Here is a 72,089-nt window from a genome sequence, read left to right as displayed (position 1 = left end):
TGGATCCTGGTCACAGAAGGTTTCTTAATTCAGAGAATGCATTTAGATAAGAAACCTTAAGCCTTTAGAACCACTTTACTTCAGAGTGCTGAAAAAAAGGTACATTTTCGAAATGCTATTTTTGAAATTTTACTAGCCCTTCAGAATCTTCACATTTGACATACAGATCCCTGGTCTACCGATGTGCACTGTCTGAGGTGGACATTTCCTACTGACTATACAGTGGAGGGGTCTTCTGAAGACTTCAGTGGCTCGATGACATCCAGTGTACCCTGTGCTGGATCCAGCTGCAATGGCGGCAGCAAGACTGTCTGAAAAGACATGGAAAACGTAGTTCCTACATTTATGTTTTGACAGGTTTCCATGAAAAAAGTCTGTATTATTTTTTTGACAAAACACGTCTTGTCATCTTGTGTGAAAAGTTAGAAGCCACAGAGATCATTTCTGATAGCGAAGCTTTGAGATGTCTCTTTTGTGGCTGCAGAGATGAAGTGATTCTCTTTAAAAGAGTCTGTAGTATATTTTGTGATTTTCAAACAGGAAGGTAGTGGTCTATAGGAAATCGTCTTCCCTCAATTAAGGCTGCGAAAGTGTTTTTGACTATTATGTATTTCTTTATTACCGATATTATACTTTCTTCTACATAAACTCTTTAATATCACATAAGATAAAATACTTTTTATCAAAGAAATAATGACTAAATCCAGTTGGGAGGGATACAAAGATAAAATAAAAATCGAACAAAAGCTGACATTTCTGTAAATAATGATATTACCAAATAAATATTTATTTTATCTATTTATTACAAGTACGGTTGTGTTCAAGATTATTCAACCCCCAATGCTGTAAAGGGTTTAGGGAATTTAGTGTACATTTGTAATTGTATTTAGAATGAAATCCTACAAGGACTTCTTAAAGAACCATATGCGACTAAAATGACATCAATTGGTTTTGTAATACAGTAGTAAATGTTTCTTTTGTGAATTCTTCATTGACACAATTATTCAACCCCTTAAAGACTACCACTCTGAAGAACAGAGGTTCATTGACGTGTTTTCAATCAGGTATTGAAAACACCTGTGGATGTCAGGGAGCAGCAATAAAGCCTAATAAGCACCAATTAGGCAGCTTTAAAATGACTGTGATACTCAGCTCCTTCTAGACATTTACTGGTGTGGTTACAAACATGGTGAAGTCAAGAGAATGGTCCAGGAAGACAAGAGAAGAGGTGATTACTCTTCACAGGAAGGGCAATGGCTATAAGAAGATTGCAAAGATGTTAAACATACCAAGAGACACCATAGGAAGCATCATTCACAAATTCAAGGCAAAGGGCACTGTTGAAACGCTACCTGGTCGTGGCAGAAAGAAGATGCTGACTTTGACTGCTGTGCGCTACCTGAAGCGTAGAGTGGAGAAAAGTCCCTGTGTGACTGCTGAGGAACTGAGAAAAGATTTGCCAGATGTGGGTACTGAAGTTTCTGCTCAGACAATACGGCGCACACTGCGTAATGAAGGCCTCCATGCCAGAACTCCCAGGCGCACCCCCTTGCTGTCTCCAAAGAATAAGAAGAGTCGACTGCAGTATGCCAAAAGTCATGTGGACAAACCACAGAAGTTTTGGGATAGTGTTCTGTGGACTGATGAAACAAAATTAGAACTGTTTGGGCCCATGGATCAACGCTATGTTTGGAGGAGGAAGAACAAGGCCTATGAAGAAAAGAACACCTTGCGTACTGTGAAGCATGGTGGGGGGTCAATCATGCTTTGGGGCTGTTTTGCTTCTGCAGGTACAGGGAAGCTTCAGCGTGTGCAAGGTACCATGAATTCTCTTCAGTACCAGGAGATATTGGATGACAATGTGATGCAGTCCGTCACAAACCTGAGGCTTGGGAGACGTTGGACCTTTCAACAGGACAATGATCCCAAGCATACCTCCAAGTCCACTAGAGCATGGTTGCAGATTAAAGGCTGGAACATTTTGGAGTGGCCATCACAGTCACCAGACTTAAATCAGATTGAGAACCTCTGGTGGGACTTAAAGAAAGCAGTTGCAGTGCACAAGCCTAAGAATGTGACTGAACTGGAGGCTTTTGCCCATGACGAATGGGCGAAGATACCCATAGATCACTGCAAGACACTTGTGTCAAGCTATGCTTCACGTTTAAAAGCTGTTATAACTGTAAAAGGATGTTGTACTAAGTACTAAGATTGAATGTCACTTGGAGGTTGAATAAAACTGATAATGATGTGAGCACAGAAAAGACATTTGTGGTTATTTCATTATAAATGTTATGTTATATTTGTCAGACCTACACGTGCCTCTTTGATTTAATTGTAAGCAGGATGACTGAATGATCAAAATCAATGTCAAACTGGCCAAAACAATCAATTGCAGTGGGGGTTGAATAATTTTGAGCACAACTGTACTTACATAACGCCATCAGCTGCAGCATTTCGCATATATATAGTGTACAGTCACATCGGTCTCTGTCCTCAAGGAGCTTACAAATTATCTAAAGCCCCTAACTCACATTTATAATTTTTAAACACTAAACATATTCATACATTTAAAATAAAAGAACATTGGGTTTATAGAGCCATTCTCTAATACTGTTCACATAGTCTTACATGTTATTATAAAGTATTTTTAATTACTTGCTATTTTACAGATTTTATCCCTGTTGCTGATTTTTGTCTGCTTTATTGTGCTTGCTTTCAGGGGAAAGTGTATTTCAGTTTGGTGTTATAGATGCAGGCTGGCATGCTAAATACTGTCCTGTTAGGTCACTTGGGGTCTCTAGTGTAGAGAATCTTCTCTGAAGTACCTGGCTTTTACATTACCAGGCTCCCTTCTATTTTCCACACCACTGGAGTCCACAAAATATATAAAAAAAACTATTCGTGGTTTAGCCTAACTGTATCCATACACAAAGAGGAAAGGCTCATTTAACAACATAATTAGGCATAATAAATATTGTGAAGGTGGCGGGTATCGGATCCCTGCCCTTCTCACTAACTCGTGACCAAGGACCAGCCAATCTCACACCCTGCCTGTCATGGCCACTCTGAACAAAATGGTTGCTTGCGACAGCTTTTGTTATATCCAGTGCAGGATATCATTACAAATATAACTTCATTAAAGCTGTTCTGGATCCAAGTATCTTGAGAATGCAGTAGGTAAGGTGGAAACACCTGAGGAGGATTGGGGGACAGAAACACTTTAAAGTCCAGTGTGGCCAGGCACAGATTCAGAATCTAAATAAACGAGATCTTCAGACCAAAAATTCTCAAGAAATCTAATTTGAAACTTGATATCTCAACCTAGCATGCATTGCTCACAAATTATTTGTTACCCATAAGGTCCTTACATTAAAGATGTGTGGATACATGCTAGAATGCTTTAGGTGTGGCTCAAAGTAGAGGTGAGAGCATATCCCTGTGTCCCAGATCAAGGGGGGCAGGCTTGTCCTAACACCAATCCAGGGGGACAGTAAATATAAAGAGGAAAGGATCGCTGCTACTCCCAACCAGCCCAAGTGAATAAATTATACAGAGAGGCCTCAGCATACAAGTCTCCACCAAACCATACACCCTGATACATTTCACCCCTGCCGACCAGAGCATAGTTATTCCCTTTATGACTAAGCCTCTGTGGTCGGGGCAAAATGCATCAGGGTGTATGGTTTGGTGGAGACATATAGGATGAGGCCGCTCTTTGTCATTTATTCACCTGGGCTGGTTTGGAGTAACGGCGATCCTTTCCTCTTTATATTTACTAACCCTCCTGGATTGGTGTTAGGACAAGCCTGCCCCCCATGTTCTGGGACACGGGGATATGCTCTCACCTCTTCTTTTGAGCATTCTAGCATGTATCCACACATCTTTAATGTAAGGACCTTATGGGTAACAAATAATTTGTGAGCAACGCATGTTAGGCTGAGATATCAAGTTTCAAATTTGATTTCTTGAGAATTTTGGTCTGAAGATCTCATTTCTATAGATTCTGACTCTGTGCCTGGCCACGCTGGACTTTAAAGTGTTTCTGCCCCCCAATCCTCCTCAGGTGTTTCAACCTTACCTACTGCATTCTCAAGATACTTGGATCCAGAACAGCTTTAACCTCCCTGGCGGTATGATTCTGTCAGGAATTCTGTTCCAAAAGCGGTACAATTCTTTTCATGGAAATTTGGCGTTATGTATTATAGGCCTACAATTCTTAGTAATTACTGACTTAAACCTGACCAAAACAAGTCTCTAGTAGACATCCCAGATGTGATAAATTTGAAACACAAACAAGTGAATTATAATCGAATCAATAATATTATTTTATTATTTAATATATAATATATATAATAAAATTATATTATTGATTAGATTATAATTCATGCGCTATATATTATATATATATGTGTGTATATAGATATATATATATGTGTGTGTATATATATATAACGCATGAATTATAATCGAATCAATAATATAATTTTATATATATATATATATATATATATATATATATATATATATATATATATATATATATGTGTGTGTGTGTATATAGGTATATATATATATATATATATATATATATATATATATATATATATATATATATATATACATATATATATATATATATATATATATATATATATATATATATATATATATATATACATATATATATATATATATATATATATATATATATATATATGCATATATATATATATGCATATATATAATATAAAATGTGTTTGTGTTTTGTGCAACGTTTTTTTTTTTTTTTTTTTGAATTTCCCTCCCTAGTTCCGCTCCCATGCAGCATTGCTGCTGCAGGGAACGGAACTAGGAAGTCCTCCTACCGACAGACGAGCGGCGGAGATCTCGCTGGCGGTCACAGCAATGAGAGCTCATCGCTGGATCGCAAGGATAAGGTAAGAGAAGCTCCGCTGCGCTGTCTGCACGCTCTGCCCATTGACCCCGAGCGTGACTCGGGGATACCGCTAATAGCAGAAAATTCCTACCCCGAGTCACGCTCGGGTTTACCGCTAAGGCGGTTAATGAAGTTATATTTCTTATGCCTAATTATGTTGTTAAATGTATTAATTACTTTAAATTTCCAAGATTTTTATTTTAAATTAATTCCAGGTTCCCCTATTGACAGTGCATGCAGGCCAGAAGGTGAGTGTCTGTGACCACTGTTTGCAAAAGATGTTAATAATTAAAATTGCGCTGCGCGGGTTTGTCACTATCTCTAATTATATTTGCAGAGCATGCTGGGTAGGTACAGTGGGGTTTGGCAGACAGTAAACACACAGAGCCTTATTTTCAAAGAACGTTGTATTGAACAGTAAGTCAACAGCACAACAGGTCCGGTGGGAAACCCACCAGTTCTGAGCCACTTACAAGCATGCAGTAAATTGACAGCGATCAAAAGTCTCAGGGAAACCTACAGCGTCAGCCACTAGGAGCAAAGTGCAGCCTGGCCCATCCGATCCAAATTGGAAGCTGCCTGAAGAGGAAGACATAGACTCTGCTCTCTCCCTACTCCCTGTGACCTTTTCCTACCATTGCCACTGTCTGTGTCAGACAGGGATCCTGTCCCTAACCTATCCACTTGCATAAATCACACCAAACTCAGGGGTCACAGTCTTAAATCGATTCTGCCTGACCTAAGATAGCCACCAGCGTCACACGGGGCATGTGCATCCAATTTGATCACTATCCGAGTGACCAAGAAAATCATAGAGAAACATAGGGGGAGTACAACTAGGGGAATCAATAGTGGAGAAGGATCTGGGTGTTCTGGTAGATCATAAGCATAATAAAAGCATGCAATGCCAAGCTGCATTTTTCAAAGAGAGCAAAATCCTTTCTTGTATTAAGAGAGGCATGGTCTCCAGAGAGAGAGATATCATTTTGCCCCTGTACAAATCATTAGTAAGACCTCATCTGGAATATGCAGTTCAGTTTTGGGCACCGGTTCACAAAAAGGATATCAGGAAACTGGAGAAAGTGCAGAGAAAGGCAACCAAACTGATCAGAGGCATGGAGGAGCTCAGCTATGAGAAAAGATTAGAGGAACTGAATTTATTCTCTCTTGAGAAGAGGAGATTAAGGGGGGGGGGGGGGGTATGATCAACATGTATAAATACATAAGGGGTCCATATAGTGAACTTGGTGTTGAGTTATTCACTTTAAGCTCATCACAGAGGACAAGGGGGCACTCTTTACGTCTAGAGGAAAACAGATTTTGTCTCCAAAATACAGAAAGGTTTCTTCACCATAAGAGCTGTGAAAATGTGGAATTGACTCCCTCAAGAACTGGTTCTGGCTAGCTTAGTAGCGTGCTTTAGGAAAGGCCTGGATTCTTTCCTAAATGTACATAATATAATTGGATACAAACATTTATAGGTAAAGTTGATCCAGGGAATATCCAATATTCCCCTGCTGTAGCAAATTGGATCATGCTTTGCTGGTTTTTTTTTGCCTTCCTCTGGATCAAATGCGGGTATAAGATTGTGTATATGGGATTGTATGTTCTTTTTTTTTTATCCCTTTATTTGGTTGAACTAGATGGTCTTGTGCCTTTTTTTTAATCTGACTAACTATGTTATTATCTAATAAGAAAAAAAAAAAATCTTGAGCTCGGAAATGGAAATGAAAAGGAAGCTGCTGCACCCAAATGCTCCTGAATACCAGGTAATACGTGATAACAAATATCATAAAGAAAAAGTGCACTGCCTCCATCATATTTAATCACTTAGAATTTATTTTTTAGAATATTTTTTTTAGGAAGCAGCACACTTTTTCTTTATTTTAACTATGCCCCTATATATAGCTCCTCTCAACTTCCTCCCCCATCTGCATTGTCGCTACAGATGAGCGCCACCTGCAGTGGAGAATATAGACTTCACCTGCCTACAAGCATGCAATGAGTGTTAATTAGTAGGTTAGTGGAGGTATCCTGCTTTCACAAGACCTGACTCCTATAATAATATTCTACAGCCAGACAGCTTCACATGAGCCAATTATTGAACAAAAATTCAAACCAGTAAACGGCAAAGAATTAACTCAGGGATTCATTGAAAAATGGTCCAGCTGCACCACATTGTATTTTTTAAATGTCTACAGCTCTGGATAAGCCCTGGTTCACATTGATGCTACTTTGAAATCGTGCTTCTTTACTTGAAATATAACGATTGCAAAGTAGCAGGTCAGAGTGTTTTCTGGTGCTACTTGGCTGACATCTGTGCCACTTTATCCACAAATGTCTATGCAAGTCGTACCTGAAATCACAAAAAATAGTGCAGGAACCTTTTTTCAAATCAGTGCGGCACCGCAAAGTTGGAGTCATACCAATTTGAACGGTTTCTTTGCCAACAAAAGCTTGTCATGCGATTTGGAACTGTCAAATTGCATGACAAGTAGCCCAGGGTGAACAGGGGCTTAAATTAATTTAAGAGATTCAACAGGTGGAAGGACACCCCTGTGAAACCTAAAATTAGTAGGTTGATGCAAGGGTCTCCCAGAAATAAAAAGAATCAGGTGATTTATCTCTCTAAAAGCTTCCAGAAACTAAAATATAAATTTTATGTGAAAATATCCTTAAGAAAATAAAATATTTTTTGTATGTACACTATATTGTCAAAAGTATTGGGATACCTGCCTTTACATGCACATGAACATTAACGGCATCCCAGTCTTAGTCTGTAGGGTTCAATATTGAGTTGGCACACCTTTTGCAGCTATAACAGCTTCAAGTCTTCTGGGAAGGCTGTCCACAAAGTTTAGGAACGTGTCTATGGGTCTGTTTGACCATTCTTCCAGAAGCGCATTTGTGAGGTCAGCCACTGATGTTGGACAAGAAGGCCTGGCTCCGCTCTAATTCATCCCAAAGGTGTTCTATAGGGTTGAGGCCAGGACTTTGTGAAGGCAAGTAAAGTTCCCCCAACCCAAACTCGCTCATCCATGGCTTTATGGACCTTGCTTTGTGTACTGGTCTAAATCATTAGGTGGAGGGGGGATTATGGTGTGGGGTTGGACTTGGCCCCTTAGTTTCAGTGAAGGTAACCCTTTAGGCGTCAGCTTGCCAAGACATTTTGGACAATTTCATGCTCCCGGCTTTGTGGGAACAGTCTGGGGTTGACCCCTTCATGTTCCAACATGACTGCGCACCAGCGCACAAAGCACTGTGGGGGTAGAGGTCCAATACTTTTGGTAATATAGTGTATGTATTTTCAATATTTATCTTATATGCTTTTATACTTGAAAAACAGTTTTCAGCAGTCGATCGTAAAGGGGAGGACCTACTTCCTCTCCATCTAAGATGACTCATATCCAGACGTGTATACACATTGCCGTCTACATAAAAAATATAAAGTAAATGAAACCTAATATATAAATAGATGCTATGGAAGATATTTTTAAATATATATATATATTTTTTTTACTGTCACCTTATAGCTGAGCTTTAGGCAAACCACTAAATACTCTGTGGTAATTCATATTTGTGATCTGTCTTAAAGTATAATTCAAGTTTCAATTTCACTTTTATTAGTATGTGTGGGCCAAGTTGGCTAAAACCAACTATTTCCATTAGAGATAGACCGATTATCGGCAAGGCCGATATATCGGGGGCCGATATGCACTTTCCCCGATATATCGGTATCCGGAACTGGCCGATATTTTTGTGACATCATTCTGCCTTCTTAGGCCACCTCCCTCACCTTGGACAGCCTCATCTGGAGTCGGGACTAGTCTCACGAGAGTGTATCACAGCCATACACCTACCCACAGCAGCCCGGTGCCAGCCAGCCACCCACTTCCACAGGCCCTGTACCAGCCAGCCAGCCACCAACAGACCCTGTACAAGCCACCCACGGGCCCTGTACCAGCCAGCCACCCACAGCCCCTGTGCCAGGCACCCACCAACCCACCACAGGGTGCCAGACAGCCACCCACCCACCACAGGGTGCCAGACAGCCACCCATCCGCCACAGGGTGCCAGACAGCCACCCACCCACCACAGGGTGCCAGACAGCCACCCACCCACCACAGGGTGCAAGACAGCCAGCCACCCACAGGCAGGGTGCCAGACAGCCAGCCACCCACAGGCCCTGTACCAGCCAGCCACAGGCACTGTACCAGCAAGCTGCCCACAGGCACTGTACCAGCCAGCCACCCACAGCCCCGGTGCCAGCCACCTACCTACCACAGAGTGCCAGCCAGCCACCCACCACCGGGTGCCAACCAGCCATCTACCATAGGGTGCCAGCCAGCCACCCACCCACCCACCCACCCACCACAGGGTGCCAGCCAGCTGCCACTGCATTTACCCAGTGTGCTGTTAGGGAGATATAATGTCCCTGACCGTGCTTACTGGTCCATGTATCCGTAGTTAGGTGGACCTTGCCACAGATGGCGTTGCGCAGTGCACACCTGATTTTGTCACCCACTTGGTTGTGCAGGGAAGGGATGGCTTTCCTGGAAAAGTAGTGGCGGCTGGGCACGACATACTGTGGGACAGCCACCGCCATAAGGTTTTTAAAACTCTGCGTCTCCACCAGACGGAATGACAGCATTTCAAAGGCCAGGAATTTTAAAAATGCTGGCATTCAGGGCCAGGGATCGCGGGTGGGTAGGGGGGTACTTCCTCTTCCGCTCTAGTGTTTGGGAGATAGAAAGCTGAACGCTTCCACGGGACATTGTGGAGATGGTTGTTGGTGACCCAGGTGGTGGTGTTGCTGGCAGATCCTCTGTTTGCGGGGTGGCAGGTGCCGGTATCATTACAGAGGTGGATGAAGAGGCTGAGACTGCAGCAGAAGAGGAAACAGGAGGAGCCAGAGACCTTTCTTGGTTTTTGAGGTGTCTACTCCACTGCAGCTTGTGCTTTGCACTTAGATGCCTGGTCTTGGAGGTTGTGCTCAGGTTGAGAAGGTTTATGCCTCGCTTCAGGCTCTGATTGCACAGCATGCAAACCACTTGTCCTGTCATCATCACATTGTCTGAAGAACTGCCACGCTAGGGAACTCCTTTGAGCTGGCTTTGGTGTGCTCGGTCTCTTGCTGCGTTGGGCAGTAGCAGGCATAGTGTCTAGGGCACGGCCGCTCCACTTTTGCACCCTAATCCCTCTTCTGCTGTGCTGGTGGCTCTGTGCGACCACCGCCTCTTCCTCCAAACTACTCAGGTCACCTGCATGACGTTCATTCCATGTGGGGTCAAGGTCCTCATCGTCCTCCACATCATCTTCCACGCGGTCTTCACCCCTGCAACCCTTGTCTGTCTCCACAATTCGGGTCCTCCCATGTACTCATTTAAGACAAAAGTGGTTGGGCATCGGTGCACTCAATCTCTTCCACTTCTGGGCAGGGCTAGGTGGATGGCCCTGGGAAACCATGCTAACAGAGTCATCAAAAAGAAGAAGAGACTGCTGCATGACTTGGGGCTCAGACTGCTTGGCTGATTTGCAAGGGTGTGAGGTGAAAGATTGATGGATATCGGCTGCAGGTGCCAACTCTGACCTTTCAGCAAAAGACTGGGTGGGAGACAATGTGAAGGAACTGGAGACACTGTCAGCAACCCAATCTACTATCGCCTCTACTCAACCCAATCTACTATCACCTCTACTTGTTACATTTGTAGAGGCGCATTAGGCCCTGCCAAATACTGCTGTAAGGTTCTGTCACCTACTCCCAGCTGAGAAAGGTGTTTCACTTGTGCATGTAGCTGGCACAGATCGACCACGTCCTCTCCTTGCAACAGGAGCTCCACCAGCAGCACCACGACCCAGCACTAACATGGTGGAGCAGTATGTGTGCACACGCCTAGACGTACTGAATGACAGGTCTGCCCCCTTCAACTTCTGGCTCTCCAAATTGGGCACATGGCCTGAGCTTGCCCTTTACGCCTTGGAGGTGCTGGCCTGCCCTGCAGCCAGTGTATTATCTGAACGTGTATTTAGCATGGCTGGGGGTGTTATCACAGACATACGCAGCCACCTGTCCAGAGCCAATGTGGACAAGCTCACGTTCATTAAAATGAACCAGGCATGGATCCCACAGGACTTGTCCGTACCTTGTGCAGAATAGACATGTATACCGGCCTTACCCAGCCATTGTTGTATTTTTGATCTTTCTCACTCTGTTTGGTGTGTACCCTAATTTAAAAAAATAAAATTAAAAACAAAAACCAGTGTTGGCTACATCGCCCTCCTCCACCGCCGCTTCCACCTACACTGACGCATCCACCGCCACCTCAACCTCCTACTCCATATGGGCCTTGTCCTCCTCCTCCACCGCCACCGCCGCTTCCACCTACACCGCCATATCCTCCGCCACCTCAACCTTCTACTCCATATGGGCCTCGTCCTCCTCCTACATCATTCAAGATGATTATTTTTTATTTTTCAGTTTTTTATGTTATTTTAAGTTATTTCCCTATCCACATTTGTTTGCAGAGCACTTGTCATGCTCTTAAGATGAGTTTGCTGCCATTTGCAGCCCTCTAGCCCTTTCCATGTTTGTTTTAGAGCCATTTTAGTGCTCAAAAGTTCGGGTCTCCATTGACTTCAATGGGGTTCGGGATCGGGGCTAAGTTTGGGTTAAGTCCGGTTCACGAACCCAGACTTTTTTTTCAAGTTCGGCCGAACCCGGACATCCAGGTGTTCGCTCAACTCTAGTTTTAATATTTTTTTTTAATTATGTTTCAATAAAAAAAAATAATATTCATTTTGGAATTCTAAATGTGTTCTAAAATGTATAGCAAGCATTAGTGGTTCAAAAGAGAGCATTGTATAGTCATTAGGAAACTATTAGTTTGTTTCTGTCTTCATAGTTTCAGTTTTAATTATGATAAATCATATTGTATGTAACTGGCATCACAAGATGGTTAGATATGCTCTCCTCTCGTGTACTGCTCATCAATGCCTGGGTCTTGGCGTGGCTGCATGCATGTGAAAGTCAACATTAAGGTAGAACCTTTACTGGCCCTGTTCTTCTGATACGCCATGTACCACCATGCACCCCTTTAAATAAACTCAGACCAGGCTCATAAACAGTTAACAAAGCTTTACTTTAAAGGCTGCAACAGTAAAGTTCATGAACATTCAAGTCCCTAACTGACTATTCCTCAACTGTCCAGGCATACCATTGCAGGTAGAAGTTCAATAATGGCAAAGTCCTTAGCAGGAAGGTTCCCTTGCATTGAAGGTGATTGAGGGTTACTCCGGGTTACATCTTCTTTTTGGACCCTATGCTCCTTTCTCATTTGGTGCTGCTCACTCCTAGAACCTGGCCTTCCTCCTTATTTATATGTTGAACAGGGTGGAAGGCAGAACCTGAAAAGCCCGGGAATCTGGCAGACTCAGTGTTAATCTTTCCACTTTTGGACAGCCCGTGCTTCCTATCTAAGGACAACTCACCATGTAGGCACCTACCTACAATCTCAGCAGTCTTATTTATTGTATAGCACAAAAAGGTGGCGGGGGCATGTAGTTATCTCTACTATCTTAGGGTGAAGTGCAGCATTTGGAAGTTTTTAAACATATGATTACTTTTCACCCTAGGATTTTTAGGAGTGGCAAAGTCTGCAGATAACTATGGACAATAGATTGTTAGACATTTTGGTTGACCGGTTGATGGGCCTTTAAAGTGGAGTTCCACCCTAAAATTGAAGTTCCGTCCATCTTCTTGGTCCGGGTCACCTGAAACACAAATGGATAATCACAATTTTTTTTTTTTTTTTACTTACCTTATTTTAGAAGAAAGTATACTCACCTTACTTCCTCTTCCTCCCCCTCGGCGGCCACGGGCCGTCGTCACTTTCTGGCTTGCAATGATTCCTGGGAACTGAACGTCATCGCTCCCAGGAATCAATGCGCCTGTACCGGCCCGACGTCAGTTCCGGTGCAGGTGCCGTCATACCTTGCTAAACAGCTTCTGGGCATGCCCAGAAGCTGTGCAGGGATGATGCTGCAGCCCCGGAAATGACGGCGGGGCCGGCGTAGTGCATTGTGGGACCGAAGAGGACGCAGAAGAGGATCGCGCTGGCTTCAAGCTGCCCACACCTGAGATGGCAGCACTGGAGAAGACATTTTCAAGGTAAGTATTTCTTCTTGCAGGTAAGTGCAACCCGGGACAGTGCAGAGGCTATCCATTGTGGAATGCACTAGCCCTGACTGTCCCGGGGGTATTTTTATGTATTTTTTTTTTTTTTTAGGTGGAACTCCGCTTTAATGTCTGTGTCCTTTTTTGAATCTGCACATACCTGACATTAAAATAAGTATATATATATTTTTTTTTTCGTAAAATTTTTCTTTGTGTCCTTTGGGGGATACAGATTGGCTGGAATTGTTTGGTTGAAATTTGAAAGGTAGATGTCCCTAAAGGACATAATTTATTGTTCACACCTTTCCACATATTCCAGCATCTGCCTCCTTCATGGCTCTCGAGTCTTGACATTTGGTCACATAAATTCTGACATCTGAGAAAGTCAGTAGAGGAAAAGGATTTTAGGAGTGGCAAAGTCTTCAGATAACTATGGGCATTAGCATGTTATTAATTTTGGTTGACCAGTTGATGGGCCTTTAATGTCTGTGTCCTTTTTTAATTCTGCACATACATATATTTACATTTTTTTTTTGTTATTCATAAAATTTTTCTTTGTGTCCTTTGAGGGGTACAGATTGGTTGGAATTGGTCGGTAGGAATTTGAAAAGTAGTGTCCCTAAAGAACATAATTTATTGTTCACACCTTTCCTCATATCCTAAAATCTGCTTCCTTTCGACATTTGTTCACATGAATTCCTACATCAGAGAAAGTTAGTACAGGAAAAATTTCTTCTGCCAGAAGGTGCAATTAAGGGTCTGAAGAAGGAGTAGGTATCTATGTAATACCAAGTCAATGACTGCAGGTCTATAGCTGATTGATATCTAAATGGTGAAATATCTCCACCAAAGGTCACAGACCAACATATCTTATTAGTACTGCCCCAGGTGGTAAATGTCTTCTAGGTCAGTCCTTTCAAAGATACCCATGTTAACACCAAAGATTTGTAAATCCATGTTTAATTTTCAGGAGAATTAAATATATTAGTTTTAAATCCAACAGCTGAAAAACATATTTTTTACCCCTTAAAGTAAATGGGTAAAAAGTCAAAACATTTTTTTTTTTTGTTTCAGAAGAAAGAAAATGGATTAGCACACCTGTCATGTTTTATTGCTGTCCTTACCCCCAACCCTCCATCCTCTTTATTTGTCCTGTTTACCCATGAAAGTGAAATTAAAAGAAAATCCCAAATTTTGGATCTACACCAGAACAGTAATAGAGGGAAAATCTTCCGATGGGGACACTAATTCTGGTGGCAACCAGGGGTTCCCTTACTTTAGAATGATTTCCTCTTACTTCTTGTTTTGGCTATTTGACAGGAAGTAAAGGGAATCCTCCGCAATGGGATACAGCTTGATAAAAAAAAAAAACAGGGTTATAACCTTACCGTACTCTATCCAAAATGAAAAAAAAAATACTACTATACCTTATGAAAGAGACAACTTTGGAAATAGTTAGCTTATGCTCAGTAGCAACAGATTAAAAGTCTAGTAACCCAAAGATACTCAAATACTTTGGCCACCTAAGGCGAAGTGTGGACTCATTTAAAAAGCTCCTGGAGGAGAAGAGGGTGACAGAAAACAAGATGGATAGATAGCATCATCGAAACAATGAACATGAAGTTAAGCAAGCTCCAGGAGGCAGTGGAGGACAGAAAAGCTTGGCACGCTGTGGTCCATGAGGTCATGAAGAGATGGACACAACTAAGTGACTAAACAACAACAAAGTCCAAGATACAAGATAAAACAGAATATGTGTAAACTGTCCCTAAAGTCCCTGTGTTAGGAACGCTCCCTGAGCACATTGATGTGCTGTCTGTCATCCAAAGGGTTAACCTAGTGCAGGCTAATTGCAGCAATTGGCAACAGGCTGCCTTATTTAAACACCCCAGCAGCACTGTGCCTTTGCTGTCTTGTCTTCAGCTTCTCCATGTTCCTGAACCTGCGTCCTGTTGATCCCTGCCTGATTCCTGTTGACCTTTGGCTCGTCCCTGACTTCGTTTGCTTGCTGCCCGTCCTGACCCCGGCTCGTTTGACTATTCTCTTGGATCCTCCTTGTCTGCTCATCTGCCTTCGGACCTTGACCAGTCCTCCCCTGGTGGGGCGACCCTGGGGACCGCGACCTGGTATTCACCCGCAGCCAAATCCATCCTCACCATTAGAGGCCCTGGGGAAGACCGGTGGATACTTAGATTCCGCACCTCAGGTTAGCCTGTGCTACTCTCCTCGGGGGACCCCATCCAAGCTCCGCCCACTGGCAATCGGTAGGCCTTCCTCTACACGTCAGACTCCTACTAGTATTATAACACCCTGATTCTAGCCACTTGCCGACTGCCTAATGACGTTTTACGTCGGCAGTCAGACCCTCACAGGCAAAGCGACGTAGGTCTACGTCGCTAGCCTGTGAGGGTCTAGGGAGCGAGCGCGTGCCGCTGGAGGCACGCTCCCACTCTCTCACAGACCCCCCCCCCGCACGAGTGACCGGCGGACCCGATGTCCGCCGGTCACTCGCGATCATCGGTTACAGCGGGAGAAAGGCAGGCGGCTAATGTAAACAAAGCCGCCTGTCAGTCTCCCATGTGTAACAGCAAAGATCATACGGTCCTGCTATGTAGGACGGTAGATCTGTGCTGTTACACACACAGCCACATCCAATCACAGTAAGAATCACGCCCCTAGGGACACACGTAACCCCTCCCTCTCAAATAAAGTTAACCCCTTCCCTGCCTGGGTCATTTTTACAGTAACAGTGCATATGTATAGCACTGATTACTGTAGTAATGTCACTGGTAACCCCAAAAGTGTCAAAAATGTCAGTCAAGGGTCCGATCTGTCCGCCGCAATGTCACTTTCCCGCAAAAAAAAACGCTGATCGCCGCCATTACTCGTTAAAAAAAAAAAACAATAAAAATTACAAAAATGTTTCCCTTAGTTAGTAAACGCGATAACTTTTGCGCAAACCAATCAAAATACGCTTTTGCAATTTTTTTTACCAAACATATGTAGCAGAAAACAAATTGGCCTAAAATGTTAAAAAATTTTGATTTTTACATTTTTTTGGGGGGGAATTTCATATAAAAAAATGTGAAAAATATTGTTATTTTTGCAACATTGTTGCTCTTTTTTTGTTTATAGCGCATGATCAAAAAATCGCACAGGTGATCAAATACCACCAAAAGAAAGCTCTGTTTGTAGGAAAAAAAGGACGTCAATTTCATTTGGGTACAGCGTCGCACGAGCGCGCAATTGTCCGTTAAAATCACGCAGTGCCGAATCGCAAAATAGGCCCTGGTCAGGAAGGGGGTAAAATCTTCCGGGGCTTAAGTGACTAGGGATTTGTCAGTGCAATTGTACTTGGAGTTCAATACTGAACAAGTGTATTTTAAATTGTCTCCTAACATGCAGATTAAGTTTGGTTCCAATTTATTTGTTTTTTATTTATGTTTAACATTTGAAATTTAAAAAAGTTTTACATTTTAAATTTGGCATATTCAAAAAACAAAGGCTTATTATATAGTAAGGTGCAATGGTGATATGCAAAGTGCACATACAGCAAACAAAATCCTTCCATTTTCTTGAGAAAGCACTTTTTGCAATGCTTGTTAATTGCAAAACTGAGCACTTTTAACACTGAAGATGCAAAATTGTGCTATCTCTGCCGCTTTCTCCCTGGAGTGAGACGGCTCATATCCAAATGTGCATATACAATCCCATCCTAAAAAAAACAAGACAAATGAAAAACAAAAAAATGATTACTGGTTAGTGTTCAACTGATGAGTTTTTACAAGATTAATTTTACACTGCCTTGTGTTTAAAATAATGTAATTCATATGCATTGTGCACACAGATGCTATGGGATATCTGGCATAAATTCGGTGCATGTTTCCATACCTGGGGGAGTCAACTGCAGCGTAGCAAAGAATGGCTGTACACAGGTATAAGCCATGCTTTCATAAACTCACACAACACAACTCGTTCAAGAGCGTAAATTATAAAATATGCAAAAGCCATAACTGTTTGTTACTGCTCAGCTGTAAAACCCAACTCCAGAGAAACTTTTCAATTTTTGGCTACAATGGAGAAGGAAGCTTTTGTAAGGTTTTTGTTTAAAGAAAAGTTCCATTGTACAAAAAACCTGACAGAGGGTCCAGCCTCTGTCCACTTAACAAATTTGCTTTTATTTTTTGACCCCCACTGGAAATATTACCAGCACACCGTGAATTTAGACACTGGAGGGTGCCATGCACATGGGAAGAGTTTAGGTTTGGAATTCAGTCTATAAAAGATATCACTAATTCTAGCATTTTAGTATAAAAATATGATGTTAGCTGGTCAAGTATTTTCAAATGTATTCACATGCAAATAAGATTTTACTGAATCTCTGTCTTGGTGCTTGACATCTTGAGCTTTTTTATCTGAAATATAAAATTAGATTTTGTTTATTTTTCAACAAGAAAAAGTAAGCAAAAAGTATGGAAATAGGAGACCGAATAATGTCATCAAGAATACTGTCTCCAGAAACTTTGTAAAAATTGTATATTTTTGTAAAATTTTGTGTTTTTAATATATAATTTATTATATAATTTATATATAATTTATTAATTCATATCATGGATAACAACAGCAAAATATACTCATAAAAAAACCCCAAGATTGGGGTCTTTATAACACACCAAAAGATACAATGCCTTATCATAAACCTGCATCAACATGTTTTGTGACATTCCTCTTCTCCAGGACCAGGATTTTGAATATACACTATATTGCCAAAAGTATTGGGACTCCTGCCTTTACATTATTATTATTATTATTATTAAGGATTTCTATAGCGCCAGCAGTTTACGCAGCACTTTACAATACTTTAATGGCATCTCAGTCTTAGTCCGTAGGGTTCAATATTGAGTTGGCCCACACTTTGCTTCTATAGCAGCTTTACCTCTTCTGGGAAGGCTGTCCAAAAGGTTTAGGAGTGTGTCTATGGGAATGTTTGACCATTCTTCCAGATGAGCATTAGTGAGGCCAGGCAATGATGTTGGACATATAAGTGTGTGTATCTATATATATATATATATAGTATACATAATTATATATATTTTTTTATCCATAGTTGTATGATTTAATTGGATATTGAACAATTTTTTATCTATTTATCTATTCTTATATATGTGATTCTTATTTTGGCTTAGCAAGTCACATTATTTTACCCATCATTTGATATTATTAATGCTAATGTTAATTTTAACTTTACTGGTTCAGGTTATTTTATCTGATGTTATAAACTGCTATTACAAATATGTGCGACCACCATTTTCCAATTTTGGTGAGCTTTCCAACTAATTCCCACCAGAGTGAATTCTGCATGGTGCATTTAAATATAGTTCCCCTAGATATGGTCCGTATGGTACAGTGCACATGATGGATCAGCGGGGCACACATGCGTCCTCCCCTTTGCGGTTACTATAGGAACAGCTTGCCGGGGGTGGAAGTTGACATTGCCTGGATGGGCGGAAGTGTGTAAGGTTCTGGCACTCTCAGTGCCTCCTATCACATTTATTCCGGGTGATTTCCATCCACCTAGACAGAAGAAACACATATAGGTGTGTTTCCCTTTAAGGCTGAAGCTGTCATCACCCAGCGCCGGACTAGATGGCTATTTAGGGCGTCGGTTCTCACTCACATGTGTTCGTTCAAACACCAGTACCTGGATACTAATCTTGCTTGAAGCTTCCATGCTTGCAAGCTCTCCTCGCTGACGAACCTCGCTGCGCTGATCCCTGCATCCTGCTACTGGATCATCCGCATCTCCTGAGCGATCCTTCGGCTATCGCTATTAGTGCTAAGTACCTCACAGGGGAAATCTCTATAGACTTGTACTAGGCTTACACTATTTAGCTCTGCATAGCAAGGACTGTCTTTTACATCTGCATAACTAGATTGCTAGCTCTTGAGGCTACTGCTACTATTTCCTGCACTGGGTTGATCTCTCCTGTATGCACCTGCTACTCTGTCATCTGTTATCATACATGATCGCTAACCCTTCCTGCATCCATCTGCACTGTCTCACCTCAAGTGTCTGTCACCTACCACTTCCACTCAAACCTATCCCTAAGACCTTTATTATTGTCTTACCACATGTATATAAAGTCACACTAGGAACCAGCTTAATTACTGTGTGTATTTACTGGCTGAAATAAGACCTTCCATACATGATGAGTCATTGAGGTTGGGAATGGTATCTCAGCATATCTCCTACATGACTACTGACGTGGAACTACTTCTGCAGCTGAAAATCCACACCTTATAAGAAACGCAAGGAGCGTTACAGATTGAACGAACCCAAAAAATGGATTCAGCAGAAGTAGCCACTCAGGTGACACAATTAAAACAGCAGGTATCTGCGTTAATACACGCACTTGCTGAATTGAAAAACGACAATCAGGCTCTGTCGCAGCAGGTAATTAGACTGACACAACTTACCTCTGCACAGTCTCCTGAACCCACGATAAATCCCCCTTTGGTATTTACAGGCGATCGCAAAAAAATTCGCGAATTTAAAAACGCATGTGAGTTACTTTTTTTGCTAAAACCTCGTACCTACCTTACTGATCACATTAAGGTTTGTACTATTATTTCTTACCTATCAGGCGATCCTCGAGCCTGGGCAGATTCTCTTTTTGAAAAAAACGACCAGCTTCTCAACTCCTATGCCTTGTTCCTGGCAGAGCTCACTAGCCTATATCATGACCCCAATAGGCAGAGTACTGCCGATCTTCAGTTAAGATCCTTGAAACAAGGAAAAAGGCCTTGAAAAAGTGTGTTTGTTTTATAGAGTTTATAAACAAAAGGTACCACATCCCTAATCTGTATATATTCTATACTGGGAAAGGTATCCCAAAGAGTGAAACCCACAGCTGGAACCTGAGGTGTACAGGTAGGTGCTGGGGTAAGAGGACATGAGAAAGAAGGAAAGTATAAAGGAGAAAGGGAAGGGGAAAAAAAAGAAAAATGAAAAGAAAAGGGAAAAAGGGGGAAAGGTAGAAAGGAAGGGGGGGAAAAGGGAAAAGAAAAAGGGGAAAGGAAAATAAAAATAAAGAGAGCAGAAAAAGGGGATGGGGGAAGGGAAACAAAAAATGGGGGGGGGGGGGGGGGAAAGGGAAAGAAAGAGAAAAGGGTGGGGAACTAGGGAAAAAGAAGAAGGAAAGAGGAAGGGAAAAGCAAATGGAAATGCGAAAAAATGGGAGGGCTGGTGGGACTTTAAAGGTACCAGGTAGTTCAAAATAATAAGTACATAGTTTAAAAACTGGAAATATTTATTGACATAACATCTTTAAAATTCAAGACAAAAAATACAACATAGATACAAATAATTTGACATATACAAGAAGAGCAATGTGTTGAACATAAGGCAATAATGATAATGAAGATAAATAGGTCCAATGATGAGCATTAAACCAATCCCGACATGTTTCGCGGGCAATGGTGCACCGCTTCTTCAGGGGAATAAGAATGTATCAATGTACAGTGCCTGTATGATACAGTGACAACAAACAATTATTATTAGTTCAAATGCATATATGTCTAACAATAAGAGCAAAAAATGCATGCTAGTATGGAACATCAAAGGACATTCAGGGCCGTCACCATAGAGAGATCCACCACCAAACCAATTGGATAGAGAGCTCCCCAGAAAATACGTCTCACCCGCGGATGTGGAGGGGCATAGGGGGTGGGATAGAGATGTAAGTGTGGTAAACTAAGGAAGTTTTCACCGCCCGGTAAACAAGAAAGAAAAACCTGTTTGTAGGTCTAACATATATACCTTATTCAGTGTCTGGAATAGACACGTTTGTATAGTCAAAAATGATAAAGGTTAAGGGCAGGAGGTGTCAAACATGGCGGCCAAGTTGGAGAAATATCCAGCGGGGTAATGATCTGGAGAGATGGAAATCAAACAAGTAGTGCATCTATGATCCAAAGTGCTGTATATTATATCTCTGTTAAGTGATAAAAAGCCACGGAGGGGCTTTACCTGCAAAGATGGAGGATAAGTCCTTCTTGGTAAAGATAGGTAACTAGGGATATGAATAAAGCCCAAGTATGAGCTGTTGCACTTGTATTACTTAGTCAGAGGGGTGAGGCCAGCCATCACAGACATCTAAATAGCATATGGAGAGATCAACGTATTGTAAGGTGAAAGGAGAACCCATCTATCTTCTGACAACAGGTACGTCAATATGGTTCTGAGTATCTTACCCGCGTGGGACCGCCATGTCCGCACACACCAGTTCCTGAGTGACTGAATGAGACGCTTGTTCCCCCTGTTATGGCCCTCAACCCGACGCCACGCCGCGCATGACGTCACGCGTAACGTGGGCGGGTCAGGTCCTCAACTGCGCGCGCATCCGAAGAGGCGCATGCGTAGTGTCGCTCAGACCGGGCCGCAAAGGACAGCCCGGAAGGCGGCCACAACAACGCCGGGCGGACAAATAAACATCCGGCCAGCGGTGTGTGAGAGGACCACACATCCGCTGAGACGTCTGGAGAACACGCCACCCAGTGGCAGGAGGAGGAACCACACACATGGATAGTGCCCAGGATGTACTTCGATCGCCAAAAGAATTATAGCATGCATGTAAACAAATATGACAATGGACATGATAAGGAGATAAAGTAATGGCAAAAAAACACCTATTAATTTTTATGTAAAATATACCGTTATAATCCTCAAAGTAAATGGTTATTATAAAGGAAACTTATAGGAAACAATAAGTTCCCCATAGTTTCTACAAAGGATACCATGTTATGGAGAACTGAAATCCTCCAGCACACGGGGAATTTTGACATCATAAAAAATAAAACATATCAAAATATTAAGTATTGACTGCTACAGCGATTGGAGATGTAAAATCCCAGAGAGATGTCAACTCGAAAAATGAGTATATAATGTTTTCAATAATGAGAATAATTGGCAGACTCACCATTCTCCAGAGTCCCATCAGCGGTGCCACAGGGGGATGGTCCAGAGATGAATTGTGGGCAAAAAGGGGGCAGAGACGTTCAGCAACTAACATCGACCGGGTTCAAGAGCAATCCAAAAATATATATAGAATGTATATGAAAAAAGGGGGGGAGAAACGAAGGAAGGAATAGACCAATGGGGAAAAGACCGCTTTAACCCAAGAAAGGTTTGTAAGTCAAGACCTCATTGATCCCAGGAGGTATGGTAGCCTCCAGGGACTCTATCCAATACGATTCCCTTTGTAAAACCCGTTTGTCCCAGTTTCCCCCTCGGGGATCCTGGGGGATCACTTCCAAAGCAAAAAACGAGACCATGGAGTTATCATACTTATGACAAAAAGCTATGTGACGTGTGACACTTGTTTGTATTGTACCTCCCTCAGAGTGGTAGATATGATCCCCTATACGCTTGCTCAATTTCCGAATGGTCTTGCCGACATAGAATGCCCCACAGCAACAACTCATGAGGTATATAACCCCCTGAGTGTTGCAGTCGGCATGATGTCTGGACTGAAACCACTTTCCACTGGGCAAACGAATACCCGTACCGACCCTAATCCAAGGACATTTATCACAAGAGCCACAGCGGTATGTACCCTTTGGGAGACCCATCTTGGTGGATTCTTTTGTATAGTGACTTTTGGTTAAACAGTCTCTAAGGGACATTGATCGTCTAAACACCAGACTGGGTCTGGCACTTAGATATTTGTGAAGAGTAAAGTCTTGAGTAAGAATCGGCCAGTAGAGCCATCACTTATTCGAGAGCTGATTTGCTTTACAAAACTACCTCCAAAAAAGATGATAAAAGTGTCAGATTTATTACCACATACTCTGCTCACGATGATGTTCTGCGAAAGATCCTTAAGCGCCACTGGCCGATTCTTACTCAAGACTTTACTCTTCACAAATATCTAAGTGCCAGACCCAGTCTGGTGTTTAGACGATCAATGTCCCTTAGAGACTGTTTAACCAAAAGTCACTATACAAAAGAATCCACCAAGATGGGTCTCCCAAAGGGTACATACCGCTGTGGCTCTTGTGATAAATGTCCTTGGATTAGGGTCGGTACGGGTATTCGTTTGCCCAGTGGAAAGTGGTTTCAGTCCAGACATCATGCCGACTGCAACACTCAGGGGGTTATATACCTCATGAGTTGTTGCTGTGGGGCATTCTATGTCGGCAAGACCATTCGGAAATTGAGCAAGCGTATAGGGGATCATATCTACCACTCTGAGGGAGGTACAATACAAACAAGTGTCACACGTCACATAGCTTTTTGTCATAAGTATGATAACTCCATGGTCTCGTTTTTTGCTTTGGAAGTGATCCCCCAGGATCCCCGAGGGGGAAACTGGGACAAACGGGTTTTACAAAGGGAATCGTATTGGATAGAGTCCCTGGAGGCTACCATACCTCCTGGGATCAATGAGGTCTTGACTTACAAACCTTTCTTGGGTTAAAGCGGTCTTTTCCCCATTGGTCTATTCCTTCCTTCGTTTCTCCCCCCCTTTTTTCATATACATTCTATATATATTTTTGGATTGCTCTTGAACCCGGTCGATGTTAGTTGCTGAACGTCTCTGCCCCCTTTTTGCCCACAATTCATCTCTGGACCATCCCCCTGTGGCACCGCTGATGGGACTCTGGAGAATGGTGAGTCTGCCAATTATTCTCATTATTGAAAACATTATATACTCATTTTTCGAGTTGACATCTCTCTGGGATTTTACATCTCCAATCGCTGTAGCAGTCAATACTTAATATTTTGATATGTTTTATTTTTTATGATGTCAAAATTCCCCGTGTGCTGGAGGATTTCAGTTCTCCATAACATGGTATCCTTTGTAGAAACTATGGGGAACTTATTGTTTCCTATAAGTTTCCTTTATAATAACCATTTACTTTGAGGATTATAACGGTATATTTTACATAAAAATTAATAGGTGTTTTTTTGCCATTACTTTATCTCCTTATCATGTCCATTGTCATATTTGTTTACATGCATGCTATAATTCTTTTGGCGATCGAAGTACATCCTGGGCACTATCCATGTGTGTGGTTCCTCCTCCTGCCACTGGGTGGCGTGTTCTCCAGACGTCTCAGCGGATGTGTGGTCCTCTCACACACCGCTGGCCGGATGTTTATTTGTCCGCCCGGCGTTGTTGTGGCCGCCTTCCGGGCTGTCCTTTGCGGCCCGGTCTGAGCGACACTACGCATGCGCCTCTTCGGATGCGCGCGCAGTTGAGGACCTGACCCGCCCACGTTACGCGTGACGTCATGCGCGGCGTGGCGTCGGGTTGAGGGCCATAACAGGGGGAACAAGCGTCTCATTCAGTCACTCAGGAACTGGTGTGTGCGGACATGGCGGTCCCACGCGGGTAAGATACTCAGAACCATATTGACGTACCTGTTGTCAGAAGATAGATGGGTTCTCCTTTCACCTTACAATACGTTGATCTCTCCATATGCTATTTAGATGTCTGTGATGGCTGGCCTCACCCCTCTGACTAAGTAATACAAGTGCAACAGCTCATACTTGGGCTTTATTCATATCCCTAGTTACCTATCTTTACCAAGAAGGACTTATCCTCCATCTTTGCAGGTAAAGCCCCTCCGTGGCTTTTTATCACTTAACAGAGATATAATATACAGCACTTTGGATCATAGATGCACTACTTGTTTGATTTCCATCTCTCCAGATCATTACCCCGCTGGATATTTCTCCAACTTGGCCGCCATGTTTGACACCTCCTGCCCTTAACCTTTATCATTTTTGACTATACAAACGTGTCTATTCCAGACACTGAATAAGGTATATATGTTAGACCTACAAACAGGTTTTTCTTTCTTGTTTACCGGGCGGTGAAAACTTCCTTAGTTTACCACACTTACATCTCTATCCCACCCCCTATGCCCCTCCACATCCGCGGGTGAGACGTATTTTCTGGGGAGCTCTCTATCCAATTGGTTTGGTGGTGGATCTCTCTATGGTGACGGCCCTGAATGTCCTTTGATGTTCCATACTAGCATGCATTTTTTGCTCTTATTGTTAGACATATATGCATTTGAACTAATAATAATTGTTTGTTGTCACTGTATCATACAGGCACTGTACATTGATACATTCTTATTCCCCTGAAGAAGCGGTGCACCATTGCCCGCGAAACATGTCGGGATTGGTTTAATGCTCATCATTGGACCTATTTATCTTCATTATCATTATTGCCTTATGTTCAACACATTGCTCTTCTTGTATATGTCAAATTATTTGTATCTATGTTGTATTTTTTGTCTTGAATTTTAAAGATGTTATGTCAATAAATATTTCCAGTTTTTAAACTATGTACTTATTATTTTGAACTACCTGGTACCTTTAAAGTCCCACCAGCCCTCCCATTTTTTCGCATTTCCATTTGCTTTTCCCTTCCTCTTTCCTTCTTCTTTTTCCCTAGTTCCCCACCCTTTTCTCTTTCTTTCCCTTTCCCCCCCCCCCCCCCATTTTTTGTTTCCCTTCCCCCATCCCCTTTTTCTGCTCTCTTTATTTTTATTTTCCTTTCCCCTTTTTCTTTTCCCTTTTCCCCCCCTTCCTTTCTACCTTTCCCCCTTTTTCCCTTTTCTTTTCATTTTTCTTTTTTTTCCCCTTCCCTTTCTCCTTTATACTTTCCTTCTTTCTCATGTCCTCTTACCCCAGCACCTACCTGTACACCTCAGGTTCCAGCTGTGGGTTTCACTCTTTGGGATACCTTTCCCAGTATAGAATATAAGGAAAAAGGCCTGTAGAAGACTTTGTCGCAGAATTCAAGAGATGGACCCTTGATTCAGGATGGAATGATGCATCTCTGAAAACCCAATTTAGGCTTGGCCTATCAGAAGCCGTCAAGGACGAGCTCGCCCGAGCAGAGATGCCAAAAACCCTGGATACATTGATACAACTCAGTATCACCATAGATAGAAGACTACGAGAAAGGAAGTCTGAAAAAATGGAAATGCCATTATCCAGTTCTTCTCAGAATTCAGCTATTGACCCCACTCCTAAACCCGCTCCAGGTAACCACAGACCCTGGCTACCTAAGGAAAAAAGGAGACCTAGTAGATATGGTGATCCTGCCTGGTCATGGTCCGAGCCTGCCTCAAACAGTCGACCTTGTCACTCTGACACATCCCATTTGGACCCTGATCCTACAGAGATGGATGAGGAGCCTATGGAGATTGGTGCCATACATGCTAGGTTGTCCTCACAAGAAAAAAGAGATCACAGGAGAATCTGTGGCCTTTGTTTTTATTGTGGTGAAGGGGGACATTTCATTACATTCTGCCCAACCAGACCCCATAGGCCTAAGGCTCTCCCAATGGAGGCCAGGCGAATCCGAAGGGTCTTCCCTGAAAAACAGCCTGGAAATTATCAAGGCTGTTGCCAGCCCTGTCCCCGTTCTATATCAGTGAAGGACACCCAGAAATTAACAAATATTGGAATAGATATTCCTTCAACTCCAGTGAACTTTATACCACGTTCAAAAAACCCTCCTGTACCACCTCCTGAGGATACTCCTATTTTTGCAAGCACATTTCTGGCTTCCGATGAAAATACAGAGATTCTTGCACCTGACTGCGTACGTGCTTCTAATGGCACAGTGGTATGTAGGAAGGATCTGAGGATGTTTGAAGAAGCATTGGTTGCTAGGTCTACTAGGATTACTTCGGATGGTTATGCGTCCGATTCTAGTGAGGGGTCCATGTAGCAGACACCCTAACAACAAGTGATCCGATTCTCATCGGCTACCAACCTGATCCGATTTTCATATCGGCAACAAGGGATCCGATTCTCAGATCGGTTACCAACCTGATCCGATTCTCATATCGGCAACCATTTTTTTTTTTCCGATTTTCATATCGGAGACCAGTCTTATCCGATTCTCGTATCGGCAACCAGTTTTATCCGATTCTCATATCGGCAACCAATTTTTTTTTTCTTCCCGATTTTCATATCGGCAACCAGTCTTATCCGATTCTCGCATCGGAGACCAGTCTCATTCCGATTCTCATATCGGCGACAAAAAAAAAAAAAAGAGAAATTTTTTTTTTTTCTTTCCTTCCGATTTTCGCATCGGCAACCAGTCTCATGTGATTCTTATATCAACAACCAGCCTTAGAGGCCTTCCGGAGCCGGCCTTACGGGGGGGGGGTAATGTAAGGTTCTGGCACTCTCAGTGCCTCCTATCACATTTATTCCGGGTGATTTCCATCTACCTAGACAGAAGAAACACATATAGGTGTGTTTCCCTTTAAGGCTGAAGCTGTCATCACCCAGCGCCGGACTAGATGGCTATTTAGGGCGTCGGTTCTCACTCACATGTGTTCGTTCAAACACCAGTACCTGGATACTAATCTTGCTTGAAGCTTCCATGCTTGCAAGCTCTCCTCGCTGACGAACCTCGCTGCGTTGATCCCTGCATCCTGCTACTGGATCATCCGCATCTCCTGAGCGATCCTTCGGCTATCGCTATTAGTGCTAAGTACCCCACAGGGGAAATCTCTATAGACTTGTACTAGGCTTACACTATTTAGCTCTGCATAGCAAGGACTGTCTTTTACATCTGCATAACTAGATTGCTAGCTCTTGAGGCTACTGCTACTATTTCCTGCACTGGGTTGATCTCTCCTGTATGCACCTGCTACTCTGTCATCTGTTATCATACATGATCGCTAACCCTTCCTGCATCCATCTGCACTGTCTCACCTCAAGTGTCTGTCACCTACCACGTCCACTCAAACCTATCCCTAAGACCTTTATCATTGTCTTACCACATGTATATAAAGTCACACTAGGAACCAGCTTAATTACTGTGTGTATTTACTGGCTGAAATAAGACCTTCCATACATGATGAGTCATTGAGGTTGGGATTGGTATCTCAGCATATCTCCTACATGACTACTGACGTGGAACTACTTCTGCAGCTGAAAATCCACACCTTATAAGAAACGCAAGGAGCGTTACAAAGTGACGTTATGCGGTGGTGCGCACGCCAGTTCCGGGACGAGCGGCGTGCGTTCCACCGCTGTTCCGCCGCTAATGTATACGGAAGTCGGAAGTCGTCACGGCCTGGATGGGCGGAAGTGACGTTATGTGGTGGTGCGCGCGCTAGTTCCGGGATGAGCGGCGTGCGTTCCACCGCCGCCCTGCCTATATAGCATACTATCTGGAATATCCTGATAGCCAGGCCTACAGTGAACACCATTAGACCACCAGGTAATATGCCCAATATGCCCAGTATGAGATACTTGATTATCGACCTACACTCGATAGTTTCAGCTTATCACAGCAAACCACTAACGGTCCGCAGTGTATCATGATGGTAACTTCACACGCCATCTACTTACAAAGAGTATGTGTATGCACATCTCTTTGGATGTGCACAAGCAATGGCTCGTTTCCCACTAGGCGCCGGATTGTCCCTCTGTAACTGCTTGGAGAATGTGATGCTCTATTTGGTTTAGGACCAAGACATGCACAGGTCAGTTTACCACATTAGCTTTAATCTAACATTTTGACATGTATGATATGCGAAATGGAGTCCACGATGGGCTGGGAAGTTTTTTGGACAGCTCACCAATGGAATAAATGGTCGCGTGGGGCTAGCCAATCGAAATGTATTTACAATTGTGACTTGCAACAGTTTTTGGGTAATTAGCTGTGTAGTCACGCCCATTTGGGCGATATCTCCTCCCACATCCCCCAGGGGTCATGTGGAGGCCTGGCCTTTCATACTATATTTAAACTATGGACTTGACCATGGCCTCCAGGCTCTGAGGAAGAGGCACGGCCTCGAAACGCGTCAGCCCCCTGCTTCCAGTAAAGACGTTGATCCTCTGGTAGGAGGCAGGTGTATGGAATTGATGTGCCTGAACTTCATGTTTGTTTGTGAGTATTTGATTTTAAACAATTTTATCCAAATAAACTTGCTGAGGATAATGCGCTAGGCTGGTGCGCCCTTCTTTTGCTTTGTATTTTCAATGATGTTGGACAAGAAGGAGCTCGCAGTCTCCGCTCTTATTCATACCAAAGGTGTTCTATCAGGTTGAGGTGCAGGCCAGTCAAGTATCTCCACCCTGAACTTGCACATCCACATTATATTATATATAAAAAAGTGCAGTGCTTAAACATTTTTATGTGAAAGGTCAGGCACTCATGTTGGACGAGAATTGTACTTGGAGTTCAATACTGAACAAGTGTATTTTAAATTGTCTCCTAGCATGCAGATTAAAATCAAAAAAGTTTACAGCGCTTGAAAAGTTTTAAATGAATTAATAATCTCACGAAAACATATATGAACCAATATGATATACAAAAGTGTAATACTTTACCACTTGCCAACTGCCGCACGACTATCTACGTCGGCGGTCAGCCCCTCACAGGCAAACTAACGTAGGGCTACGTTGCTTGCTTGTGAGGGTCTAGGGAGCGAGCGTGCGCCGCCGGAGGCGCGCTCCCGCTCCCGCGTGGTCACGGACCCCCCCGCGCGTGTGACCAGCAGACCCGATGTCCGCCGGTCACTCGGCGATCGGCGGGGGAGAGGGAGAATGTCAGGCAGCTTGTGTAAACAAGCGACCTGTCATTCTCCTCGCTGTAAAGACACTAATCACATGGATCTACTATGTAGATCCGTTGATCAGTGTCCTTACAGCTGAAGCCACAGCCAATCACAGTAGAAAGCACGCCCCTAGGGACACACACAGCCCCTCCCTCCCAAATAAAGTTAACTCAGTCACCTCCCCCCACACACGTCAGTAAGCACCAGGCATACATTAACCCCTCCCTCTCTAATAAAGTTAACCCCTTCCCTGCCAATGTCATTTTTACAGTAACAGTGCATATTTATAGCACTGATTACTATAGAAATGTCACTGGTACCCCCAAAAGTGTCAAAAATGTCAGTCAAGGGTCCGATCTGTCCGCCGCAATGTCGCAGTACCGCAAAAAAAATCGCAGATCGCCGCCATTACGCGTTAAAAAAAACAACAAAAATGACAAAAATCTTTCCCTTTGTTAGTAAACGCGATAACTTTTGCGCAAACCAATCAAAATACGCTTTTTGCGATTTTTTTTACCAAACATAGGTAGCATAAAACAAATTGGCCGAAAATGTTAAAAAATTTTGATTTTTACATTTTCATTTCATTTCATATAAACAAAATGTGAAAAATATTGCTATTTTTGCAAAATTGACGCTCTTTTTTTGTTTATAGCGCGTGATCAAAAAATCGCACAGGTGATCAAATACCACCAAAAGAAAGCTCTGTTTGTGGGAAAAAAAGGACGCCAAATTCGTTTAGGTACAGCGTCGCACGACCGCGCAATTGTCTGTTAAAGTCACGCAGTGCCGGATCGCAAAATACCCCCTGGTCGGAATGGGGGTAAAATCTTCCGGGGCTTAAGTGGTTAAAGGACTATATGTGGAAAAAGTCACAGAAATATATACTATAATTTAAATCAATAAAGTGCAAAAAAATATAACATAATATTCTAAAAAAAAAATCAATTTATAATTCAAAAAGTCTAAAGTAAAAAGCTCCAGTGCAGCAGAAGTGACTATAGATGGCATTGGTGACAATCCATAAAAACACCCGTACGTGAATATCCACCACCAAAACCGGGTACGTACGTATGTGCTTACCAGAACATACTGTATGGACTCAGATAGCGTAGTACTGAGTCAACATGGCACATTTACTCCAAATATTGAATTCGGAAGCCGTTCAGAGGGTCTCACATTACCACCTCATGATAGTAGAGGATTGCTACTACTGTTTTGTGCATTCCGATGGGTCATGAAAACAAAAAATAGCCTCCACATAGTGTAAAACCATATTTGGTATATTTATTAACCACTTACCGACCAGCCACAGTATATATACTGCAGCAGGTTGGCTCTATTGCATGAAACAACGTACCTGTGCCAGAGGGGTCTACAGGGGAGCCAATCAGCACCGTTCTGTCAGGGATGAATACAGTGATCTTGCGTTCCTGCTAAGCAGGAACATGGATCTCTGTATGCATCCAGTGAGTCCATCCCCCACACAGTTAGAAAGCTTTCCCTAGGGACACAGTTAACACTTTGATCACCCCTGGTGTTAACCCCTTCCCTGCCAGTGTCATTAGTACAGTCACAGTGCATATATTTAGGATAATTTCCATGACTTCTGGGCCCCAATTAGGCCTGTCGCTCTTTTTCTTGCTTTCTTGGTGGCCTCTTTACACAGGCTTTTGAATCAGCCTTTCCTGCTGTCTTTGAGAGAGCAGAATTTATTGTCTTTGAGGGAGCAGAATTTTTATTGCAACATATTGGCATGGAAATCAATGTTTATCATATTTGGTATCTACCAGGAAATTCTAGAGCACTTCATGCTTCCCTCTGTTGACCTGCCCACACTGCCAAAAGTACCAATACCTGGTTTTATGATCATGGTAGCACTGTGCTTGATTGGCTAGCAAACTCCCCTGACCTAAACCCAATAGAGAATCTGTGGGGTATTGTCAAGAGGAAGATGAGAGACACCAGACCCTACAATGCAGACAAGCTAAAGGCTGCTATCAAAGCAACTTGGACTTCCATAACACCTCAGCAAGCAATGCCACAGGCTGATCTCCATGCCACACCGCATTGATGCAGTAATTCATTGGTTTTATGTAATATTTAAATTTTCTGAGATACTGAATTTTGGGTTTTCACTAGCTGTAAGCCATAGTCATCAAAATTAAAAGAAAGAAATGCTTGAAATATATCACTCCGTGTGTAACGCATCTATAAAAATATATGAGCTTCACATTTGAATTTAATTACTAAAATAAACAAACTTTTTGATGATATTCTAATTTTATGAGATGCACCTCTATATAGTCAAGGGCTCACTCGGTAGGCCAGGCTCTACCTATAACTAAAGTATCTTTGCTGGGTGGACTGACACATTGAGATAAACTCTGCTAGATAAAAGAGCACTTTCTTATACAATATTTTACTAATTAAAATCTAATGCTAGCAGGTAAAGCACAAGTCGACTTGCTGGCCATTCCTGAAAACATTTTAACCACTTTACCACCGGAGGATTTTGCTGTCTTACGTCCAGGCCACTTTTTGCGATTCGGCGCTGTGCGAATTTAACTGACAATTGCGCAATCGTGCGATGCCGTACCCAAACGAAATTTACGTCCTTTTTTTCCCCACAAACAGAGCTTTATTTTGGTGATATTTGATCACCTGTGCGATTTTTACTTTTTGCGCTATTAACAAAAAAATCGTTTATTTTGAAAAAATAACAATATTTTTAACATTTTTTTATATGAAATTCCCCCCCAAAAAATGTAAAAATCTAATTTTTTTTTAAATTTTTGGCCAATTTGTTTTCTGCTACCTATGTTTGGTAAAAAAAATCACAATAAGCGTATTTTGATTGGTTTGCGCAAAAGTTATTGCGTTTACTAACTAAGGGAAAGATTTCTGTCATTTTTGGTGTTTTTTTTAACGCATAATGTCGGCGATCTGCGATTTTCTTTGCGGGACTGCGACATTGCGGCTGACAGATCGGACCCTTGACTGACATTTTTGACACTTTTGGGGGTACCAGTGACATTTCTATAGTAATCAGTGCTATAAATATGCACTGTTACTGTAAAAATGACATTGGCAGGGAAGGGGTTAACTTTATTAGAGAGGGAGGGGTTAATGTATGCCTGGTGCTTACTGACGTGTGTGGGGGGAGGTGACTGAGTGACACAGGGACAGATCGCATGTTCAGCTATGCTGAACACTGCAATCTGTCACTCCTTGTCACTTAGGATAGTGGTCCTCAACTCCGGTCCTCAGGGCCCACAAACAGGCCAGATTTTAACCAGAAAAAGAGTTTTGGATGATAGGCAAAGAGGTACCAATGGCCAACCGATATCACCACATCCCTAATATATTAGAACCACAAGAATGGGGGCTTGCTCACCGAACTGACTAGCAATTCGTGAAGCACCCAGAGTATGGGACTTTTAAGGTGAGTAAGGTTGGCACAGACAGATCAAACCATTGTGTAAAAACATTTTTATTTCAATGGACATAAAATTGTACAATTAAGTACAGTATGAAAATTAAATGCATATACAGTACATCAAAGAGATCATATCTCGCAAACACAAGAGGGATACAGAATCAGTGGGGTCCTACATGTTTCGCCAACTAATTGGCTTCATCGGGGACCACATGGTATTTCACCTCTTATCAAAGTTCAACATGAAAATGTTGGGAGCAAACATTCAGCTGTATTGCACTATAGGTCATATATACCCAGGAGGTACTCGACCTTCCTTGGGGTCTCTGGGGGACACTGAGCAAGAGGTGTCAGGATAGGCCAGCCAATACTGGATCGGACCAAGACTGAAAGCGATTTGGCAGATATCGTTGATCCAGATATTTAGCAGAGAAAAAACGTCCCAGCCTCTCAGGCGGGGAAACCTGTCTGTGTGTTCACCGCACTGCAGCGCCAAATAGTTGTGACCTATGAATCCTGTGCAATACAGCTGAATGTTTGCTCCCAACATTTTCATGTTGAACTTTGATAAGAGGTGAAATACCATGTGGTCCCCGATGAAGCCAATTAGTTGGCGAAAACATGTAGGACCCCACTGATTCTGTATCCCTCTTGTGTTTGCGAGATATGATCTCTTTGATGTACTGTATATGCATTTAATTTTCATACTGTACTTAATTGTACAATTTTATGTCCATTGAAATAAAAATGTTTTTACACAATGGTTTGATCTGTCTGTGCCAACCTTACTCACCTTAAAAGTCCCATACTCTGGGTGCTTCACGAATTGCTAGTCAGTTCGGTGAGCAAGCCCCCATTCTTGAGGCCAGATTTTAAGTATTACCTTGGGGAGATGATGCAGACTAGAGTACTGCAATCACTGAACAGCAAATTATATCACCTGGGATGTATTTCAGTTATCTTGAAAACCTGGCCTGTTAGTGGGCCCTGTAGGCCAGGGTTGAGGACCACTGACTTAGGAGATCCGCCCGCTCTGTTTACACAAGCGTGCGGATCTCCAAACTCGATTCCCCAACGATCGGGGAAGAGAAGCGGCGATCACCGCCGCTCCTCCCCTGGCCCGACTCCCGCTGTGACTGAAAACAGCGGGAGCGCGCCTACGGCGGCGCGCAAGCGCCGCCTACAGGGGGAGGAGTCCAGCGACGTAGGTCTATGTCGCTGGACGGAATCGAGCCACTTTGCCGCAGTACAGTCAACGTGACTGGTCGGCAAGTGGTTAACCTTTCAACCAAGTCCTTTTGAGAATTAATGAATCAGTGAAATGTTTTGAAGATTGAAGCAAACCTAGGTGTGTTTAATTAATACTATCACAAGATACCCTATGTAGATAAGTAAAAGTTTCCATAGACACACCTATCATTTGAAGTATCCTAATAAAGAATGATCACACTTTTCTAATTGTCACAATAGGGACACCCCTCCTTGGGGTCTGGGCTTCTTTTTTAAAGACGGGTAATTGCATATACAAAAAATCCAGGTGAACTGGGAACTGAGTTTGCTGCTCAAGTGAATTGCTGCTTTTTAGTAAGCTCCAGCTTAGAGTGACCCATGGCCAGTTATGAATCAGGCAAATTCATTTGTTTATTCTCCAAAACTGTTACATTGGTACAATTTATCCTCTAAAAGAAAAACATTTCTAATGTGAGCTTTTTCCGTTTTTATTTTTGGAAATTCAGGACCCGAGTGATACTTTACCTATTTGCTTGTAGGTGAACTGTGAGGACCAAAAGCAGAAGAAGACCTCCACCAATAACAAAGCGCAGGTACCTTTTACATGATGTGGTAAAATCTTCTTTGGATTCATCTACAGGATAGTCACAAATATGTAAAACAATATTTTATTTTATAGGGTTGTGTAAAAGTTGGACATAGAGTAACATGCCAATGCAAATAAGGTTTCCTTGAACTTTTTGGCTTTTGTTCTTTTTAGTTTTTAGCAAATCATGTTTCCTTCCTGGACATTCAGCTGTTGAAATCATACCAAGTTGCATTGCTTCTTAGAAGAGCAAATACCTTATGTGGGTCTAGGTATCATACTGAGCTGTCCTTAAAGCAAGACCAATAATGTATTATTTTGCAAATAACCAAACCTTAGATGTGGTGGTTGCATTCGTTTATGTTTTCTAGGCTTTTCCCCCCTCTGTTTTCACATGGTGAACTGACCAGTAACACACCTCTTGTAATAAAGTACCTCTACTCTGGATGAAAGAGCACAGGGGACACATTTGGACAGCAGCATTGCCAGTCTGGCTGGATGGGGAGTGTTATATGTTAAGCACTAAAAAATTGAAGGAGAACTCCAGCTTACACTGCACTTACACAAGCAATTACAGCAACAGTTGGTTTGTCTCATCCCTTTAACTGTTACATCTGCAAGACAGCTTGTTCAGACTTACTGACCAGATCAGCAGATGAAAATATAAGAAGGAAAGCCTAAAAAAGAAAACAAATGCAGCCATAACATCTAGGAATTGGTAGGCTGCAATATAATAAATATTTGATTTTGGGTTTAATACCATTTTGAAGTCCAGTTACTACTTGGGCCAAATGAAAATGTGTTAGCAAGCTGCTCTAGATGAAATACCTGATGTCACCCAAAGACAATCTGGTTCAGCAAAGCTACATCGCACCTCCTCGCACCTCCTCTGGTTATTTAAAGCCCAGCAATTCAGACTTCTTTTTGTCAAGGCCTTTCTTTCAAAGCTCAAGCACTCTGGGCTCACAGGAGAAATCCTTCACAGAGCAAGGAAATGTTATTACATGGAACCACTCTCTGCAGTACCTAAGACTTTTCCACCACCAGAAAAAAATGGGGCACAATAGTGGGTGCGTGTTATATGCCAACATTTTCATTTGGCTGCCTCGGAGGGAAAGGAGGTGGGACAAGCACCGTCAGATTACATAGAGTGTACTTGGTGGCCTCTGTAATACAAAGTCCCATCCCCTGGACTGTCATTGGACCACTGTTCTGTCTATCATAGGAGCCAAGAGGCAGGACTTTGTATTAAAGAGGTCGTTGAGTAAACAGCAGATCTGTGCTCTATGTAATCTGACGTGAGACTGCAGATGGGCACGAATCTGGCTGCATTTATGAGACTGCAGATGGGCAGGAATCTGGCTGCATTTATGAGGCTGCAGATGGGCACGGATCTGGCTGCATTTATGAGACTGCAGATGGGCACGGATCTGGCTGCATTTATGAGACTGCAGATGGGCACGAATCTGGCTGCATTTATGAGGTTGCAGATGGACACTGATCTGGCTGCATTTATGAGACTGCAGATGGGCACGAATCTGGCTGCATTTATGAGACTGCAGATGGGCACGAATCTGGCTGCATTTATGAGACTGCAGATGGGCAGGAATCTGGCTGCATTTATGAGGCTGCAGATGGGCACGGATCTGGCTGCATTTATGAGACTGCAGATGGGCACGGATCTGGCTGCATTTATGAGACTGCAGATGGACACAGATCTGGCTGCAATTATGAGGCTGCATATGAGCACTGATCTGGCTGCATTTATGAGGTTGCAGATGGACACTGATCTGGCTGCATTTATGAGGCTGCAGATTGAAACTGATCTGCCTGCATTTATGAGGTTGCAGATGGGTACTGATCTGGCTGCATTTATCTGGCTGCAGATTGGCACTTATCTGGCTGCATTTATGAGGCTGCAGATGAGCACTGATCTGGCTGCAATTGTGAGGCTGCAGATTGGCACTGATCTTGCTGCAAGGGTGAGGCTGCATTGATGGGCACTTATCAGGCTGCATTGATGGGCACTGGTGAGGCTGCAACTGGGCACTGATAAGGCTGCATTGATGGACACTGACCCTTATTTTGCTTCAGAATTCTTTATTTAAATATAAGGTTTTTTTTTACTGAAACTTCCCCCTTAAAATTAGGGTACGTGTGATATGCCTGTGTGTGTTATACGCCGATAAATACGGTACATTTTGTTTATGGGTGCAGGGTTGCTCCATGGGGAAGAGAAGGATACAAGGTAGAGGACCCAAGGTGCAGGCTATAATTCTAAAAATGTAGAAACTCCCATTGCTGTATTGTGTATCATGCTCCAGGTTTGACTAATCCTGCCTTTACTAACCAGTCAGTCACTGACCTGAAAAAAAGGTCTACAGGAGGGGAATTAAAACTGTTTAGACTTAATTGGCCAGATTTGTCCTGTTCCAGGTCAATAAGTTACTAAGTAGTGCAGGCAGCCACAAGTTCCCACAACTATTATTTCTGTTTCTGGAAGTTCATAACTTTGCCTCCCAGAACAATGATATTGGACTGATGGCCCTGAATGCAGATACTACCCCACCAGACGGTACACATAATATGTTATTTACATTTGCCTCTGTTCTGTCCTTTTCCAAGATGCAGCTCAGCTTAAACTGTGCACTGACCATAAGCTCCATGCTTTTGGTCCCTACTGTTTTCTGAATACAAATGGTGGCCCAAAGACTCCAATTGTTCTGTTTAATTCTATTAAAATTCTTACTATTTGCTATATTGGGTAACAGGGGTGTAACTACAGGGGTTGCAGGGGTTGCAATTGCAACTGGGCCCCATGCTCCAGGGGGCCTGAGCGGCTCCCCTGTACACCTGGATAGGAGGGGTGGCGGTGGCATCATGTAGAGAAATCACTGTCCTCCTTTTTCCTCCTGTAGCTGCAGGAGAAAAATAAAATAAAATTATAAAAAATAATACAATTAAAATACCAAAAAATAAAAACTACTGACACCAGTGGGTGAACTTCCAGGGTCACACTTGCAAACGGGCCCTGGCATTTCACCACCGTGGAGAGGCCCCAAGATGGCGTGAAGGGGGGCCCACTACAGAACTTGTGAAAGGGTCCCGCTGCGGGACCATAATAAAGGGCCCCGCAACGAGAGTAAAGGGCCCCAGTGGGATCTGTGGGAAAAGCCCCAGGCTTGAAGGGGAGGGCCCTTTATGGTTTCTTGCACCGGGGCCCTGAAGGTTCTAGTTACGCCTCTGTTGGGTAATATTGATTATTACCACCTCCTAAAGCGCATTGGTCTCAGCCTTTGGTGATTACACAGGTAGTCAGTGAGTGAGATTTTACTAAAATTCAGGAAGCAGAAAGTGAAAAAGTCAGTAGAATTGAGCAAACTGTACCCCTGAGCAGCTGGCAATGTTTTCAGAGAGCAATATTGGAAAGGACAACATGGAGGTAAGAGTAATGAACAACTTATGCTTACCTCCCATTGCCATTCCATAGATAATTCATGGACTTCTCCTTAACATAGTAGTGCATAATGTATGTAAATGATGGAATTATTTTCAGTTTAACTTCCATATAATTGGGAATGTATGCCCTATAATTGTATACTGTTACCTCTTTCTTTTATTGTCCAATGTATCTGGATAGGTGAGGAACTGAGCCAGACTTCGCAGGTCACATTATCTCCATAGTCCCAGGGGTCATTGGATAGTGAGAGTTGGTTCTGAAAAGTCTTCTTGTTGCCCCCAGATTCCTCCACAGAGGTCATGATGCCCTTGTGATGTTTTCCAGAAACAGTCCAGGTGATGGGAACTTTAAACAGAGAAGTACTGACTACACAAGCCAGCTCTATGGTAGCCTTCAGATGAGGGAATTTAGTCAAAGCCAGGAGGTGAATGGAGCTGTTCATTGCGGAATCATCTGTAAATAAATAAGGTATGCAGTATATGTTGTCTAATCTCTGTGAAACAAAAGCAGAATCCATACTTAAATAAATTGAACATTGTATTTCTGAACATAGGACACTATAGTGATTTAGCGTACTGTTCTAGATAATGTAAGTAATGTGTTGTCTAAGTGAGATTAGGTTTAGAAATAACAGTTTTTTTTCTACCTGTTATCACTAGAATCTGGCCAAATGAAATGCACATGGATTTGCTCTACAAAAATTCCAGTAATACAAAATACCTATTAGTTGGCCTGATCATCATGAGGTCACATATTGAGATGGGCTTTCTCTGAGTCAGACAACATGCAGAATGGTCATTAAAGTGGTTCTAAAGTTAAATTCTCTGCATTAACCACTTGCCTACTGGGCACTTAAACCCCCTTTCTGCCCAGGCCAGTTTTCAGCTTTCAGCACTGTTGCACTTTGAATGACAATTACACGCTAATGCAACACGGTACCCATATGAATCTTTTGTCTTTTTTTCACACAAATAGAGCTTTCTTTTGGTGGTATTTATTCACCCCTGGGATTTTTATTTTTTGCTAAACAAATAATAAAAAAAAAAAAAGACCAAAATGTTGAAATTATTTTTTTATAATTTATTATAAAATTTTGCAAACAGAATTTTTTTCTCCTTCATTGAGGAGGCTGCACTCATGGGCACTGATAGGCAGCACTTATGGGCACTGATAGGCAGCACTAATAAGGCGGTATTGATGGGCACTGATGGGAACTGATGAGGCAGCACTGGTGGGCACCGATGAGGCTGCACTGATGGGCACTGGTATGTGGCACTGAAGGGCACTGATAGGTGGCGCTGGTAGGGAACACTGATAGGTGGCACTGATCATGAGGCACTGATGGGCACTGATTGGCAGCACTGATGGGCACTGATAGGTGGCACTGGTGGCATTGATAGGTGGCATTGGTAGGTGGCACTGGTGGGCACTGCTTAGCAGTGCTGATATGCACTGGTATGTGCCACTGGTGGGAACTGCTTAGCAACAGTGGGTCTGGAGTGTGCGGGACCGATGTCCCATTCACTCTAGACAGTAATTGGCTTGGGCGGTCAGCGTTAGGAAAAAACAAAGCCGATTACCGTCTCTGTTTACATCACATGATCAGCTGTCATTGGCTGACAGCTGATCACATGGTAAGGGGCCGGTTCTTAGGGAATTTAGGCCAGTCATGTAGCCCTCTTTTGACTAAAGCGTGGGCAGGAAGAGGTTAAGGTGAAAAAACGTTTTGCCACTTGTTACCCCCCCAAACACTTACCTGACTCCTGGAACAATCTTTTCTGTGCCCAGCAGCAGTTCTTCTCTCTCCCTACATTTACAGGCACAGAGGCAGCAGCAGGAGCCATTGAATCCTGCTGCTGCCATTCAAAGCCTGTGAGGAAGGAGCAGGGGGCGGGGCCAAGCAGCACTGTGTGTGTCACTAGACACTCGGGAGCAATCCAACAGGCACACCCCATTGGAAGAAGGTTCCTATGGGGAAGTACTGAGAAGAGGAGAAGCCCAGAGTGCCGGTGAAGGACCCCAGAAGAGGAGGTTCAGGGCATTGCATAGAGCAGGGAAGTATAACTTGTTTGTCATTTTAATTAAAAAAAAATGAAGCTTTACAACCACTTTAATAAAAGCCTACAGCCCATTATTGCCAAAAATAAGCAGAGAATATTTGTTAAAGTAGATCTAAACTCGCTATAAATTGACCCTAACCATTTCCTATGGTCCTCCATCTCCTCACTTGTAGCATCAATGTTCTAACTTTATCTCACTGTTGAACAGAAATGGAGATTTCAGACTTTGTTCTAGTTTTGTTATCCTCTATGAACATTTTACTATTAGTCTTTGTACCATATTCTTTGGTTATATTACCACTCTGTATCACCTATTGGAACCCCTGTTATATGCTGTGAAGTGTAATGGGTATTGATGCTACTCCTAAATAAAAAAAAAATGCATAAACAGTAGATATAAAGCAAATTGCTAAAATCTCAAAAAAGTTTTAACATTGTCATTGGATTTCCCCCCTTAATGACCAGGCCATTTTTTGCGATTCGGCACTGCGTTAATTTAATGGAAAATTGCGCGGTCGTGCGACACTGTACCCAAATAAAATTGATGTCCTTTTTTCCCACAAATAGAGCTTTTTTTTGGTTGTATTTGATCATCTGTGTCAACTAGTGCTAACAATAGTTTACAAAGCCATCCACAACTCTGCCCCCAGCTACATCACTAAGCTGATCAAATATCAACCAAGCCGCTCTCTTCAGTCCTCCCAAGACCTCCTGCTCTCTAGCTCCCTTGTCACCTCTTCCCATGCTCGCCTCCAGGATTTCTCCACAGCTTCTCCCATTCTTTGGAACTCTCTTCCCCAATCTGTCCGACTGTCCCCTAATCTATCCATCTTTAGACGTTCCTTGAAAACCCTTCTCTTTAAAGAAGCCTACCCGGCTACTAACTAATAACACTGTTTCACTTGCTCCATCAGCTCATCCCCCACAGCTATTGCCTTTTGTATCAATTGACCCTCCCTTTTAGATTGTAAGCTCTAGCGAGCAGGGCCTTCTGATTCCTTTTGTTCCGAATTGTATTGTAACTGTAATGTCTGCCTTCATTTTGTTAAGCGCTGCGCAAACTGTTGGCGCTATATAAATCCTGTATAATAATAATAATAATAATAATCAGTGTGATTTTTATTTTTTGCGCTATAAACAAAAAAAAAAGCGACAATTCTGAAAAAAAACAAACAAACAATATTTTTCACATTCTGCAATATAACATTCCCAAACAAAAAAAAAAAAAAAAAATTAAAATCTAATTTTTTCATCCTTGTAGGCCAATTTTTTTTTGCTACATATTTCTGGTATAAAAAATCGCAATATGCATATTTTGATTGGTTTGCGCAAAAGTTATTGCGTCTACAAACTAGGGGAAGGTTTTATGTCATTTTTATTTCTTTTATTTTTTTACTAGTAATGGCGGCGATCTGCAATTTTTAGCGGGACTGCGACCATGCGGCAGACAGATTGGACCCCTAACTGACATTTTTGACACTTTTGGGGGGACCAGTGACATTGCTACAGTAATCAGTGCTAAAAATATGCACTGTTACTGTAATAATGACACTGGCAGGGAAGGGGTTAACCTAGGAGTGATCAAAGAATTAAATGTATGCCTAAGGGAGTGTTTTCTAAATGTATGGGGGATGGGCTTGTGAAATGATCATAGAGACCTGTGTTCCTATATAGAAGGATCACAGGGGCTCTGTGATCATTTCAGAGAGAATAACGGTCGGCTGTGTTTACAACAGCAGACCGTCCTGCTCTCTCAGCGGGGAGCGATTGCGGGTGCCCGGCAGCAACCGTGCCCACTGATCCCGTGGATTGGCATCCCCGCTGCCTAGTGGGGGCGGTAGTGCGCCATTGGCTGTGCGCACTCGCCCCCCAGCACCACCCCCATGAGCCGACGTTAATCTATGTCAGTTTGCACAGTGGAGCCAGCCTGCCACGGTAAATCTGCGGCGGGCGGTCAGCAAGTGGTTTATCTGCAGATTTTTTTTATTATTATACCTGATCCTGCTGTCAAGGTCCTTTTTCAAGTACTTCCAGTTATGGGCTGACAACAGTCAACAATAGTTGTAATCCTACTGTATATTGTTACCTAGTCACATGAGCCCTTGGTGACGACTACAAGCTGCCATGCTGATATAATGTACATTGCACAGGCCTTGCCCATCATTAGTGTCAGGAAGGCAAAAAAGTAATTAAAAAGGGCAAAACAGTGTTTTAGTCCCGGGTCACACTTGTGCGATGCGGGAAGGCTGCGAATTCGCAGCCTGTTCCCGCATCGCAAACGCACATCTGGCAGTTCATACTGCCATATGCGATACGCAGGGGGTGTCAATTAAATGTTAACGACACCCCCAGTTTGATCGCATGTCGCAGTGCGATCTGACAGTTCGCACAGGATCGAATCGCACAAGTGTGAACCACCGTGCGATCTGATCCTGATGCGGCTGGAAAAAAGGGTCATGTGCGAGTTTGGTGCGGATACAGTGCGAATTCAGCCATACAAAGTGTATGGCTGAATTCGCATCCACACATCCGATCGCATGTAATGAAGGAGCAGTGCGCTCCGAATTACATGCGATCGCCACACTCGCAATAATGTGAACCGGCCCTTACAAAAGAAAAAAAAAAACAAGACAACTGTTTATAAAACACAGTGGGGTTGATGTACTGCAGGTAAATGGGCTGTTTACTTTGCAAGGAAACTTATACTTTGTTAGGGAAGTTGCACTTTGCAAAGGCATTTTCCCAGAGCTTAGGGACTGTGGTGCCAAGAATACTTAATCACGCGCAAGGAAAAAAAATCCACATGATTAGATGATGGAAGACGGCAGAGTTTCCTCTCATTCACTAAGCTCTGGGGAAAATTTCCTTGCAAGGTGAACAGTCTATTTGCCTTTACTAAATCAACCCCAATGTTTTAGCATAAATGCCATCCAGGTTGTGTTTAGATAGATTCAAAGATAATTTAATCAGATGTCCCTGATAACAGCCAACGCCAGAAACATCAGAAAGAGTATCTTTGTATATAAACTTACCTCTTACAATTAGTTCTGTCCCATTACTAAATCGTAGCAGAGTCACAAAATGGAATGCACAGTAATAAACTCCAGAATCAATAATCTGTACATTATAAATCTCCAGGTTTGCCCTATAGGCAGAGTTTTTACATCCATATTTATGTTTATCATTATCATCTTTACAGGCCTTCACCTTTATAGGTCTTTCTCTTAGATCGGAGCACTTTTTGTACCAGGAAATGAGATTTCCTTCTTCCAAAGTTGAATTGGACGCACAGCTGATCACTGCGGTGGCACCAACCTTAGCTGGCACAATGTTCTGAGGATTATACAGAACCATCTGGGAGACAACCACTGGAAAAGAAGATGATTTAGGATTTAGCATGGAATATCCCCATTATGTAAATATATGACGGGTTCAGGTTTCGGTACAATTTTATGGAAAACTTTGAAGTTTAAGTTTAGAAAGCTACTATAAAGTTAGAAGGTGTTATACATTGACGGTGTAGTTGTGATAAATATATAACACATTTAATAAAATGTATTTAAGCGGAAAATTCACGAGTGACATTTCTGGTGCTAAAATTCTGCTAAGTACATTTTTGGAAACTGAGAACTATTTTTTACTTCCAGTATATATTTTATGAAGCAAAATCTGTCAACATATTAATGTTTCTGCATTACATTTTACTCCATGGGGTAAAACAAAAGCACAAGTTATAATTTATAGTTAGCAAAAAAGACAAATACCCATCAGGTTTACACTGTATGTTCCCGATGTCGATTGTCCCTCCCTTATGTCTGGTAAAGCCGTTGTTAGTAGAACAGTAAATTTGAAGAACTCTCAGTAAAAGATCTCTGGACAGCGGCATAAACTCAACAGGGTTCTAATATTTTCCCATCCTATCGATAACTAATTAAAAAGTTTTGTCTGGACAAACACTTTAACTTTTTACAAACTTCAATCCAGAGGAGGCCAAAATAAAATAGCTATCGTATTATGTGTGATGATAGACCAAAGAAACTATATTTGTGGTCGGCTAATTAATGATGATTAGAACCTGCAGGTATGGATAAGTCGGTGTGGTGTGCCGGAACCGACGTAGGGGGTAGGCCTGTAAATAAAAGAGGGCCCACCCGAGGGATAGAGTATTAAAAAAGGGTGAAGGTGGGTGGGGTGACAGCGTGTGACGCGGCAGGCGGGGAGGGGAGGAGCAGCGTCTTAAAGGCACCTTAGCTCCTCCCACAAATATAGGCCTGCGGCCTAACACTTGTGGTCGGCTAATTAATGATGATTAGAACCTGCAGGTATGGATAAGTCGGTGTGGTGTGCCGGAACCGACGTAGGGGGTAGGCCTGTAAATAAAAGAGGGCAAAAAGTAAGCGGTAAACACACTAATACTTGTCACAACTCACGATACAAGATTCTTGAAGGCTAACCTTACCTCTTTCCCCGGGTGAGGGGTGTATGCGTGGAAAATAGCTGATTCCCATCGCCCTGGTTATAATTATGTGCCCTGGCGTATTGGCACTAGAAGCAGCTGAAGCCGCCCCTGTTCTGAATGAATGTCCGGAATGCGAAGAGGGGTCCCAGCCTAATTCAATGCACAACGAGCGAATGTAAAACATAAATTAAGTAGTGGTTAGGGGACTACCTGTCAGGGAGAATGGCGGAGAGCGGCTGGGAGAGTCCCGAGCTGGAAGATTTTCAGGATTCCAATTAGGCACCAGTTAACCTCGGTCGGGTAGACGGGGATGCCAACGGATGGTATGTCTGCCCGGCCTATGAACGTCGGAGTGAAAGGACAGCGGTCCTCTACCTACCTAACCTCTCGAGGAGGCACGATTGCCTAGCCGACCGGGTTGCAAAGGTGAAATCCCGGGACCAAGAGCCCATGGACTAATAAATGGAAGTTGATGACTAGGAAGTACGAGGTTCGAATGGTGACGTGTCCAGTACGCCAGAAGGTCCGGAATTCCCATCTAAGGGCAGCGCTTGATGTCTCGTGATGCTCTCCCTACCAAACCTACAATACCTTCTTCACTGGGCAACCCTGAGGAAAGGAGAAAGGCTTGGAGCAGATGACAAAGCGTGGATTGTACACTAGACAAAGTAAAGTTTGCCCGTGTTATAGAGAAGTCTGAGCTAAAAGGTGGCAAAAAACAGCGAATGCGACCATGGTGAACTGAACGACCGTGTAAGACAAGTTCAATTGAGAACCTTGGAAGATGGTCAAGGCTCTGGCGTGAGTCCTCCTGGTGTCCGCAGATACGGCCACCCGGGACAATTGTCACCGTGAGCCAAAAACCGGGCTAGCCCAGGATCAACTTGACGAACTTGGGGAACTTGTGAATATCGCCAAAGAGGAAGAACTGACCGGTGGCTGCCTCCCAGGTCAGCCAGCGAACCAGCCTCATGATGATCAAAGAAGATGAACGGCCCTACTTGATCTCGTCTCGGCTGCCTAGTTGATACTAATACTTCACAGCCATACCTGTCCAGGATTGCCCCATGCGAAAGCCGGCGTTACTATCAGGTAAAACCCTAATAAGGCCGAAGTCTCACGAGAGGCGGATAAGTCAAGAGACCTAACCGGCCAACAAACACCTAAAGAAGAGTTTATGAGTGCTGCCAACCCGGTAACGGCGGCTGCGTCCGTCCAGACGTAGAGGGTTCGCCAAATGTGGAGGATCGGGCGGATCCCGGTGGGATGAACATGGAGACCCCATGCTGGTGTACCAGGAATACCAATCCCATAGCCAGGACTACCCTAGCCGGGGAATCTGAGCGTCCAAGGTTCATCTGGAAGGCCCGTTGATAAGCCCAACAGCCTAGAAATAAATGATCTACCTTGGGGAATAATGCGTGTTGCAGAATTCAAGGAACCAACCAGAATGAAGATCCTTACGAACAAGTTCCAACTAGTAGGAACTTAACTACTTCCTAGCGAAACGCCCGAGTTTGACCACGGGGGGGACTAGACTGTGTGGCGTGGAACGAGTGTGACGCCTAAGAGGACTAGTCTAGTGGTGGGTACAGTAGTCTTGTCTAGTGACAGGGGGACGCCTAAGGTAGTGACGGTGCTACAGTGCCAAGGGATTGACAGGGTTGCAGTCGCTATGTGCGACCAACAGGAAATCATCCACGTGATGAAACATCGTGGGGCATCTAGAGAAAAAGAGGAGGAACCAGCAGGGAGTCTCAGCAAGTGACGAAACTTCCCAGGCTACTCAAGGCCCCAAACGTGAGACTAACAGGAAGGAACATACTACTGCCCTTGACACCATGAACAAGGAAGGACGAATGGGTAGCAATTCAAGGCGTAGGGGTGACGGACTAACTGAGCCATGCGGCCCTACCTGCCTTCAAGTTGGCTTGGATGGCATGACCAGGGTGAAACGGTAAGGAGAGAATAGGTAGATAGAATGAGGGTAAATACAGGCTCGGGTTAGTGGACGAACGAAGAGCAGACAGATAATGACAAGATGTTTATTGGAATATGCGCTGGTGCCTACCCCAATGGAGTTTGGCGGCATAGCAGGCCCATGGATTTGGCATGGGCCCAAGGCATATGGAACAGATGTGCAGCAGACTGCAGGCACTAAAATTACAGGCACCTCCATAAGGGTTAAAGCACAATTGAGCCAAACAAATGACGGGACGACCAAGCCTGTCCCTTAGGCTACGTAGATCGGGTTTGCTAGCTCCCCCATGAGGAACCAGGAAAGGAGGGATCAGCCTCCGAGGGGCACAGGTCGGCAGTAGGAGAGGTGGAGGAGCAGACTGCCTAAGCCTGCGAAAAAAAAGCCTGAAAAATAGTTCTGAGCCCAAGAGGCTCCAGTGAGAACGGACGTAAAACTGGGCCAAGCTGCCACTGCTTGCTGATACAGATTGTGGAAGTCGAAGGACAAGAAAACCCCCGTACTGCCGCCTAAGTCAACCACCACAAGAAGTTAAAACCTAATACCTTCCGGCATTGCAACGCACGGAGCATGCAATGTCCCTGTGGATGCCGAAGGCTAGGACAAAATCTGGTATGGAAGCTTGTAGAGTCTTGGGTCTCCGGCCTTCATCATGATGGCCGAATCACCGTAACTGTACACCCAGTTTCCTACATCAACTAGAGAGGCAGATAGTAAGGAAACCAGGTACACGTCCACCCCTCAAAAATGTCCTAGCGGAGTGCTGGGGGGACAATGTGCCGGGGAAAAGATTGGGGAAGCAGAAGGGAAGAAAGGCGAGGCTGGGGGCCTACTCCATCAGTTGTTAGGAGTGAGAGCCTGCAACGGCTTAGAGGGAAGTGGGACCATGTGGGATGGTCAGCGTTTCCAGTTTGGACAGACTGACACTGTTTGATTGTAGTGATCAGAAGATGGAGTCTAGCGTCCTTTAATGTCCGTCCGAGCCCCCCCCCCGAGAGCAGGTACCCAGTCCAGGAACCCCAGGATGTGCTGAGAGCTGTACACAGGATACAGCCTCCTTGCCGTAGCTGAAAAGGGGAGCCCGTATGGCTAAAAACAGACGAAGTCCTGGGGATGGTCCAGGGTCTTACAAGGGGCCTGGCGTGGAAGGTTCTCGGAATTCCCTGGGGGTACCAGTTCTTACAGGGGTGGTAGGCCTAGCGGGTGTGCCTGGAGGGGATGACCCTTCGCCTACGATGACTGCTTGAGACATGCTGAAAAGAGAAAATAACACACAAGAAAAATTGGTTAAACAAACACCGTTGAGCTAAAACAGAACTGGCTGGCTAACTAGTGCCGAGGCGAAAGCTGACTACCCCGTGACAGGTGAGGCCCTGCTAGTTGCCGAGCGGCAGATGAGAGGCTCTATCTATGATTTGGGCGTGGGGCACGAGCCACTAGCGTGGTGGCGGGGGGTTGGCCTCTCGGTGACTGGTAAAAGATTAACGTGTGGCCGTGACAGGTGAGGCCCTGACTATGATCCCAAGAGATGGGTGGATGCGAGGCACTAACTATGATTTGGCCCGAGGGCGAAAAAATCTCCGTGTTGAGATTGGGGTGTTGGCCTCGCGGGACCAGCTACCAGGGAGACTAAGGCCAGCGCCTAGCCCTAAATAGCCAGTTCTCTAACCCTATACGGAGGCTTGATGAAAGGGTAGTGCAACATAACGAAGTAGTAGTAGTACACACGGAAGTAGCGTACGTAGTGTAGTAGTATAACAGCGGCACCACATGCGTATAGAAAGTCAAGTAGTGTAGCAGTGTAACCGTAGCACGGCGGTGGTAACAGCGTAGGTAGTGAAACAATAGTGTATAGTAGTCACGTGGTGGGAATAGTATCAATGGTGATATAGCGTGGCCGTATGGTAGCGTCCATGGTAGTGACATGCATGACGGCATGTAAGCAATGGTGCATGAAGGAATGATATTGGCAGCGCCTCTGTAGGTGTAAGCAGTAGCGCGTGCGGTGGAAATAGAAAATGTGGCAGTATATACCGTCATGGTGCACACAGTACCGGCATAGCAGTGTATCGGCACGCAGTAGTTGTGGTATTTAACAGTATAGCCGTGTAGCTGAAACAGTAGAACACGACATGGGAGTGAAGTGGCACGAATAGCAGTAGACCAAAAAGATAACAGCAGTAACAGTAGTGTGACAATACATAGCAGCAGTACCCATGGAAATAGTATTACGGAGTAGTATGCCTAGTACCAATAGAGTAACAATACCCGTGTTGACAATAGTGTTAGAGTAGCAATGCCCAAGGCAAATAGTATAGCAGAGTAGCAGTACCCCTGGTAGCAACAGTATTAAGGTAGCCGTGCCTATAGTAACAATAGTATAAGAGTATCAACCCAAAGCACGAGTATCAGTAGTAGCAGTACCCCTAGTCACGACAGTATTAGAGCGGCAGTACCATGGTAACAAGGCAGTGTCCATAGGCAGGGCAACAGAACCCAAAGTAGCAAATAGAAAATAACAGTAGAAGTACACAGCTAGTACAGTGGTACAGACAGAAAGAGTAGAAAGAAGCAGGGCCGTGGCCTGGTGCAGGCAAGGCAGAAAACAAGACCCCCCAGAGACCCTCGTATGAAGTGTAGCCGTGGCCTGGAGCAGGCAAGGCAGAATCAAGCCCCCGCAGGACCCCCCCAGTAACATCCCCCCCCCCAGCAGTACCTGCCGCCCGGCGGCCGGACGGATGGACGGGCCGCCCGAGCGGAAGATGACGGTGCATGAGGCTGGAAGCAAGCTGCAGGCAGGCCGGGAGGAAACAGCGGTGGTGGCGGGGGCGTCAGCGGAGTGGCGGTGTCGGCCGTCAGCGGAGATGGCGGAGATGGCGGAGCCGGCCGTGACAGCGGAGATGGCGGTGTCGGCCGTGTCAGCGGAGATGGCGGGGGCAGCGGCGGCTGCTGCCTAACCGGAAGTTCGGCTGTCCGGGGTGACAGCGTGTGACGCGGCAGGCGGGGAGGGGAGGAGCAGCGTCTTAAAGGCACGCTAGCTCCTCCCACAAATATAGGCCTGCGGCCTAACACTTAACTACCTCAATACTGGGCACTTAAACCCCCTTCCTTCCCAGACCAATTTTCAGCTTTTAGCGCTGTTGCATTTTGAATGACAATTGCGCGGTCATGCAACACTGTACTAAAACCAAATTTATGTCATTTTTTTCCCCACAAATAGAGCATTCTTTTGGTGGTATTTGATCACTGCCAGGTTTTTTCTTTTTTGGTGCACAAATAAAAAAATACCGAAAAGTTTGAAAAAAAAAAAGTTTTTTTGTTTAGGTTATACAATTTTGTAAATAGATACGTGTTTTCCTGCACTGATGAGCACTGATGACGCCGCACTGACAGGCACTGATGAGGAGACACTGATGGGGTGGCACTGATATGCAGCACTGATGGGCACTGATAGGTAGCACTGATATGCAGCACTGATGGGCACTGATATGTGGCACTGATAGATAGCACTGATATGCAGCATTGGTGGGCACTGATAGGCAACGCTGATGGGGACTGATAGGCAACACTGATGGGGACTGATTGGTGGCACTGATGGGCACTGATAGGTGGCACTGATGGGCGGCACTGATGGGCACTGATGGGGGGCACTGATGGGCACTGATAGGCAGCACTGGTGGGCAATAATGGGCACTGGTGGGTGGCACTGATAGATGGCAATAACGGGCACTGGTGGGCAGCACTGATAGATGGCATTGGTGGGCAGCACTGATAGGGGGCACCACTGGCAGGCTCTCTGAGCCCTGTTGGCCATCCCTGGTGGCCATGGTGGGCATCCCTGTTGGTCATGGGTGGGCATCCCTGGTGGCTCTAGTGGCACCCCCTCCCCCCAGGGCTGCACTGGTAATCAATCATCTGATTACCAGCACAGACCCCCCCTGTGATCAGTGAGTACTTATAAATACTCACTGATCCCCCCGGCTGCAGCACCGATCCTCTCCTCTTCTCCTCACTGACAGGATCTGTCAGGAGGAGAAGAGATCAAAGCCGTTGCAACGGCTGTATTGACATTACATGACTGCTGTTAATGGACACAGCCGTCATGTGATCAGGAGGGCCAATCACAGGGCCCTCCTGACGCATCTTGTTGCTCTGTGTCCTAGGGACACAGGCACATCGAGATCGCGCTGCTGCGCGTGCCCGCAGCGCAATCTCTCTCCTTCTGAAGGACATTCTGGAACGTCCGATCAGAAGGACGAGACTCCCACCCGGCCGTATATGTACAATGGCCCGGGTGGGAGGTGGTTAAGCCAAGTCAATAATATTTTGCGTTTGCTACAAACATAGAGTGGGGCCCATTCACAAAGATTATCACATACAGTAGGTTATCCGTTTTTTAAAATATCACTAGCATCTGCCTGTTGATATAATAATAATTCATGAGACATGGTTTTTAAATTCAAAGATTGATTTCATGTAAAAAATACAGATTTCATGACTATATGATGTAATTGTGTTTGTCAGTTGCAAAAAAGAAAATTATCCTGAGAAAAAAAAAAAAGATTCTGTTACAAAATTTTTTAACAAAAACTAAAACTATTTTTTTTTATTTATCAAAAAAAAAAAATGTGCATTAAATACCACCAAAAGAAACTTCTATCAGTCTCAAAGAAATTATAAAAATGTTGTTTGAGTACAGTGTTGCATGACAACACAATTGTCATTCAATGTTGGACAGCACTGAAAATTGGCCTTGGTAGGAAGGGAAGAAAGTGCCCAGTAGCAATAACTCATTCATCTTAGTCATACATCGTAGTGATACATCTGAGTGATTGGATCCCATGAGGAATTGTTTACTGTTACGGATCTAATCAAAGATTTTTCTTTGGTGAACTTAATTTTTTTTTCATCTTTTATATAACACAAGTATTAAATCATCTTCAATGGGTTTGTTCTACAAGGGAAGTTGTCATTTCTACATTTTTTGAGCATCCTTTAACCATTTAATTTTCAAATTTTATTGCATTCGACCTTAAAAAAAAAAAGGCCTTGTGGGAACAAAAAATGTGATTAAATATTGTGGCACCATGCTGCTAGGAAACATAATTCCTTGTAGCGCATCCTCCCTCTGTCTAATGTTCGGTAGGTTCACTACCATTTACTGGGACTGATGTGACAGAAAACAATTGCCCATTCGATTCCAGAAAATGGCAAACGTAGCAATGGTGATCAAATTTCAGTATTTGTTTTGAATGTCCTTTCCCCCTAAAAGTTTTATAACTTTTACTATAAAATAAAATATGAAAAAATTGCCCAAAAAATATTCATAAAATTAAGGTGGCATTCACCAATCTTTAACTACAGGTTAATCAATCACTGTTTTTTAACCACTTCTAGACCGAAAGGATTTGCCCTTTAATGACTAGGCCATTTTTTGCGATTCGGCACTGCATTACTTTAACGGACAATTGCAATGTCGTGCAACACTGTACCAAAATAAAATGAATTTCCTTTTTTCCAACAAATAGAGCTTTCTTTTGGTGGTATTTGATCAGATATATCATTGGTATATTGATTTTTATTTTTTGCGCTATAAAAAAAAGAGCGACAATTCTGAATAAAATTCTGCCTATATAAAATTCCCCCCCCCAAAAAATGTAAAATTCAAATTTTTCATCCTTTAAGGTCAATTTGTATTCTGCTATATATTTTTGGTAAAAAAAATCGCAATAAGCGTATTTTGATTGGTTTGCGCAAAGATTATCGCGTCTACAAACTAGGGGAAAGATTTATGACATTTTTATTTATTTATTTATTTATTTTTACTATTAATATCGGCGATCTGCGATTTTTAGCAGAACTGCAACATTGCTGCGGTCCGATCTGACCCCTAACTGACATTTTTGACACTTTTGGGGGGACCAGTGATATTACTACAATAATCAGTGCTACAAATATGCACTGTTACTGTACTAATGACACTGGCAGGGAAGGGGTTAACCTAGTGGGTGATCAAAGGGTTAAGTGTGAGCCTAGGGAGTGTTTTCTAACTGTGTGGGGGAGGGACTTGCGAAAGGATCATAGAGAACTTTGATCCTATATAGAAGTATCACAGGTGCTCATCAGAGAGAACAGCCGTCCTTCTCTCTCAGCGGGGAGTGATCGTGGGTGCCCGACCGCAATCGCGGCCACTGGCCCCATGGATCGGCATCCCCGCTGCCTAGTGGGGGTGGGAGCGCGCTGACAGCAGTGTGCGCTCGCCCCCAGCATCGCTTCCGCGAACCGACGTACCCATACGTCGATTAACGCAGCCGAGCCAGCCTGCCGCAGTATATATGGGGCGGGCGGTCAGCACGTGGTTAAGCGCATACGCCTGGACAATACCCCTACAATGTTTGTTAAATGGTGCAGTCACTATTTTATAAATATATGCCTAGTATTGAGAGGAAATTTAAAAAAAAAATTGTGTCAAATAGAATCTTCCCCTAAAACTCACTTAAAAAGAAAAACAATTTTGGCATGATGTATATTCATGAAGTTCAATAAAAAATTGTGGTTTATGGAGTTACTGTTTTATTTTACTTATGTAGGCCAGATTCTGTGTTTATTAATTATGAATTTGTTGATATTAGTATATTGTATAATATGCATTGCTTTTGATCCTTTTAACTTACAAAAGTGTTCATTAGACATGGCTGAAATTAATTCTAAAATTACTAGATATTTATAATTTATTTGAAAGATAAAAGTTAAAAGTTTCAAATCTTGTAGTGTTCCAATATTTTTTTGAAAAAATGTTAAAAAAGTTTCACATACAACTCAACACAATCTATACAGAAACTAAAACACAATTTTAACCAGTCATCAAACTTCCATGTTTTATGTGGTCTTTTTTTAAATTCCAAATAGTTTTTCTTTTTTTTTGTCATATACCGGATTTTAACAAGACTATATGAATGTTAGAAGAACAAATAATTTGAGAACTAAAATGTTCACATATTTATGTTTATTTATTTGTCATAAATAACTCATTTTAATGTAGGCAAAACCATATTCTGAGAAATTAAAGTTACGTACCTTCAGAGAACAGGAGAAAATCCAAAAGCTTCATGTTTGTTTGCTTGTGGGGTGGTATACTGATTTCTGGTTTATGCTGTTAATACATATTCTTGGAAAACCCTCCTCCTGTCAGACCCTACCTCTTTATGATGTGCACTGATGAAAACATATTGCTCTTTCTAAAAGCCGACTAAACAATTACAGTATGAGTTATTCAAATGTGGCATTATCAATGGAAACATTTCAGTGTATTAACTTCTTTTTTTTTGCTTCTTTTCGGCTTGTTAAACCACTTGCCGACCACCTGCTGCAGTTTTACTGTATACATTTAAGCAAAAATTTATACTGCTACATTTCTTTGGTAAAAATTACCCAAATCAGTGTATATTTTTTTTAGCCTGTGTGAATGTTATTGAGTCTACAAGCTATGGTACATATCACTGAAAATTGATCAATCCTGACATATTGACATCCTATGTCATTTCTTAAAGCCCTAAAATGCCAGGACAGTACAAATACCCAAAAATGACCCTGTTTGGATCATTAGTAAACAGTTTAAGGAATTTTGCAAGAGGTATAGCAAGTATTTAGTAAGAGGCATTGCACGTTTTTTTAAGTTGTATTTTTTTCCCACAATTCTTTGGAAAATTAAGAAATCTAAAAAAAAAATTCCACAAAACACAAATTTCTCATACATGGCATAAGCATATTTTCAATTATACCCCATAAAACATTACTTTTCCTGCATATGGGGAAACATGTGTGAGACTTTTTCACACCCTAACCACATGGAAAGTTCCAACATCCAAGGAGAACCTTCAGGTGTTCTAGGAGAATAAATTACAAATCTCATTTCCTGACTACCTAATTTTTGATTGCACCAGGACAATGGAAATACCCACAAAATGACCACATTTTGGAAATCAAACACCCCAATGTATTTTCTACGAGGCATAATATGGTTTGAACATGTCATTGTTTCCCCAAGTTTTGTGGAAAATGTGGAAAGGAAATTATTTTTTTTAAACAAAGTTGTCAATTTATAAGATATTTCTAACACATAACATGTACATACTAAGAACTACACCCAAAAATACATTGTGCCAAGTATAGTAATATCACATATGTGAGACTTTTTTACATCCTTAAAGTGTTACTAAACCCAGATCCTGCATTCCCTATATCTGGTCTCCCACTATACACAGAGCATGTAAATTCAATTATTTTAGTAAATATAAACTGCTAAATACATTTTCTCATCATCAGTATATAGCAGTCTTGTGACTTCTATCTGTTCCTGGTGAAACTTGTAGGGGGGGGGGGTCATACTACACTGAGCTGTTTTATGAGGCTGCAGGGCTCCAGACCCTCTGTCTGGATGTGTCTGGACAGTGCTGATTGGCCCTGTGCTGATCACATGCACTCTTCCAAGAAAAAAAAACCTCTCTAGCAATACATACCAAACTGAGCATGTGCAGCCTGACTCCAAAGGCTCTGTCTTATCTTGACATCTTTTGGAGACAGTGGAAAAAGAGGAGGATCTGTGCATACAAGATGGGGCGCTCGACGGGAAGTTCACCCACCGATGAGTGCCCCATAATGCACTGCGCAATTGCATTGCATTAGGTGCTTGTGATTGGCCAAAGCATGCACCTGACCGGTATGCTTTGGCCAATCACAGTACAATGTCCTGTCAGAGTCATGATTGGCCAAAGGCAGGGTGCCTTTAGCCAATCATGACTCAGGTGCTAAGTCCGCACCCTACACTATATAAGGCTTCTTACATGGCAGCCGTGTGTAGTGTGTTAGGAGTTGAGATTAGGCTGGGTAGTTAGTGGATTGGGGTTTGATGTTTAATTTTGTGTAATACAGTGTACTGCAGTCAGTGTAGTGTAGTGCTGTGCTTATTCATCTTGTGTAACACAGTGTACTGCAGTCAGTTTACTGTAGTACTGTGTTGCTGACCTCTTCTGCGGACATGTTGCTTTTTTTGCATTTGTTTTTATACCCATACCCATATAGGATTTCAAAAGTCATACCCGCATTTGTTTCCAGTTACAATTTATGTTTTTCATTAGCACCCCCCCCCCTTGTTTGATTGGCTTTTTTCTCAAATTATTCAGTTCAATTAAAAGCCCCTCCATTTGTGGCAACATATATGCAGACAGAGGTCTGCATCGATACATTTGTCCTCCCTATTGAAGAAGGTGCATTGCTGCATACGTCATTGCAGCCAGCAAGCTCGTAAATGCTTTGCGCTTTTGTGACATCACCTCCTCTTCCAGCACGGCTTCCTGCGCCCCAAGCCTCGTTTTTCGGCTCATCCATCAGCCAGCGTGAGTCGGGCCATCCTAAGCTGCTCACTGATCAGCCAGCTTTTCATCACGGTGCACAGATCCCTCCTGATAGCATCTGCCATTGCCAGAAGACCACTGACGTTTCACACAGGACATCAGTTTACAGGCTTTCAACTCCTCTGATTTTGTGAGTTGTTTTACTATTATTTTCCAATAAATCTCGTATTTATTACACTTAGTGGTGCCTCCTGTTCTCCTCTTTTCTTCTGCAGTATTTTGGGACTCCACTTCTGGTCCCCCTGGATGGCCACCCCTGTTTGTATGGACCTTTGTTTTTTTATACATTTTATTCATTGTTGCCGTATCTTTTTGTTTTAATCTTGTTTTTCTATATACATCCTGGATGCCTTTGGGTTAATATCATGGTCCTGAACAATTGCGCTCTTTTCTTGTGTTTTCCCTGTCCACAGCTACTCCTTCCGTAGCCTCACCTTCATGCATGGAGGAGTCACTTGAATTATTTGATCATAGTGTCAGTTACATGATGCTGGCGTATGTGCAGAAGTTGAATGCTCCGATGATGGTTCCCAGGTTGAGGAAGGGATAACGTGAGCCTAGAGAGAGGGGGTGACAATGATGGACAAGAAACTAGCAGTCATGTTCCCCCAGCTGCAGCATACTGCCAAGTGTGCTCCATTGATGAGGAGGGAGGGATGATGAGGTCACTGACCATACTTGGGTGCCTGGGAGACTAGAGGAGGAAAGTGAGGAGGAGGAGGCGGCACAACTCCAACGAGAGAGGATCTTTTCCAGGGGCCGGCTTAAGGGCAGCCACCATATTGCATCACACCACAGAGCTCCACAGGTGCAGGACACTGTGAACTTCCTGCTGACTTCCAAAAGTTCATTGGTGTGGGCTTTTTTCAACACATGTGCAGCAAACCGCAGCGTTGCTGTTTGCAATCTCTGTCCGAAGCCGATCAAGCGTGGCCAGAACACCAGCTGCTTGGGCACCACATGCTTGACAAGACATATGATGACCTGCCATGCAGTGTGTTGGCAACAGCACCTGAAAGACCCACATCATAATAAAATGCAGACTTCTCCTTGCTCCTCACCAGGGATCTCTACTCCTACTATACCTCAAGTCCTCCCAAAAATCTGCACTGAGAGGGATGATGGTATAGCAATGGGTGTCACAGGTACTTGCACCCAATCTGCTAGCAGTACACCACCTGTTGATTTGATCAGCAAGCAAATTTCACTACCCCAGTTGCTGTACCATAAAAAAAAATACTGTCCCAGCCATCCACATGCTCAGCTTCTAAATGCTAGCTTGGCCAAATTGCTAGCACTACAACTGCTGCCTTTTAATCTGGTAGACTCTGCCCCCTTTGTGAATTTGTGGAATGTGCTGTACCCCAGTGGAAGGTTTCGGAAATATATATTTTTTTTCACTTAGACCATTCCATCTCTGTACCATCATGTGGAAGGCAATGTTGTGGCCTCGTTGGACAGAGCGGTCAGCAGGAAGGTTCACAATTCTGCTGACTCATGGTCCAGCAGGCATAGTCATGGATGTTACATTTCCTTCACGGTGCACTGGGTAACTCTGCTGGCAGCTGGGAAGGATGCATGACAGGGTTCAGTGCTGGAGCTTGTTCCACACCACGCCTCTAAAGCACTGGTGGTGATTCTGCCACATCTGTCTGCTCCACCCCCTCCTTTTCTTCTTCCTCGATGGTTTCTTCTGCTGAATTGTCCTGAACCAGCAGTGCTCCCTAAGGGTTCAAGGGGTTACGCAAGCAGTCAAGCTAAAAGATGTCATGCAGTGCTTCAGTTGGTCTGTTTAGGGGACAGGAGCCACACTGAGCCAGAGATTCTGTCAGCTCTGCAGGGGCAGGCTCAGAGATAGTTAACGCCACGGCAGCTTGAGCCAGGAATGGTTGTATGCAACAATGGCACCAACCTTCTCTCAGCTCTCTGACAGGGACACTTGACACATGTTTCATGCTTGGCACATGTCCTGAATTTGGTGGTGCAGCATTTCTTGAACAGGTAACTGGGCTTACATGATCTTCTGAGGCAGGCCAGAAAAGTCTGTGGCCATTTCCAGTAGTCATGCAATGCCAGTGCTTGACTGGCTGACATTCAACGGGAATCCAACCTGCCCACCAACCGCCTCATATGTGACATGCCCACCAGCTGGAACTCAACAATGGCAATGCTGCAGCAGCAAGAGTAATTGCGAGGGGTTGCGGTGTTCAGGCACCACCAACACCCAAGCCCAATTTTTCTGCACCTGTATGACAAGTAGGTATGATCGAACGGTTCGGGTCGACAATCGGTTCGACCCGAACATTGGCTGTTCGAGGTTCGGCCAAATTTAGAACTTTTTGCTGAAAAAGTTCGGAATTCGGCAACCAGAACCAACCAAAATGCAATGGGATAGGAAATGGGCTTTAAAAGCCTGTGATTGGACCAGAACCATTAGTAAAAGCCAATTGAGGGGGCAGGAGAATGCTAAGAATGTGATTGGAGTGACTAGGGGGTCCCTAGACCAATCATTAGTGAATACGCCCCCCCAGTATATAAGATAGCCCTGGCAAATTCCTAGCATTGTAATACAGGGACATGGAAGAGAATGGAAGCAGTTCTGTTAAATGTGCTTCAAAAGTGTCATTTAGCATTTATTAGTGTGAGGAAAGGGATATCTAGTGTAGTTAGAGTGCTCCTTTACACTTTAGTTAGATGGAAAAAATTAGTTTCTGTAGGGAAAGTGTTAAGTGCCAGGGTGACCGTAATGTAGTGTAGGGTGAACTGACACTGACTGCTATGGCAGGGTGACCAAACCCTTCCATGTCAGGGTGACCGCTATAGAGAAAACATTGTTTCTCTTAAGTCACATTCAGAACACTAATATGGCTTCTCACCCGTCAGCTTGCTTTTTGGCTGCAGGCGTTGATAGGGATTTTTTGAGGACATGTTTGGAGTCAGGCATGACATCTGAACATGTGTATAGGGGGTATATACACACACCCATGTATGTATATATACACCTAGACATATATAGGTGTGATAGTAGCAGAAATATATGCTTGCGCTAATTAAATAATTAACATTAATATGGCTCTGCTCCTATAACACCTATATATGTGTAAGTGTAAAATACATATAAGGGTGTGTGTACATATATACCCCTATACAGAAGTTCAGATGTTTTGCCTGCCTCCAAAGAACCCAAAAAAATGCCCAAAAAACGCTAGCGCCAAAAAAAAAAAAAAAAACGCCCAGGTGTGTTGTTGCAGGCATTTTTTTGGGGTTTTTGGAGGCAGGCAAAACATCTGAACTTGTGTATAGTGGTATATATTAGGGCTGGGCGATAAAACGATACCGATATGTATCGCGATAGTGACATTTCCAATAGCAATAAAAGAATTTGAACGATAAGTCCGCTCCGACGGGTTTAAGCTTTAAAAATGGCGCCGCCCGGCCCCGCCACGTCATTGCGCACGCGCCGCCACCGCTTGTGTAATTTCGGCTACTCCCGGCCTCTCCCGATCGGCGGCGGCGCGTGCGCGGTGACATGTATGCACCCGCCGCCGCTCGGGAGAGGCCGGAAATAGCCGAAATTACACGAGTGGTGGCGGCGCGTGCGCAATGACGTGGCGGCGCCGGGCGGCGCCATTTTTAAAATGAAGGCGCCTCTGGAACAGGTAAGTGAAACAGCTTCACTACCTGCCATTATGCAGGGCTTCGGGCACACTACAAGGGATGCAGTGCTGCGGGCATGGTCTACCTGTACCATGCCCACAGCACTGCATCGCCTGTAGTATGCCCACAACCCTGGATCCTCTTGTACCATGCCAGTACCCTGCATTCTCCTGTACCATGCCAGTACCCTGCATTCTCCTGTACCATGCCAGTGCCCTGCATTCTCCTGTACCATGCCAGTACCCTGCATTCTCCTGCACCATGCCAGTACCCTGCATTCTCCTGTCCCATGCCAGTACCCTGCATTCTCCTGCACCATGCCAGTACCCTGCATTCTCCTGCACCATGCCAGTGCCCTGCATTCTCCTGCACCATGCCAGTACCCTGCATTCTCCTGTACCATGCCAGTACCCTGCATTCTCCTGTACCATGCCAGTACCCTGCATTCTCCTGTACCATGCCAGTACCCTGCATTCTCCTGTACCATGCCAGTGCCCTGCATTCTCCTGTACCATGCCAGTACCCTGCATTCTCCTGCACCATGCCAGTACCCTGCATTCTCCTGTACCATGCCAGTACCCTGCATTCTCCTGTACCATGCCAGTACCCTGCATTCTCCTGCACCATGCCAGTACCCTGCATTCTCCTGTACCATGCCAGTACCCTGCATTCTCCTGCCCCATGCCAGTACCCTGCATTCTCCTGCACCATGCCAGTACCCTGCATTCTCCTGCACCATGCCAGTCACCCTGCATTCTCCTGCACCATGCCAGTACCCTGCATTCTCCTGCACCATGCCAGTACCCTGCATTCTCCTGCACCATGCCAGTGCCCTGCATTCTCCTGTACCATGCCAGTGCCCTGCATTCTCCTGTACCATGCCAGTACCCTGCATTCTCCTGCACCATGCCAGTACCCTGCATTCTCCTGCACCATGCCAGTCACCCTGCATTCTCCTGCACCATGCCAGTACCCTGCATTCTCCTGCACCATGCCAGTACCCTGCATTCTCCTGCACCATGCCAGTCGCCCTGCATTCTCCTGTACCATGCCAGTGCCCTGCATTCTCCTGTACCATGCCAGTACCCTGCATTCTCCTGTACCATGCTAGTACCCTGCATTCTCCTGCACCATGCCAGTACCCTGCATTCTCCTGCACCATGCCAGTCACCCTGCATTCTCCTGCACCATGCCAGTACCCTGCATTCTCCTGCACCATGCCAGTGCCCTGCATTCTCCTGCACCATGCCAGTACCCTGCATTCTCCTGCACCATGCCAGTACCCTGCATTCTCCTGCATCATGCCAGTACCCTGCATTCTCCTGCATCATGCCAGTACCCTGCATTCTCCTGCACCATGCCAGTCGCCCTGCATTCTCCTGTACCATGCCCGCCGCCCTGCATTCTCACCCTAGGGTCCTTATTTTAAATGGGTAATAAAAAATATCAATAATTATCGATATCGACCGATATGAAACACTGATATCGTGATACAGTTTTCAGCCATATCGCCCAGCCCTAGTATATATACACATATACTTATATGTATTTTTACACTTACATATATATAGGTGTGAAAAGAGGGAAGACATATCCCTGTTCTATAAGTGACCTAATACAAACAATCTTTTTTTTTTCTGGTTCTGGACATGCTACAGAAAAATCTCTATCAAAAATGACAATTTTTAAGAACTTTTTTTTGTGTGATTAATAGTCCATGGGGCATGACCCAGAACCCTAGACACTTTTTAGGGGCATTTATTGGGTTTTAGGCTTCAAAACTGTGTTTTTTGATTACCGAAGTTCAGGTCCCATTGATTTCAATGTGGTTCTGAAATCCGGGCCGAACTTTCGGGAAGTTCGGATGTTCTGGCTGAACCGAACTTTTGAAAAGTTAGATCATCCCTAATGACAAGTACATGTAATCTAAATTTTTGTTTCTCATTTTTAACAGCAGGGCCGTTCCTGCACCCAGCAAGAGTAACTGTGAGGGGTTACAGTGTTCAGGCATCACCAACACCCAAGGCCCAATTTTTCTGCACCTGTAGGACAAGTACATGTAATTTCAATTTTTGTTTCTAATTTTTAACAGCAGGGCCTGTGCCTGCGCCCAGCAAGAGTAACTGTGAGGGGTTACAGTGTTCAGGCACCACCAACACCCAAGGACCAATTTTTCTGCACCTGTATGAAAAGTACAAGTAACTTACATTTTTGTTTCTAATTTTTAAAAGCAGGGCCAGTTCCTTCACCCAGCATGAGTAGCTGTGAGGGGTTACAGTGTTCAGGCACCACTAAGGGTGGGTGAACGGTTTGGGCCGAGCATAAGTTTGGGCTAAACATTAGGGATAATCGAACTTTTGAAAAGTTTGGTTCGACCAGAACACCCATACCTCCCGAAAGTTCGGGTCCGGATTCCAGAACCCCATTAAAGTCAATAGGACCCGAACTTCGGTAATCAAAAAACACAATTTTGAAGCCCTAAAACCCAATAAATGCCCCTAAAAAGTGCCTAGGGTTCTGGGTCATGCCCCAGGGACTATTAATCACACAAAAAAAAGTTCTTGTCGTTTTTGATGGAGAGCCAATTATTGAAAAAATTTATGAAAAAAAAAAAGAGATTTCTTTGGATTTAGTGTCTGGGGGGTCTAAGACGTGTACCTGTGAAGTTGCAGCTTTGTAGCATGTCCAGAACCAGAAAAAAAGGTCATTTTTATTAGAATTTTTAGTAGAGCAGGGTAGTGGCTCCGCTATTTTCACACTTGGGCGTTTTTGTTGCAGGCGTTTATTGTGCATTTTTTGGGCGTCTTTGGAGGCAGGCATAACATCTGAACTTCTCTATAGGGGTATATATACACACACACATATATGTACATATACACACATATAGGTGTGAAAGTAGCGGAACCCTATGCCTGCGCTAATGAAATTATTTGCAGGCATAGGGTTCCGCTCCTATCACACCTATATGTGTATATGTGTATATGTACATATATGTGTGTGTGTATATATACCCCTATAGAGAAGTTCAGATGTCATGCCTGCCTCCAAAGACGCCCAAAAAATGCACAATAAACGCCTGCAACAAAAACGCCCAGGTGTGTTGTTGCAGGCATTTATTGGGCATTTTTTGGGCGTCTTTGGAGGCAGGCATAACATCTGAACTTCTGTATAGGGGTATATATACACACACATATATGTATATATACACATACACACATATAGGTGTGATAGGAGCGGAGCCCTATGCCTGCAAATAATTTCATTAGCGCAGGCATAGGGTTCCGCTACTTTCACACCTATATGTGTGTATGTGTATATATACATATATGTGTGTGTGTATATATATATACCCCTACACAGAAGTTTAGATGTCTTGCCTGCCTCCAAAGATGCCCAAAAATGCACAATAAACGCCTGCAACAAAAACGCCCAGGTGTAAAAGTAGCGAAGCCACTACCCTACTCTATTGCAATTTTAATACAAACAATCTTTTTTCTATGGCGGTCACCCTGACATGGAAGAGTTTGGTCACCCTGGCATAGCAGTCAGAGTCAGTTCACCCTACACTATACTACGGTCACCCTGACACTTAACACTTTCCCTACAGAAACTAGATTTTTGAATCTAACTATAGTGGAATATAGTACCCTAACTACACTAGATATCCCTTTCCTCACACTAATAATTGCTAAATGACACTTTTGCAGCAGGAGTAACAGAACTGCTTCCACTCTCTTCCACAGCCCCTGTATTACAGTGTTAGAGATTTGGCAGGGCTATCTTATATACTGGGGGGCGTATTCACTAATGATTGGCCTCTGGACCCCCTAGTCACTCCAATCACATTCCTAGCATCCTCCTGCCCCCTCAATTGGCTTTTACTAATGTTTCTGGTCCAATCAAGGGCTTTTAAAGCCCAGTTCCTGTCCCATTGCATTTTGGTCGGTTCTGGTTGCCGAATACCGAACTTTTTCCGCAAAAAGTTCGGAATTCGGCCGAATTTCGAACAGTCAATGTTCGGGTCGAACTGATGGTCGACCCGAACCGCTCGATCATCCCTACTAAACATATCCCTTTCCAGGTACTTGCATAACACCTGAACTTTCTCGGCACTTAGCGGGATGTTCACCCGCTGAGCGCACAGTCAATAGGTTGTTAAGGCTTCCCTTAACATTTAAAAAAAAAAATAGCTGTAAAAAAGAAAATGTAAATAAAATAACAAATTGGGGTTAAAACAGCTTGGGGGACCCTTTTTTTTTAATTTTGGCGTGGAGTTTCCCTTAAAATGCATAGAGTGTAAACAAAAAGTCCTGGCGCTGTGGTTGCAGTGGCCAGACTGCGGGGCTGGAATGATGGGGTCGGACAATGTCCCAAGGGGGTCCACCTTAAGTATAACGTCCAAGTCCGGGCTGCTGCCTACCCTAACCCAGATCCCAACTGGGTAGAAAGAATAGCAACACAAAAAAACGGGTATGATGGCGCTCCCGGACAAAATGACATAAGAAAAAACTTGGATGCTGCTCAAGATCTGGATAATATACTTGTTTATTAAAATCAATAAAATAAGCTCCTGGTCAGGGGAAAACCAATGGTGTGCCAAAGATGTAGTACTAAGCATGTAGACATGGTGCCAGAGGAGATAAATCAAGGAGCAAGGAGGACCCAGAGGCAGGAAAACAACGCCTTACCACCTGTAAGGTCTGGACGGTGTATCACCTGTTGTTGAGCTGACAGCCTCGATCGGATCGGGAACCTTCGCTGCGGTTGAGTCTCCGGATGGAGCGGTGCCTGGGGTGAGAAGAGCTTGATGGAGGGGTGGGATACTCAAACCCCGACCTACAGCTCCGGTGGCGGTGCGCGCCCGAGGTGGCAGCGGCCGCTACTCGTCAGTCCCTGCTGACGTGGCGCTGGGAGATGACGTCACCGGGTGCCTAGCGCCGACGTGCACACCAAGGGCTGAACCAACGATGTAACCGGAAGTGTGGAGGAAGCTCACCAACGGCCCGTCTCTTGCACAGCCAAAGGATCGCCTGGCGGAGCTAATGGGAAAAGCCACAATAGGAGGGAAATGACATGTTTCGGGCCAAGCCCTTCTTCAGATCTCCTGTGGCTAACTAAAAGGGCACTTTTATAGGGTATGAGGAGGAAGAGGCGTTGCCCCCCACTCTCTGGCTCCACCTTGTGTCAAATCATGATGAATGCAGAACAACAACATATAATAACATGACTAAACAAAAACAAGACGACAAATATCATAAAAAATTATTGGAAGAAAAAATATAAGATCAATATATGAAAAATGACAAAAAACAAAAAAAAAAAAAAATAAAAAAAATGTAATTTTTAAAATATGAATAATAAAAAAAATGACAGATGACAACCTCGAGCCCAACCAGAATATATGTTACACCACAGTGTAAGTGTCGAGCTCCTCGTTCAACCCGTGGGGGGACAGAGTATTGAGCTTATAAATCCAGAACGTCTCTCTCTTGCAAAGCAAGGAGAGACGTTCATTGCTGGACAAGGAACCCTTAGGTACGCACTCAACTGCCCACACCCTAAGGTCCTGTACTAGGCCCTTATGGTGGGTGGCAAAGTGTCGGGGCACACTGTGGGGTGGTTTCCCATTTTTTGTATTTAGTCCCTGCAAAATACCTCTACGATGCTCACCAATCCGTGTCCGCAGGTGACGGATGGTGCGGCCAACGTAAAGTAAATTGCAAGGACATTGTAATATGTAAACCACATATTCTGTGGTGCAGGTGATAAATTGGCGTATACTGTAGCTCTTGCCAGAGGAGTCACAGAAGGATTCACGGCCATGCTGGATAAAGCAACATGTGAGGCACCCTCTCTTCCTACACTGGAAGGTGCCTACTTTGTCGCTGAAATATGACCTGATGTCCAAAGGCCTATTTGTCGTGGGTGCGTTGATTTTGCTGGGAGCTATAACGTTCTTAATGGTCCGTGCCCTCCTGTAAACCACATGGGGGACTACTGGGAGATGGGGGCCTAATCTGGGATCAGAAAGTAATATTGACCAATGTTTCTTCAGAATATGGGAAATATGTCTGAAGTTATTGTTAAACCCGGTGATGAAACGGGCTTTGGGGATGGTAAGCAATGTGGAGGTGGGCCCGGATGGACGGAAAGAGGATGTGTCCCTGCACTCAGTGAACGCCTTTAAAACCAACTCCTCCGGGAATCCTTTTTCTAAAAAACTCACTCTCATGAGTTGAGCCTGGGTTTCATAATCTTCCAGACGGGAACAGTTTCTGCGTAGCCGCAGAAACTGTCCCTTGGGAATACCTTGGAAGACCAATATTCCCAAGGGACAGTTTCTGCGGCTACGCAGAAACTGTTCCCGTCTGGAAGATTATGAAACCCAGGCTCAACTCATGAGAGTGAGTTTTTTAGAAAAAGGATTCCCGGAGGAGTTGGTTTTAAAGGCGTTCACTGAGTGCAGGGACACATCCTCTTTCCGTCCATCCGGGCCCACCTCCACATTGCATACCATCCCCAAAGCCCGTTTCATCACCGGGTTTAACAATAACTTCAGACATATTTCCCATATTCTGAAGAAACATTGGTCAATATTACTTTCTGATCCCAGATTAGGCCCCCATCTCCCAGTAGTCCCCCATGTGGTTTACAGGAGGGCACGGACCATTAAGAACGTTATAGCTCCCAGCAAAATCAACGCACCCACGACAAATAGGCCTTTGGACATCAGGTCATATTTCAGCGACAAAGTAGGCACCTTCCAGTGTAGGAAGAGAGGGTGCCTCACATGTTGCTTTATCCAGCATGGCCGTGAATCCTTCTGTGACTCCTCTGGCAAGAGCTACAGTATACGCCAATTTATCACCTGCACCACAGAATATGTGGTTTACATATTACAATGTCCTTGCAATTTACTTTACGTTGGCCGCATCATCCGTCACCTGCGGACACGGATTGGTGAGCATCGTAGAGGTATTTTGCAGGGACTAAATACAAAAAATGGGAAACCATCCCACAGTGTGCCCCGACACTTTGCCACCCACCATAAGGGCCTAGTACAGGACCTTAGGGTGTGGGCAGTTGAGTGCGTACCTAAGGGTTCCTTGTCCAGCAATGAACGTCTCTCCTTGCTTTGCAAGAGAGAGACGTTCTGGATTTATAAGCTCAATACTCTGTCCCCCCACGGGTTGAACGAGGAGCTCGACACTTACACTGTGGTGTAACATATATTCTGGTTGGGCTCGAGGTTGTCATCTGTCATTTTTTTTATTATTCATATTTTAAAAATTAAATTTTTTTTATTTTTTTTTTTTTTTTTGTTTTTTGTCATTTTTCATATATTGATCTTATATTTTTTCTTCCAATAATTTTTTATGATATTTGTCGTCTTGTTTTTGTTTAGTCATGTTATTATATGTTGTTGTTCTGCATTCATCATGATTTGACACAAGGTGGAGCCAGAGAGTGGGGGGCAACGCCTCTTCCTCCTCATACCCTATAAAAGTGCCCTTTTAGTTAGCCACAGGAGATCTGAAGAAGGGCTTGGCCCGAAACATGTCATTTCCCTCCTATTGTGGCTTTTCCCATTAGCTCCGCCAGGCGATCCTTTGGCTGTGCAAGAGACGGGCCGTTGGTGAGCTTCCTCCACACTTCCGGTTACATCGTTGGTTCAGCCCTTGGTGTGCACGTCGGCGCTAGGCACCCGGTGACGTCATCTCCCAGCGCCACGTCAGCAGGGACTGACGAGTAGCGGCCGCTGCCACCTCGGGCGCGCACCGCCACCGGAGCTGTAGGTCGGGGTTTGAGTATCCCACCCCTCCATCAAGCTCTTCTCACCCCAGGCACCGCTCCATCCGGAGACTCAACCGCAGCGAAGGTTCCCGATCCGATCGAGGCTGTCAGCTCAACAACAGGTGATACACCGTCCAGACCTTACAGGTGGTAAGGCGTTGTTTTCCTGCCTCTGGGTCCTCCTTGCTCCTTGATTTATCTCCTCTGGCACCATGTCTACATGCTTAGTACTACATCTTTGGCACACCATTGGTTTTCCCCTGACCAGGAGCTTATTTTATTGATTTTAATAAACAAGTATATTATCCAGATCCCGAGCAGCATCCAAGTTTTTTCTTATGTCATTTTGTCCGGGAGCGCCATCATACCCGTTTTTTTGTGTTGCTATCCTTAAAATGCATACCAGACCCAAAGGGCGGGGGGGGGTTATCTGTATTGCCGGGAGACGACAATACATTGCAACCGCAAGCAAGTTTAAATGAAATTTCAGTATTGCTGCAGCAAGATCCCTACATCATACAGATGCACCACTTTACAGACAGACTAAGGGGACCCCCCAGGCACAATATTTAAAGGAAATTTTCATTTTTATTGTTTCACTTTAAGCATCATTAAAGCGTTACTCCACTTTTGTTGAGAAAAATACATTCCCCTTTGGGTGATCTCTGTTTGTATCTGGGATTTTAACAAACTTTTTTGCAGATTTCTACCTTTTGTTATTCTGAAAAAATCATTATTTGTTCCTCTGTGCCTCTGTGCTGAGTGGGTCCAATGGGAGTGGTTTTATGCTTATCTGTCAGCTGTGGCTTTTGCAGGGCACTAATGAGGAAAGCTGCTGGATCTGCATCCCTTTAGACGTGTTCCTATTGGGAGTATCTCACCAAAAATGACATTTTTGTTGCAGGCGATGCCAGAAATCTGACTTGTATCTTAGGCAGACCCCTGGGAAAATTGGTGAGCCAATCACACAAGCAGGAAATTATGTTTCTGGGGGGGGATCAGTATACATTCTGTGTACACCTCCAGGTAGCCAAATTGCATTGCATTTTCAGAAAAGTACAACAGCTGCAGATTGGAAAGGAAAGGTAATTTTTAATAACATTCAATTACAATATGATTTGGGTCACAATTGTATACGCTATATTGTTTTTTCTTTATTTGCTGATGTAGCACCCTACAGGTAGGTGCTAGGTAAAAGTATAGTGGGCCTTGGCTGCCTAACAGCAGGGCCATGATTTCAGCTGGCTGTTATGTGTCCAAGGTGTGTCTGCTTAGAGGGGAGTCTCCCCACTGGCTCCATGAGAGGATTCTCATTGGACAGTGGAGAAAACCCAATCAGAGACACACTCAGGCCTGTATCTACCCCAGAAGGCAGATTCTGTTATCACCGCCTCTCAAAACAAAACAAACCAAAGATGCGGGAATGGTCATTGTCTCAGTTCTCACACCTGGGTTCACAACTTAAATGTGTTGGAAGTGTTACCGGTACTGATGGTAGACCCACCTCAGGCTAAATAGTGCTACACTAATTTTTTTCCCCATGAAAGTGGAGTTACCCTTTAACCACTTGCCCACTGCTCACTGTGCTGCTACTGCGGCAAAGTGGCTCGTTAACGTCTGGCGAAGTAGACCGACATCACCAGACTCTCCCCTCTCTAGGCGGCCCGCGTGCGCCACCGGAGGCTCGCTCCCGCTGTATTCAGACACAGCGGGAGTCGGGCCAGGGGAGGAGAGGCGGTGATCACTGCCGCTCTTCCCCGATCGTTGGGGATCGAGTGAGGAAATCTGCCCGCTTGTGTAAACAAAGCGTCCGGATCTCCTATGTGACAGACAGTGACAGATTACAGGATTCAGCATAGCTGAACCTGCGATCTGTGTCTGTGTCACACAATCCCCTCCCCTCACACACTTCAGTAAGCATGAGGCATACATTTAACCTCTTGATCACCAACAGTGTTAACCCCTTCCCTTCCAGTGTCATTATTAAAGTAACAGTGCATATTTATAGCACTGACTACTGTAGTAATGTCACTGATACCCCCAAAAGTGTCAAAAATGTCAGTCAGGGGTCCGAACTGTCCGCTGCAATGTCGCAGTCCCGCAAAAAAAAATCGCAGATCGCCGCTATTACTAGTAAAAAAAAATATACAATAAAAGTGACAAATCTTTCCCGTAGTTAGTAAACGCAATAACTTTTGCGCAAACCAACCAAAATACGCTTATTGTGATTTTAATGTGAAAATATGTAGCAGAAAACAAATTGGCCTAAAATGTTAAACAATTTTGATTTTTTAATTTTTTTTGGGAATGTTATATATCAGAATGTAAAAAATATTTCTTTTTTTTTAAAATTGTCGCTCTTTTTTTCAAAAATTAAAAATCGCACAGGTGATCAAATACTACCAAAACAAAGCTCTATTTGTGGGGAAAAAAGAACATAAATTTAAATTGGGTACAGCGTTGTACGACTGCGGAATTGTCCGTTAAAGAAACGCAGTGCCGAATCGCAAAATATAGCCTGGTTAGGAATGGGGTAAAATCTTCCGGTCTTAAAGCGGTTAAAAATACGCTCATTGAGAATTTTTTTGTCAAAGACATGTAGCTAAATACATTTTGGCCTAAATATATGACAAAAATTGAATATATTGGATATTTTTTAACTGTAAAGGTAGAAAATGTCAATTTTTTTGCAAAATTTTTTCTTTTCTTTTCTTTTTTTATTATTATCGCAAAAAATGAAAAGCGCAGAGGTGATCAAATACCACCAAAAGAAATCTCTATTTGTGGGAAAAAAAGGACATAAATTTTGTTTGGGTACAGGGTTGTATGACCGCACAATTGTCAGTTAAAGTCGCGCAGTGCCAAGTTGCAAAAAGTGGCCTGGATGTTAAGCAGGAAAATCCAACCGGTGGTAAAGTGGTTAAAATCACTTCTCCTGTAAAAATGATTGTTTTAAAAACATTGTTTTGCATTGATGCATGTCCCCTAGGGCAGTACCTGGGTCCCCATACACTTTTTATGGCAATAACTTGCTTATTAGCCTTTAAAATGAGGACTTTTGATTTTTCATGTTCGTGTCCCATAGACTTCAAAGGAGTTTGAATGTTCGCTAGAACTTTTCCCTGTTCAAGATGTTCTGGTGCGAAGGTGCAAACCGAACAAGGGGGTGGTCGGCCCATCACTAGAGACCAGTGACATGATTAAGCAGACATTCAAAGACTGGAAACACATTACACGATACTGCTAGAAATCATTCTATTACAGTCAATTTTAAAACCAATGTTTTAATATTTCTGCTCCTACAGCTCCTTAAGATTTACCACATTTGATTTTTTTCTGTCAGTAAAATCTATTTTAAAAGATCAAAGAATATTCAAAAAAAAAAGATGAGAGGAATGGACAGCATGGAGAAAAGAAAGAGGTGTGAAAGAAATAAACCATGCTACTAACTACTAGAACCCAGTCTAAAGGATGTCTACATTCAGTGGCCTGGGAAAGGGAAGCACAGACTACAGGGCCACAAGTGTCCCTTGGTAATTGCCAAAGGGCCATATGTAGGCAGAGCCATTTGAATGTGTTCCTAACATTTCATTTCTGGGTACCACTAACAAGCATCTTGCCCTAATTTTGCATTAGTGGGCAGCACAGTGATTAAGTGGTCAGCATTTCTGCCTAGCAACACTAGGGTCATGGGTTTTGAATCCCAACAAATTATTAAAGGAGGGGGGTTTCGAAACTTTGAACTAGGTATGTACTTCCTTGGGGATTCACTATGTGCATTCTTGACTTTGACTAGTCCCCACCCCACAGTTCCCAGAGTAGGCGTTTTGAGCAGCCTGCCTCCATACTCCATGGTATGTAAGTACATTTGGGGGTGAGGGTTTGGGTTCTCTTCCCTCTCCCCCCCAGCTCTCCTTTCCCTATATATTATTATTTTATATTTTGGGTACAACATTTATTTACATATTTAAGCATTGTGTTATAGATTTGGATGCATCTGTCCCTGAAGAAGGGTTCATTAACGATGAAACGCATTGGGAATATTTGGATGCACCTTTACAGTTCTATACAATTAAATTATTCTAGTTTTACTCATTACCCTGATTTTTTTTATGATCTTATTCCAACATGGATTTATGTCCTACCACCATAGGACGCAATGTGCTATGTTGTTGTGCAGTTCTTTGGCATGTGTGTGCCAACATGTCATCTATATGTCCTCAGATTCACACATGGATCAATGTGATTTTGTCATTCACTGTTTCTATACGATGTATGGATATACTGTACAAA

The 72,089-nt window shown here is 43.7% G+C and overlaps 1 pseudogene across 1 annotated transcript; it reads right to left on the bottom strand.

Moving 5' to 3' along the window:
* Nucleotides 1–16,742: 16,742 nt before the first annotated feature.
* On the bottom strand, nt 16,743–54,043 carry LOC309569327 (annotated as a pseudogene). Its single transcript has 6 exons — nt 54,010–54,043; nt 43,528–43,863; nt 38,583–38,888; nt 34,915–35,023; nt 17,487–17,527; nt 16,743–16,827 (listed from the first exon to the last, which is right to left on the bottom strand). The product of its transcript is annotated as an uncharacterized misc_RNA (transcript).
* Between the last annotated feature and the right edge of the window lie 18,046 nt (nt 54,044–72,089).

Source organism: Pelophylax lessonae, assembly GCF_965119305.1.
Source record: "Pelophylax lessonae genome assembly, chromosome: 13".
Lineage (NCBI taxonomy): Eukaryota > Metazoa > Chordata > Amphibia > Anura > Ranidae > Pelophylax > Pelophylax lessonae.
The sequence above is the reverse complement of the archived record's forward strand: the minus strand, read 5'-3'. Positions and strand labels throughout refer to the sequence as shown.